At 30.3% G+C, this 60,948-nt stretch overlaps 5 protein-coding genes across 11 annotated transcripts; 1 reads left to right on the top strand and 4 right to left on the bottom strand.

Annotated features, from left to right (window-relative positions):
- Positions 1–222: 222 nt before the first annotated feature.
- LOC121116267 (uncharacterized) lies at positions 223–7,762 on the bottom strand. Its single transcript, XM_040710511.2, has 6 exons — positions 7,313–7,762; positions 7,027–7,252; positions 6,621–6,945; positions 1,079–1,299; positions 521–632; positions 223–460 (listed from the first exon to the last, which is right to left on the bottom strand). Exons 1-6 carry the CDS (start codon positions 7,501–7,503, stop codon positions 387–389), a joined length of 1,149 nt encoding a protein of 382 aa, XP_040566445.2. The 5' UTR covers positions 7,504–7,762; the 3' UTR covers positions 223–386.
- Positions 5,442–6,610, top strand: LOC121116913 (uracil phosphoribosyltransferase). Its single transcript, XM_040711226.2, has 3 exons — positions 5,442–5,763; positions 6,018–6,258; positions 6,333–6,610. Exons 1-3 carry the CDS (start codon positions 5,520–5,522, stop codon positions 6,490–6,492), a joined length of 645 nt encoding a protein of 214 aa, XP_040567160.1. The 5' UTR covers positions 5,442–5,519; the 3' UTR covers positions 6,493–6,610.
- On the bottom strand, positions 7,313–11,270 carry LOC121116912 (uncharacterized). Of its 6 annotated transcripts, none has more exons than XM_040711224.2 (3): positions 11,155–11,270; positions 7,903–10,102; positions 7,313–7,762 (listed from the first exon to the last, which is right to left on the bottom strand). In XM_040711224.2, the coding sequence occupies exons 2-3, from the start codon at positions 10,018–10,020 to the stop codon at positions 7,571–7,573; spliced, it is 2,310 nt and encodes a 769-aa protein (XP_040567158.1). In that variant the 5' UTR covers positions 10,021–10,102; positions 11,155–11,270; the 3' UTR covers positions 7,313–7,570. The 6 variants fall into 6 exon arrangements, with proteins under 6 accessions (XP_040567158.1, XP_040567157.1, XP_040567156.1 ...); XM_040711223.2 differs by lacking the exon at positions 11,155–11,270 and adding an exon at positions 10,662–10,816; XM_040711222.2 differs by lacking the exon at positions 11,155–11,270 and adding an exon at positions 10,169–10,573.
- Positions 11,271–14,627: 3,357 nt separating this feature from the next.
- LOC121116911 (uncharacterized) lies at positions 14,628–17,902 on the bottom strand. Of its 2 annotated transcripts, XM_071887663.1 has the most exons (6): positions 17,630–17,869; positions 15,999–16,223; positions 15,546–15,931; positions 15,175–15,464; positions 14,920–15,111; positions 14,628–14,862 (listed from the first exon to the last, which is right to left on the bottom strand). In XM_071887663.1, exons 2-6 carry the CDS (start codon positions 15,999–16,001, stop codon positions 14,741–14,743), a joined length of 993 nt encoding a protein of 330 aa, XP_071743764.1. In that variant the 5' UTR covers positions 16,002–16,223; positions 17,630–17,869; the 3' UTR covers positions 14,628–14,740. The 2 variants fall into 2 exon arrangements, with proteins under 2 accessions (XP_071743764.1, XP_071743765.1); XM_071887664.1 differs by lacking the exon at positions 15,999–16,223 and having other exon boundaries at positions 17,630–17,902.
- Positions 17,903–22,871: 4,969 nt separating this feature from the next.
- LOC121116910 (uncharacterized) lies at positions 22,872–26,220 on the bottom strand. Its single transcript, XM_040711217.2, has 3 exons — positions 24,990–26,220; positions 23,848–24,017; positions 22,872–23,777 (listed from the first exon to the last, which is right to left on the bottom strand). Exons 1-3 carry the CDS (start codon positions 25,699–25,701, stop codon positions 23,073–23,075), a joined length of 1,587 nt encoding a protein of 528 aa, XP_040567151.1. The 5' UTR covers positions 25,702–26,220; the 3' UTR covers positions 22,872–23,072.
- Between the last annotated feature and the right edge of the window lie 34,728 nt (positions 26,221–60,948).

Here is a 60,948-nt window from a genome sequence, read left to right as displayed (position 1 = left end):
GATGGAGGCAAAAATGTCCTCGTAAAGAGCTGGGCTGGCATTCTGCCACATCAGGGCAATAGAGAGGAGTCAAGGAGAGTATCTATATAGACTCATAATAGCAAAATGTATCTTTAATATTTATTGCCAATCTGTACGTAACTTTTAACAATGTGCAAAATATTTTAGTCAGTTCTGAAGTGACAATCAAGAATATAAATAATCTATGTATATTATATAATATTTAATCAACTAAATTAATATTTATTACTGTATGCAAACCTTAAAAACAACTTCATTATAGTTTTTTTAAGACATAAAGAAATAACTTTGGTATATAATATTTTATCATAAATTATTTTGTTTTTATGGAGAATGTGATTTTATTTGGTAGCGATTTTTTAGCTCTAAGGATCAGTAGAGACGAAAAATCCAAAATAAGAGGGCCAGCTACTTTGATCCACTCCTTCAGACAAAGGATCTGAAACAAATGAAATATGTAGATTAATAAATATAATAAATTGCCATAATATGATAATACCATTGTCCATTGTGGCTTCAATCGTCTTAATTTCACTCGGAGAAAGAACCAGCAGCTTAGAGACAATGGGTAAAAGCTGTTTTTTTTCGTCACAATTTGACATGGTCACAAACTAAAAAGATCACAGGTAATTCCCATCATGAGAGACTCAAATCTTTTACTTTTTCTTATTATATTAACAGGACTCTCACGCCACAGATTGAATTTCTCAAGCATTTTATAAACATAGCAAAATATTCAAGTACACAGCTAAACTATTTTGGTAATTGATAACACTCATTTATGATAGTAAAAATAGCATAATTAGAACCAAACCCTGTGATAAAGGCCTAAAAGAAAAACACAAGTGCTTATAAGGACACACTTGTCGTTTTTAATGTTTTATCTGAAGTAAATGACTTATTTTTGACAGTGTGTATGCCACTTAAGTATTTTTTCTTATTTCAAAACTTGAGAGCCCGATTGAATGACGTTGTATATAGGATTATCAATTGAAAGATTATAAATATCACGCCAAACTAATCTTCAGAACTTGAGAGCCCTGTATTGTATTAATACCTTTAGTATGACATTTTTAACATATTCTTGATGCTCAATATGTTTGATTCGATCCTCAGAACGTCGATAGGATCGAATTTCCTCTTTGAGAACCTCTATCAACTCAAACATACGATGGTTTTCAGATTCCGAGTCACTTAACAAGCCAGAGAGATGTGATATTTTCTTTTCAAGTGATCGGATCGCCTCTTCATCCTTGACAATGATGGTTTTCTCCAAAACTATAATTTATAAAAGTTAAATGTGCTTTTACGTTTCAAGTGCAAAAAAAAATTCCTAGGGTAAACAATCAATTACCAATAATTAAAAATATAATGCTTAGTGTGTATGGAAAAAATACACTTTTATGGAAATAAGATAGGCTCTAGTCTTTAGCGATAATCAGGAATTCTTATTATGACAACAAATCTGTTTGTCTAAATGTAGGGACATTTTAGATGTACTATCTTTTAAATGACAGTATTATGATAGTAAAACAGTAATTGAGAATTTACCCAAGTTATGAATTATGAATAAATCAACAGCAATATTTTAAAAAGAGAAATATGTTTTACCCATAGAGACATTTAGAGTGATGATGTGAAAAAGTAGTTGACGTCGTCAAAAAAGAAGGAATAGTTGACCAAAATATTGGAATTGTAATAGTTAGGTATGTTAAAAACATAAAGGGAGCTTCAAATATTTTTATTTTTTAAATGCTTTTTGTGATATAATGATTTATTACCATAATTATATCAATTAAAAAATTTAAATAGGTGTGAATAAAGTATTTTTAAGCAAATCCTTTTATGAAATATATTAATATTTATTCCAACGTTTAAATTTAAATATAATTTTGTTAAGTATTTCAAAATATTAATAATGGATTTAGGAAATTATTCTGACAATAATTTAACTTAAGAATGAATCATTATTGATTCTTAAGCTGAATAAGATTCATGAGTATTCTCTGAGCTTTGATCCCTTGAATCCTCTCACTTTCACGTTTTCACAAATGATATCATTGTATACCTGCACATAACATTTTGAAATAGATTTAATGAGTGTGAATATATGGTTTGATTCAGGAGATGATTCAAAGACATGATCATTAATAGATTGAAAGACCTAATTTTTTTTTCTTCTAAAAACTGATATTTTTTACAACGGCTATACCAATATTATAAAATTGCTAGAGCTTATATCGGGGAATATTATGTTCCCGATATTTTTTCTCTCGTCTGCTGTCGGGGCGTCAAAGAATTTTCCTTGCCATAGCTCAGTATCATCATTAGCTCTATGGTTTTACCATATATTCAATATATATATTAAAGTGGTTCGTTAAGCCAATTGAAAATGTATTCATTTTCAACTTTTTCAAAGGTCAGATAACTTTTTACGTGACATAATATGACCAACTAACAAATTTAAGGTTAATAGAATAAATTTTTGAAGTTCTGCAATTTAATTGAATGTCTGAAAGTGCTATTTTGATGATTATTTTAGTCATATTTCTATAATAAAAACTTATATTTTACACCTATGGATAATTATTTTATATGACTACTTTACATTAGGTAAATGTCTAAAAAAATTAGATCCTTTCCATTTGTATTCATACTTATTTTCAGTTCCAGTCATATTACCTAATATTTGCGCAATATAATCCATTCTTATCATACAAACAACTAGCATTTAAAAGCTGTATTTCATATAATTTGAAATAATAGGACTAAGACACCCTTATTTACTATTAGTTTTTTGATAAATAGTAGCATTTGAATTCTGTGGCTTAAAAGGCTTAGGAGACATATGGTCTCAATTGGGATTTGGAACATTGAATAGTTTTCTATGGAACTGAAACTTTGTAGAGTATGTTTTTATACTTGGGAAGAACTTTTGATAGGTAGACATTCCCTAAATTAAAAAAATATAATTTTCGAGCCACTCTCTAATATGTATGAAATAATATATTGTATTCATGTAACACAAACTTGTTTGACGAGATTTGTATTTTTTTTCGTTTCAATTTATGATCCTTAGTCACACTATTCTCTTCATACATATTAGTTTCATATTATTGAGGAGACGTCTTTAGCTCACAAGTGTGTGCTTGTGTGTGTCTGTGTATCCCCAATCCAATCCAATACAATTCATCAATTCCATCTTCAGATGTTGACATATATATTTATTTTTCAAATATTTTAAATTTGAATCCTTGTAAAGAGAGAACTGACAACAGTAGTTAATTCTACAGATTGGCTTATGCGCAAATGAAATCGTAATAATACGCACATCATATGTGGTGCGTCAACACAAAATGAATATTGAACAAAAATCAAGAAAATGAGTCATTTTCCAATCTATTGTTGTATATAGATCATAAATATAAACACTAACGATAATATTTGGCATGACAAAAAATATTCAGCAAAACTTAGGTGCATTAGAGTTGTTTATTTTAAATGCGCGTTGTTGTGTCTAGGTCAGCGTTTCTCAAACTTTTTTCAGTCAGGTATCTTTTCAAAAGTCCATAAAATATCAAGGCACCCCAGACTAAAATATGATACTGCATAGCCTAAATGCAAATATCCTGAGTATTCAAGATATGAGATTGTAATGAACAGAGCATAATATAAACTGCAAATAATAATGATAATAATAACTTTAACTTTTAAAAACAAAGTACTTCACAATTAGATTGACCGCCAAAGCGATGCAGCAAAACAAGAACCCAACAACAAGTACATGAGGACTCAAATGAAGTAAGTTGAGGTCCCACTTCAATCATGTTCAGTTCTTGTGGGCTTTTGTCTTTAGAAAACGATACAATAAGTTGTTCTTTGATCTTTGTGAAATCAAATGTATTTTCAAGGTTGAACGATAAAAAAATATGCTGCACAGTGCAGTCACTCTGACCTCGGCGGGCTATTGACATGTCAGGTTATTGAGAACGGATACTTGAGACAGATTTTGACGGTTCATTTTATTTATATTTATTTAACTATAATGAATTTAAAATTTAATCTTTTCATATGTAAAAAGAATATATTTGAAATGACATATTATTTTATTGATTTTTTTTAATTAGATGTAAAAATAAGTAATATTTGGCGGCATCTACTTTGGAAAACGCTGTCATAAATATTAGAGAAGTGAAAATGCGCGCTTCACTTTTTTCACAAGCAAGCGAGGATACGCAGGAAAAAATTTCTAAATAGAAATTACAACTTTTCAAAGGAGAAGTTATTTTTCACACGCCGAATGCGCTCCTTTTCCCTTCTCTAGTAATACTGTACAAAAATATAATGTAATTTTTGAAATACATTATAAATTTTTAACTTAAAAAAAATAATACACTTATTAACACATCTGCTTATTGTATAATTTTGGAAGGGTCATCATCATTCATCACTCATAGTCTTAGCCACTGGCTATGATGATAGAGGAGTGACTATAGTGTATTTGAGAGACAAATATGGGCTATGAATCATTTCTATTATTGATTTGAGTAATTTAAGTGCGGGACCTTCGAATAATTTATTAATAAAAATGTAAGATAATTTCATTAAAAATAACATAATTTTTTGTTGTTGTAACGAGCCACTTCTAAATACTAATAAAAGGATGAACTCAACATTGATTCCCTATTATATGCACTTATTAAACCCAATATCGATAAACAAGTATCAAATTATATTAATATTTAATCATATCGATAACAAATAATTGAGTAAACGTTACACTTTAGGGGGGGTTCGTTTTTCAACTTCTTCCGAATTTCTAAACAATAGTCTTAAAAGTTGGATTTTTTCTAAAGTTATCTTATGGAGCAAAAAGAGAGAACAACATAAGGAAATTGGGAACACACATTTTGATATTTCCTTTCTGAAAATATAAAAAAAAAAAAAAAAAAAAATAGCGCGCTATACGCGTATCAACATTTCCTTAATACGTCATCATTTTAATATTTATTGACTGAAGAAAGAATGGTTGCCTTTTTTCAAACTTTGACCAAGATGTGCGACCTAAAAATAATGGAACTTTACACAGCTTATTTTCTTACATAATGCCAACAACTTTTTGCCAGTAGGCCTAATCGAAATTCGAAAAAAAAATTGAGAAACAAACCGCCCCATTAACACATCTATTGAACGAGATAATAATATATATATTATTCAAATAAATACATCAAACAAAAATGGATTAGATAATATCACAAAAAATGTTTAATGGGTAGATTCCTATATACGGTCTTTCTTAAAAGAATCCGAGCGTACTCTGAAGATAAGATAATACAGGGCAAATTGGTATGATAGCATTTAGCATACGTAATGAATTGGAGGAAAATAAGTATATACAGACTAATATATTAATGTATACGCAAACATAATATATGAAAACAGCACTCTCCTTCCTGAGCGTAGTGTGAAACATTCATTTCTGTGAGTGAGAAGCCGTCATGGAGGTGACAGTAATTCAATCTCGTGCTTTGGAATATCTTTTATGTAAATTAAGGGATGTTAATTTAGGTCAGCGTGAATTTGTTCATTATGGAGATCGGGCCATGCGAATCCTCGCAGAGGAAGCACTCTGTCGCCTCCCAACAATTGTAAAAAAGGAAATGAGAACTCCATGCGGAGTGATTGAGGGGCTGGTGGAAGACGGAGATGTCAAGCTTTGTGTTGTGTCAATTGTGAGGTCAGGTATGAACTCTTAATACTAACTAGTAAGTCCTAACATCCGAGGCGTTCCCAGGATTTTTTTAGATATAAATGCCAAATTTGACAAATAACTTATGTTATTTAAATTTGAACGAAAAATGAATTATAAAACTTTATCAGTTTTTTTTTTTTTTTTTTTTTTTTTTGGGGACTCTACAGCCTCTCCAGCCCGCATGCGGAAGCCCCTGAACATAATATTAAGTAACAGACATTAATCTATGATAACAATTTCTTAGGAGACATTCTTCAAGAGGCAGTTCGTCAAATTTCCCCAGGAGTTAAACTCGGCAAAATTTTAATTCAAAGAGATGAGAACCATGTGGACAAGGTTCCCATTTTTTTATATGACAAATACCCTAAAGATATTGACTCATGTTTCGTTATTCTGACGGATCCAATGTTGGCAACAGGAGGCTCAGCTACACTTGCAATTAAGATGCTACTTGACAAAGGCGTCAAAGAGGCAAATATCCTTTTGTGAGTATTTATATTTTATTAATGAATATGATGTAAGTCTTGGAATAAAATAGTTTTTTTTTGTATATTTATAGCTTGAATCTAATTTGTGCCCCTGAGGGTCTTGAAGTATTAAAAAACAATTTTCCAAAGATTCAAGTGGTAACAGGTGCCATTGACAAGTGCCTTAATTCAGAAAAGTTTATTGTACCAGGACTTGGAGACTATGGGGATAGATACTCAGGAACTGGATAACATGTACAGTATGGGCATTGCTGTCATTTGTCACTCATATTATGTATATACATAAATTATATTCATTTATTGTGCCAAACGATCATTTAAATAAATAATAAATAACTAATTAATAATATTTACAATACCTTTAGACTCTTCTAGTTCTTGCACTGATTCCAGAAGTTTCTCTAGAGGCATAGGAGAATTATCACGCATTGATTCATTTTGGCTAATAGCAGGAGATTGTCTTGAGTTCATTCCACTTGTCTGCTCAACAGAACCTTCAGGAGCTTCCCTTTCGAGCATGGGAGAACTATCTTTAGATTGAATGACAGAGGACGAAGCAAGCAAATTTTGTTGCTCTTGTAAAGACAAATGTAGCATTATGTTCTTGTTATCTAAGTCATCAATTTGCTTTTGAAGCTTAGAAATGTCCTCAAAATGTTTAGAGCCAATTTGCTGTATTTCATTCTATGCACACACGCACAAAAGGGAATGGAATAAAATGAAATTAAGCTAAAAAAATAAAAAAATATTTGCTGATGGTATTACCTCGTAATACTGAGCCTTTTCCTCGGCCTTTATCTTATGCTGGATCGATAGTTCCTCAAGAGATGATTCAGTCTGATTAATTGTATTAACTAATTCTTCATGTTTATTGCGAGCAGCTATTTCTTTAGCAGCCATTTCTTCTAGTAAGGATGAGTGCCTCTGCATTAATCTGTCGTGATCCTCTTGAAGGTGATTTTTGTCCATGTCAGAAGATGCCAATTTATTTCTACAAAATTCATGTGAAAATATAAATAATTTATAATAATAATTATTATTAATATCAAACCTTAGTGTTTCAATCTTTTCATTTAAATGTTGTATCGTTCGTTCATATTGACTATTTTCAATGGACTTATTCTCATTGCTTTGACTTTCCGAGTCCTTTGAGGAAGTAGATTTAGACTGCCTTAAAACACTTTGAGCTCTCAATTTATAAGACGAAAATTCATTTTGCAAATCTTTGAGAGAAGCTTCCATTTCTTTGAAAGAATCATCTTTGCGCCTTACTTCCTCTTCAAGCGTGGAAACCTTTTTTTGCAAGGAGTCATTCTTTAATCTCAATACTTGGGTCTCTTCGGCTGCTAGGAGTGAATCGTTTTGAAGCTTGGATTGAAAAAAAATCCCTCTCGGCGGTTAAATTTTGCACCTTCTCCCTCAATTCTGACAATTCCGAGTTTTTTTCTGTGAGCTGAAGCTCACAAGATGATAGCTGACGAGAACAATCACTGAGCTTTTTCTATATAAAAAAATGAATTAAGGTCAAAAGGTTTACTGTCACATGGAATTCTAAGAAAAAAAACCCTAAAATTAAGTGTTATATAGTAACAAATATTAAATAATGCTGTCATAAATAGGATCGTAAATTAATTAAATAACCTGTATCTCTTCAGAATTGTCAGTCTCATCTTGAAGGGAGGATTCTAATGTTTTCAATTGGACTTCTAAATGGTTTTTTGCTTTTGTTTTTTGCTCAAGCTCTGACTCTAAGACTTCAATCCTCTGCTCTTTTGTATCACTCAAGTCTCGAAGTTCTTTTAATTCTTTCTTGTTAGTTTCTAATTCAGTGTCCAAAGATTTCGCATTCTCCAAAATCTCCTCTTTCTCATGGTAGGAATCAACCGTTTTTTTCAATTCCAAAATATATCCTTGACTTGACTCATCCTTCTGCTTCAACTCAGAAAAATCTTTATTTAATTTAGTAAACATATTTTCAGTTTCGGACAAATTATTTTTCAATGCCTGATTATTAGTATTCGCTAAATTTAAATCTTCTTGTAACTCTAATATTTTCTGTTTAGAAAGAACGAGATCCTCCACGGATTTTTTCAAGTCAGACTCAACAACTTTGATAAAAGACTTTTTCGCTTGTACTTCTTCCCCTAATTCATCAAATGCACTTTGGATGTTTGACAAGTTATTGTTTGTTGCTAGAAGTTTGTCTTTATCAGCCTTTCGTAAAGCCTCCAGCTCCGCAACTCTTTTCTTTAATTTGACAGCTAAAATTTTCAATTTAGCATATCTTTCTTCAAAATAACCTTCGCAATCAGCTAAACGATTTTGTTCGTCAGAGCGACTAATAGAGCATGTACTTGCTACTTCACTAAAATTATCTGGGATCACACTGTCCTTACGTGAGTGCTGCTTCGCTATTTGAGACTTAAGTTCCCAAATTTCCTTCCCTTTCTCTTCAGCAAGCTCTGTCAACTTCTTCTCCATATCCTGTTTAATTTCATTGATCTTTTCATCATCATTTTCAACTTTTTTTGAGATCAATTCCGTAGTCTGGATCTCATATGCTTCAACACTTTGTTTCAAAGACTCAATTTCAGTCTCGTACTCGTACAATTTTTCAGATACACGATGGAAATTTTCAAAGTGTTGACTTAAACTAAGAAGCATATCATCGGTTTTTAAATCATTACTCATCAACACCTTTTTCAAGCCCTCTCTCACCTGACTTAAACTATATGCTTCATTTTTGTATTCTGACATTTGTGCATCATGATCCTTTTTACATGCTTCCAATTGACTTTGAATTGCACTTGTTTCTGACAATAAATTTTGAACTTTTTCTTCTAAAACTGATTTTTCTTCACGTAGTTTGGAATTATTCTCTTTGAATGAGGCGGTTTCCTTCAATTTGAGCTCTTCAAGCTCTAACTTTTCTTTTCTCAATTCATTGTGGCTTTGAGTCAAATTTTCTAAATCTGTCCGAACAGATCCCAATGTGGACTGTAATTCATCCTTTTCATTCAGTATTGTTGTTAGCTGAGAGGCAAAATCTTCTTTGAGCAAATCTTCTTGCTTTTTTAATGCATCTTTTTGATTAATATCGTATTCCAACTTGAGATGAATGAGCTTTTCTTCACTCTGAGTCAATTCCTTCTTTACATTTGACTCCAACTCTGACTTGTAACCTTGGTACTTTTTAACAAGATCGTCAAAATCCTTTTTAGATCTTGAAAGTTGATCGTGAAGGCTCGTTAATTTTTCCTCCTTTAAATCAGCGTTCTTTTTAAGATCTGAAAGAGCTTCATCACGCATCTTTTGATCATTCTCTGATTTTTTTTCAAGCTCATCCTTGGTAGTATTGTACAAATTTTGAAGTTCATTTTTCTCATTCTTTAATTCCTGTATTACTTTTTCTAAATTTTGCTTTATTTCTCGCTCTGAGCTCAATTGCTTGTTCAACTCCTCAACGGAATTGTTTTTCTCAGAAACCACAGTTTCAATGGCATTTTTGAGAACAGTGGCAGTTTCTTTATGAACCAATAATTCAGCTTCCATTTCTTTTATACTTCCTTCACTAGCACGACTGGTTTGAGAGTCTTCAAGTTCCTTGGTAATTTTTTTGACGTCTTGTTTAACGCTATAGAGTTCGGATATGAGCTTCCCTAGTTTATAATTCTTTTGAGAAGTAGTAATTTTTAACTCATTCTTTAATTCCTCAATAGCTCTACTATGGATGACTCGCTCTGCATCCAGCTCTTTCATCCATTTCGATTTTTCTTGCTCAAACGCTAAACGTGTATCATAGAGGGCACTACTTATAAAGTCTCTTTGAGGATATTTATCTCTAAAACAAAAGAATTAAAACTATTCAGGAAGGATTCATTTAATGAAATACGTACATGGGACTTACGAATAAAAAGGCCGAAAGAACCAATCAAGGGGTACTTCCATATCATAAAAATAATTGAATTGCTTTTTATTATTAAAAAAATTGTTTTACTGTGCCTTAAAATATTAGTTGAACAACATAATATATTAAAGTATTCTTTTACTTAACAGGGCGTTCTATTGCAGGAGCAAGTGTACACGTTTTCATTAAATTTTTACAACTGATAAAGTGTTAAAAAAGGCCTCTCACGGCAAGGAATAATTAATTTTCTCTTAACTCTGATGGAACTACGCATATACTACATGCATAAGTAATATGTATGTAAATTATCGGCATCAGAGTGAACAACATAGGTATATCAATTCCGATGGGTACACTACAAGTTGAAATGCAATGCCTTTAACTCTTGTTTCTCCCCTAACAAAACACCTTCAATATAATAATCGAAATTTATATTTAACTTTGAATAGGGAATAGACGTAGTTAGTGGTATGTTGAAAAATAATTACTTTACCTGAACTCGCGATATTATTAATTATAATCATTAATGGCTTTTAAGCATTAGTTAGTTATGACTTATGTATATTGACAGGTTATGTGTTTTGTTCCTTTCTGAACTGAGAGAAGGGACTCTTGACTGCTCAGTGCTAACTGATATTATTTGTTATTAGATATATTACCTATGAAACATATATATATATATATATATGAGCCAAGAGGAATTCAATTAATAAATACTAACAGCTGTGGTCTTTATTCATGTGTTGTCAATTACAGGCCAGCTCTATGACCTACGTAGACCGGCACAATTATAATTGAATTTTCTCTATACTTTACATCATACGATATAATATATTAATGACTAATAGTACTAATAAGTAATAACAGTAATTCTAAGGACTTAGTTAAGTTAAAGTAACATGTACGTAATAATAACATCACATGACTCGCAACTCCAATAGGCAATAAATATTTTGTACTATAATAAATACATACACGATTGTTACCTTAATTAATTTGAAAATGCCAAATGGAGATGAACTTCCAGGATTTTTAATTGATTTATTTTCTATTGATATAAAAAAGAAAAACTCATGCAATGACGTAATAATAATACTAATAAATAATGACAGTTGTCCATTTGAAAATATACACTCTGACTGTTAACAATCTACGGATTGTGTTTTTTGAAATCACGCGACCTTACAAAGACTTAATAATAACAATGAAAAACATATTAACACAAAAATATTTCGACGACTAGGATAGGGGAATCTTGGCAGAAATAGTTTAATTGACGTTCAGGAAATTAGTTCTAAATATGTCAAATTTTATGTTTAATTCTTGTCATGAAATATCAATCAGGTTAATAATTTTGGAAAAGGTGTTCTTGCTTTTATTTGTTTTGGGGGGCGTTTGAAGTTTCTTAATAATTTACGAGAGTAATCAATAAACCATATATCTTTTTTTTTTAGATAATAGGAATCTTTTTTCATAATTTCTAACATATTTACCATAATTGTGAGAGGTTGCGTGTAACTCCAGACATTAAGTACTAGAGGAAAATATGGATACATAATTGAGTCAGTTGTTTACTGCAGGCTGAAATTCAATATATTTGTTATAAATTATAATTTATTTTATCTATATTCTATGTATTTCGCTGAATGTTGTGATAGGCCCTAATATATTTTCAAAGTTCAATAATTATAATTCATGAAGCTTAAAGATTTTAAGAATAATAAATTATGCTAAGAATAATTATCATCTAAGCTTATTATAATATATTTTAATACATATACCATATACCTACAAATATTATTTTAAAATATTATATTACTTTTCTGTCAAATTAATTTATTAATACATTTATTTTTTATTAAATTAATATTTTTCAACAATTTCTGTTATCTTGATATAATTTACTAAATATAAAAATAGCTATAATTTGTAAAAATGATCTTTTAACTAGATCATGAGAAGTGTAAGAAATATAAATAAGGCTTAGAATACTATGATTATGTTATTTTACTTGTTTTTGAAACTTTGTATCTACTTCCTTGAGAAATGATTCTCCAAACTCCTGATTAAATTCGTATTAAGAGCCAGTCCTAAATAGTGCTGGTTCTATTTTTAAGAGAAATTTATTTTTCCAATCAAGTGCGAGGCCTATCAGAAGTGTAGGGCCAACTAAAAATATAATGGCCTAAGGTTGTCCCTGTCAGTATTAATGTTGCCATAGCAATTCATATGGACTACAAGACACTTAATAATGTATAGATTAGGTGTTCAAGTCTATTATATACCTTAGATCTTTGTTTATATCTGTGGATAAAGCACAAAAGTTTTTGGGTAGTACTGAAGTTCATGGACAAACATGTTTAAGATATTCGGAAAATTAGGATAGTGTCTATAATGATAGATGAAATCGATTTCTGATATACTTCCATTTATAATTCTAGACAGTCCTCCTGTTTTGAATTGTTAGGCTCATACGAAGGATTTTTAAACACTGGTAAAAGAGTTGAATCGAAGTATCCATCTCAAACTCAAGAAAAATATTTATTTTCAGTATCACTGGATTTTTTAAGCATAACTAAACTTCGAAGAAACATCTCAGATTTCTTGTCAAGAAATACTTGAATTATCACCTATTTATAACGTTTCAAATATTAATAATTGTAGTTACATTTTCAGCCTGAAGTCAACATTTAACTTGATTATTTATTTAGTCCTCGATTCAAATAATTAAAATGAACATTACTAATTGATCAGTGACCACTAATCTGTCATACTCCCTTGATTCACCCCCTCCCCTCCCCCCTCTTTATCTATTCATTAACTAAGTTCGATGTCGGTCTCATTTTTGTACCTATGCTCTTTTAAGGAAAACGAACAGTATGATTCAATATATCGCGCAAATATCAACTATCATATTTTTTATTATATTTGTAATTCGCCACAAGGAAGTCTCAAGTTTTAAGACATTTCCATAATGCACACATCATCAATCAAAGTGAATCACACGTCAAAGCATTAATTATGTCATTTGATATTCTTTATTTGAAATGAAAAAACAAAACAAAGCAAAAGTAAACCAGACCACAATTTATGTTATAATGCATTCATATTTAAGTGAAGGGGGGGGGGTTAATTAGTACTATTTCACGAATTCTGTAATGAGTTTTCAAGGAGTTTAGCTTATATCACGTATTAATGAGAAGTAAGAGTGTTCCTACTAAAGACGGGTTACCACATCTATTGTGTGTGTACACGTCTAAGTTTATATTAGGTATAAATATATATAAATGATATCAGTAGAAAAGTTGCTCTGACAGCAACATAATTTATATTATATATGTCACTTGGCTATGGCCATATTTAAACTTACAAGTTATACGCAAACGTGAAAATTCAGTGTGAATGGGCATGTTAAAAAAAAGAAAGCGAAAATCAACATGGTAATCCTAACAATTTGAAGAATATTTAGGAGGAGAGAAAGAATTATGCTCATGACGTTAACTAGATCAGCTACAATCAGCTGTGATAAGAGATGAAGGATAAAAGAGTATAAACAATAACATTTGCTAGAATTACTCCGATTTCAAACCCCAATTCTAATCTGAGTCCAACAAGGATTTTCAAGTAAAACTCAGGAGCAAATCCTCAGGGTTACTCTCCGTCTTTTATGAGCACACACGAACGTTCAATCATGTTTTGAATATAATTGAATCTATTTAGGAAAGAATGTTCACTACTCAGGAATTAAATAATAATGACAACTGTTAGGAAAAATAAAATTCTTTCTTTATACTACTAATTACAAATCAACGGGGCAGCTAAAAAACTATAAATATTATACGTGTACATTTAACATTGTACAATCACAATTGATGGGGTAATCCACCTTTTGTAAATTTGTCAATTTCATACCTATAATCTTTTAAATAGAATGTGTTTAAGTTTAAAACAACAAATTATGATAAAAAAATGGGAGGAAAATCTTAATTAAATATAATGAATGACTGTTAAACAAATCCTAATTAAAATTAGTGATGAGACGATTATTCAGATTTTTTTTTCGGGATTTTGTATCGGGAAAATAAAGTTTAGTTTCCGATTCCAAACAATTTAATTTTTAAAGTTTTTTCCAAAAAATTAATTTTTTCTAAGAAATTTTAAGATCATTCTTAATTCATTCAGACAGAAATAAATATTTATGTGTATAAGAGCTCTAGACCGAACTTTTCTATGAGACCGAGCCTAACAAAAAAAAAAAAAAAAAATTACGGTCTCAGACATGTCTAGGGTTTCTTGAGCGAAACCCAACACTAGTACATAAATGAATAGTTTATCTGGTAAATACCCTTTGCGTTTTTAGTACGGGAGGCTTCATATTGTTTGAAACTTCTCCAAGTAGTTTTATCATTCATCATTCAAGAATAATACTATATTATACTATATTTATAAATATAGTTAATTGATTCAGGACTGTATGTATTTAATATCAATTTTTATGTGGACAAGTAGAAATATATATTCAAAATAAAAAATTGACAAACTATTAATAGCATTTGAGAGGAATATATTTTATCATTTTTGTGTCTCTAGAGAAATAGTTGAAGATTTATTCTTTGGTAGGAGAGGATTGTCGTGAGCCTTTGTATGTTTTACACTAGTATATATGATTCCTCCGAGGGTATTCAATGATAAACCTATGGTTATAAATAATTATTTCGCAATTAGATGAATAGGAATCAAATAAAGTCTACCTAATATATTGATAATGTTGAACTTGACGCCTCCAAATGTAAAAAACCCCACAAAAGTTTGAATGACTGATTTTGCTACTCCCACTAAGGATGTTGTTAATGCTGAGCAGACAGTTGTGCATAAAAACTGAGAGTAAACTAACAAAAATCCGGCCATAGACAGAGTAATGACTGATACGAGGAATACAGGATCTACAAATGTAATCATTAAAAAAATATAAAGTGCATATTGTGTCATTAAAATGATATTCGTACCTAGAAATGTATGTCCTTTTTCCCAAATGTCCATGGGTTCTCCTAAAATTAAGGATGTGAACATAAAGAAGGGTAAAGTGTTCCACGAGTTAATAAATATCATATCAAGAACGCTCATTGTTGAGTTGCATTTTTTCTGAACAAACGTTAAATAGAGACCCTGAGCAAGAACACTTAATGCTCCAACTGTATAAGTGAAGATATCAAAGTCATAATCTCCAACTCCAGCAATAAGACATCCAATCGTAATTGAAAAAATGGAACCGATAATGGACCATGAGGGCCATTCCCTTAAAAATATAGTGAAGATTAATAAATTAGTATTAGTGTATGTATTATATATATGTAATAACTGAAATGAGGATCCTTACTTTCCCAAAACATGGACACTAAGGAATAGATTGACTAAAGGTGTGCATCTTTTCAGTGCTGCATACATGGGTATATTCATACCCTTGAGAGCAATTAAACTTAGAGTAGAGTGAAGTGCATGTGACACAGATGGTAACAAAAAGTCATAGGCTGCACTTTGGGAATATTTTTTTATCTTTATCAGGGATAATTTTTCTCCAAACCAAAGGATCAATAGAGAAAAAATGGTTTGAGAAAACATGATGAAGCACGGATAATTAAAACTATATGAGGACACAACCACTTTGTTTAAAAAGTTCATTGAGAGAGACGTGAGACCATAAAATATAGCTACTAAAACTGAGTGAATTTCTGTAGAGGATAAGTAGTTATTTCTTATTGAAAACTGCAAGAATAAAAATGAGTATTATAAACATAAGACATGCTAATTAATTGTCATGGTTGTCACTTACCATTTTGGAATTCAATAAGAAGATAAGTACAGTGAGGTAAACAAGTACAATTACAAACTATTATTAATTAAAACACAACACTTTCATGAATCCCGGAAGATCATGTAGAGACACGTATTAACACTTAATTCATTCTGGCTTGACGTTAGTAGAGCAATAACAATTAGGAGTATTTTTTGATTTCTCCATCCTGGAAACGCTTCTACTCCTTGGGTAGGAGAGAGCCTAGAGAATTACAATTTAATTTGTTATACACAGAAAAGAATGAGAGCACACGATACAATAGTGACATCTATGTTCCTGGTTTCATACATTTTTTTATCTCTATAGTAACTGCTAATACTGGGACTATATTAAGGAGGGCTTAGATATTATCTTCATACAATACCTTTGTAGGGATAAAAAAAGCAAAAAGAGAAGAACATTTACATTTATTGATACGATAGACCACTATTAGTTAACTTGTAACTTTGAACGACTGCATTTAAGTCATTTATGTGTTTTGAATATAATATATTTTTCTCAAATAGGGTATATACGATATTGTCTTAACAATGAGGTATATTTATATATAGTAAAAACCATCTGTATAGCGAAGAAATCAATAATATATTTAGAATAAGTGGATATTTTACAATAAACATGAAATGCTAATTTGAAAAACATAAAGATCTTAATTTGTCATTTAATTTAAATATAATAAATATAGAGTTCAATGTGATTATTTTGCTAAAATAACCAAGTATGATGCCTTGAATAAGCCTTTTTTGCCTTGTGATTTTGAATATTCCTTCTAGAGATATATTTATTTAAGTAAATCTGTTGTAAAAATTATAGATCTTCGAGAGTTATTCTAACAAGGAATTTAGCTCTTCAGAAGAAAATTCCTTAGTCAATAAGTTTGGTAATTACAACGACATTAAGATATTCCAATATAAATCTACAGAAGTTAAGAAATCACATATGTTTTTTGAAACACAGTCACTTAACAGTTTCCAATAACTATTTATATGTAATAACATAATAGAATAATGCATTGAAGAACAAAATCTATGGAAAAAAGATGAACAAATTGTCTTTGAGAGTTTAAAATAATCTTCCACTTGTTTTCCAAAGGCCAAATAATCTTACTTGTACTAAGGAAATTGGAAAGTTTTCAAGATGTATAATTGACATTATCAATGTTGGCAGTACATCACGAATTCAAACTTATAAATGGAATTATTATTTGAAATTATTCCGTAGTGATTCGTGCATTATATGACATTTTATCAAAGGAAAAGGTTTAAAGGATGATTTAAAACAAGATACAATAACTATTTATATGCAATAGTAGAATACATAGAATATACATTGCAGACAAAAAAAAAAAAAATCAAGAAAAGAGAGGCAAACTATCTTTCAGAGTCTAAAATCATCTTCCACTTATTTTCCATTCACAAAAGATACTCACAAGTAATAAAGTTATCACTAATCAGGAATGAGCCTAAGTATCCATATACACCATAGATCACAAACTCCACTTTATAAATTGGATTGGTATCAATTATTTCTGAGTGATGTACATCAAGGAAACTTATCAATAAAATATTTTTGTTCTTAGAGTAGGAGACGAAGCAGAGTTGACTTACTCGATCTTTCCATCAATTATAATATCCTTTAATGGAAGTGGATAGTTCTTATATGTAGAATTATACGATGATTCCGTAGAAGATCTGGAGGAATTTATGTATTCTTGAGTATAGAGGGAATTATTCACGAAGTCAGAAGTTACTATCGCGGACTTTGTTGTGAAGCGCATTTGTACAATGAAGGAGTCTTCCATTAAAGTTTAAATTTTTTTTTTGTTATTATCTTTCATGACATGCCTTGTATAATCCACCTTATATTCCTACGTTATCAATGTATATTCCTATTCTTAATCCTAAGTTTTGATATATGTCCTTTTATCTGATATATTACGTATATAGTATCTGCTATTTAGATAAATGTTTATTATATAATAGATAATTATTAAATTATGATTTGATATGTTTATTCAAGGGGGATCATTAGTGATGAAAATCCTGTGATTTTTTCAGCTGGGCTGTTTTTGGAATTGGTAGTCTGAAGAATGAATTTTATTTTCCTTAGCAATTGGCATTATTATTCAATTCCTGAGTAGTGAACTTCATTTTGTAAATTTATTCAAAACATGATTGAACATTAGTGTGTCCTCATAAAAGACGGAGCGTAACCCAGAGGATTTCTTGCGGAGTAAGAGTGGACTCAGAGTAGATTGAGGATCAACATCGGAGTAATTCTTTCCAATATCCTTGTTTATTTCCTTCTCCCCCCTCTCTTGTAACAATTGATTTTAGCTGATCTCCTCCAAATTATTCTTCAAATTGTCATGGTTACCATGTTGATTTTAGGTTTTTTTTACGTGCCTATTATACATAGGATTTTCGTGACTAGTGATCCTCTTTTTGTTTTCGAAAAAAATGGGCACTTGGACAGGGCCGTGGCCACAGGGTTGTGTGATTGGACTATTTTAGTAGGCATTTAGAATATTTATGTAAGGACTTGGAAAAATGGAAATGTTAGAAAATCTCGTTCCATATTGAAAAAATTAAATAAGCCTATTTTAACTTAGCGGTGATGATTTGTTTGCGAGTTATAAGTTTAAGTTCCTATTGGACTCTGGGTATAATTGATGATCAACAAAGGAGTTTTTCCAGTCTATTTCCTTGCTTGATACAGAGTGGGACTTTTGTCTATTTATTACACCTTACAGTAGCTTGAAGGATATCTAATGAAGAATCAAGACAGCTAAGCTGGTCTCCTATACAATATTCTTCAAATTGTAAGGCTTACCATGTTGATTTTCGTTTTTTTTTTTAAATGCAGAAAAGGACTATAATTTACAACTCTAGTTATGAGAGTAAATTTATATAATTCACATTAAAATTGTATAATATGATGGAAAACATTTTTGAGGGAAAAAGTCCTCAATTTTGTTCAATTTTTAATATATATAAAGACTGATTCATTTTCAACTTGAAGATTATTATTTAATAAAAAAATATCAGAAATATTAAATTGTATGACATTACAAAGTATTTGAGTGAATAGCTTTGAATGTTCTTATTATTTCAGAATGTATCTTTAAGGGATAATGATTCAAATTAAGAGTTGTATCGAAAAAAACCAAAAAAACGGTAACTTTTATTTTATTGACACTAAATATCTCATATTGGTCACAAAATGAAATGTCCTAATTTTTTATATGGAATATCCTTTTAGATTGAGGAAATTGATGTTATAATAAATACCTAAGACAACTTAATGTACCAGAAGTTGCTTTATTATTAAGATAACAAATTTTTTCTTTATTAGTTAATTTTAAATATTTAAAACTAATTGAGGTTTTGTAGATGATCTAAATAAAAAAAGTTCCGACATTAAAAACATATTTGTATACTTTTCAACTTTTTGTCTAAAATTAATAATTTAAAAGAAATCATCATTTACTTTTGAGAAATTTAGTTTTTAATTGTTGTTCCACATTTTTTTCCTTCTAGAACTACAGGAAGTATACTTATTCGAATATAAAAAGAATTGGATGCACACTAGGGTCGAATATCTTTTAAGTTATATATGAAGAGTAATAAAAATCTGATATATTTTTTAGATGGGCCGTTTTTAGGAATCGGTAATCTGAAGAGTGAATTTTCTTTTCCTTAGCAGTTGTGATTTTTATTCAATTCCTGAGTAGTGAACATCCAATGAGTTCTTATACTATCTGGAGGAGCACAAGCTCCAATCATGCAACCTGCTGTGGCGAAAAACATCAATTTTTATGACAAATTCCTGTTGGTAAACTCATGTGATTTTTGTCCAATTACAAAAGAGTAATAGTTTGTCGTTGTTGTAGTTTTAAACAACATCACGTGGTGTTTTATTTAAAATTATGTAGTATCAGTTTCATTCAAATGATATTATCCTTATTTAATAGATATTAATCTTGAAATAATAAAATAATTCATTCATTATGGTAAACAAGTGTATTTATGTGGGGTGTCGAACTGGAGCTGATAGGAAACTTCATACATAATCTTGTACAAACACGAACTGAGGTTGATACTTTATTATATAAGAACAAATTTATCCGTTTAAAAAATTAGTTCAATTGTTTTTAGACAATTTACTTTAGAAAACCTTTTATAAAATATCAACTTTGATTTTGAGCTGTGAACGTGAAGTGAGTCTATCATTTTCGCCTCAAACACAATTTTGGGGATTTAAAATGCTAACCCAAAATGGAAGAGTTAAATAAAATACCACGTGATGTTGTTTATAAACTACAACAACCACAAACTATTACTCTTTTATAATTGTAAAGATCATATGAATTTACTTACAGGAATTTTTCATAAAAATTGATGTTTATCAACACAAAAGGTTGCGTGATTGCAGCTTGTTATCCTCCAGATAGTATAAGAACTCATTGGAACATATTTTCTAAAATAGATTGAATTATATTCAAAACATTACTGAACATTATTGTGTTTAAAATTTTTACAATTTATGTTTTGTATATAATGATCAATAAAGGGGATCCCGCGGGTTCTAAAAAACCACAAAGATCTTGCACAATATTAATGATATTGATGAAATGAAGAAAATGAGAATTGAGAAAATACAAGCTTAAAATTTGTATCTTCTTCTAAAAATACAAAAAGCAATACATAAATTTTACTGTAGGTATTTACTGAAGAGATCTATTTATTTCCCACTATATTGAAATTTAAAAAAATATTTCCTCGGATTCCATTCAACGATAATTTCCTCAGAAATGAGGAATTCAAGAAGCTACCTACTGGATTTTATTTTTATAGTAAATACTATTTTGATAACTAAACAAATGTATTTTATAAAATTAATTAGCAATTTCATACTATTTAGTCAATATATATTTTGAATTAAGTTCCAATAGAAAGTGTTTATTTTATCTTGCTTGAAAAAACACTAGGCTAATGCTGATTTAGAGTTTTTTAATTGTTTGAAATTAAAATCTTTGTCCATTTCTAGGAAACAAAATGGGTTTTTTATTGAAAATTGGTCGAAATCAAAGATTTTTATTTAAAAAAAATTGAGTTTCTTTATTTGTTGATTAAAATTTGAGAAACATTTTTTCATTCAATGTACCTGACTGACTGTACTTGCTGATGTTTAAAAAAATAAATAAATTATGTTTTGATTTTAAACAATTTTTTTAACACTTTTTAGATACGGCATTACAATTTATAGGCGTTTTATAGGTTAATCTTCTTATATTTAAAATATTAATTACATATTATGATGGGATATAAATCGACATAATCGACTTAATTTTATTTAATTTCGGAACTTTATTCAACGCAACCTTAGATCACATATTTATTAAAACGCCCTTACCTTTCATATATCACCTCAACCTCTCATAAAAGAAAATAATATATTTATTAAAAGTTAGAGTTTTACAATAAACAATATCGTCAAAGAAAAATGTTAATACAAAATGCTTTATTAATTCGAATGAATGATTTATTCTATTTTACAATCAAAAACCTTTTTGGTTCTCAAAAAAAATGTCAAAAAAACATAGCTATTCACAAAAAAAAATTTAAAAAAATAAAAAATTGAAATATTAAATTTTTTGAAAAAAAAATTAAAAAATTCATAGCTATTTAGCGAAAATTAATTCTTTTGGAAAAAAATTTCAAATATTAAACTTTTTGGAAAAAAATTTCAAATATTAAAATTTCTGGAAAAAAAAATTCAAGCATCAAATTTCCCCATATTTAAGGAGTTTTTATGTAAGAAATAGGTGGAAACAATCAGTCTAACTATCAATTTTATATAAGGAATGTTCTTATTTCGGTATAAAATTTCGATAATTTGCTGTTGTGTTACAGATTATGCTACGTGACTTATTAACAAAGAAGAGATAATAATGTTTTGGATAAGAAAATATATTTTACATGTCAATAAGATTTTAATATGTTATAAAACCCACTGATGAAGTTTTTGTAGTAGATCAAGTGCCACATATATATTGATAGAACTTGTTGCCAATAGGCAATCATTATTCTTGCTAACCGTTTGTATTTTGTAGCTCGTCTTTTGTTTTGATGTTTTCTTACGGAAGAGTGAATTTTATTTTCATAAGTTGCTATTATTATTATTAAATTTCTGATTGAATTTCCATTTCCACTACATACAACGATATCATTGATATATGCAAAACCGGAATTAACATTTGCATGTACTCAAAAAGGACGGAGCTTTTTGAAATAATCAAAGATGTAATGCATTTTCCTTTCAGCTATTTTCATAAGTTGACTCCTGTATGATTTTAAACAGTTGACTTTACGTAATATGAACTCAAAATAGATATTTTACAGGACTACATTTATAATATTAATTATATTAATATAGGGTCTTTTTTTAGAAATTGTGTCTTTTCATACTCAGTTATTGATTAGATTATCCATTCAGTATTTATAATAAATAATCATTAACAGTTGGCAACAAGGAAAATGCATAAGTATGCATTAATATATCAGGTAGAGAGGGGACAAAATAGATAGTTGTGCTCCGTCCTCATCACAACTGCTTGTAGCTGATGTAACGAAACGTCATGACAATTAAGCTGTTCTTTTTCCAAAACATTCATCAAATTGTTAGGGTTAGCAAGTTGATTTAAAAAAAAATTTAAACATGTCCCACCACTCAAACTACATACTAAATAAATTCACGCTACCTTCATATTTATTCCTAGCCTCGCAACCTCGGGATCTGTTATCTCGCCCAGTTGTTAGATATCAAAAGATATGTTATATAAAGGACTTTATTTTTGGATAATATGCATTAAAAAATATCTTTTATTCATGTCATTAAATAAATCACTAAATATAATAATGATGATAATAATAATAATTAAGAAAGGGGGCTAGAAAATAATAAGACAAATGAAGAGATCAATGATATAGAAATAAAGAGAATAATAATATAAAGATTTTTATAAAAAATAATAACATCACACTTTATTTATGTATATGAGGATGGGAGAAGGGGTATGTGAGTAGGGTGATGATGTGAGGGGTAATGATGATGAGGATGGTGATGACCAAGTGGAGAATGGCCTGTGGAGGGAGGTGTAGGAAGGGCAGCAGAGACTTGATGAGATCCCTGTTTCGTCGTTTCATATCCCCCAAAGGCCGCCCTTCCAGAGGAGGCCATCATATGGTGGTGATGATGATGAGAAACAGCTGCAACGGAGTGGTGATGAGAGTACCAATCCGAGATATGAGCTGGCTTAAAGTCTAGATTGGGGGATGGAACGGTGGAATAATGGTGATGAGCCGGGGCATGAACTCCGGGGTGGCTTTGGTGAGGAGAGGCGGTGGCGTGATGGAAGTGATGCTGGAAATGGGGGTGTTGTGGAGGGGTATTGGCGCCACCACCAGAGGATTGGTGAGGATGGTAGCTCATAAAGTGATGCTGATTAATAGCAAGAGGATCCACCTCAGTGGAAAGTCCGCCAGAACCAAGAGGAGCACAAGGGGTTGGGGGGTTCTCTGGTAGACTCATGTCATTATTATTTCCACCAGTTCCTCCCAGGATGTGAGACGGTTGAACATGAGATGACGAGACGCCTACGTCCAGGGAGCTACTTGTCGTGTCAGCCTGACTTTGGCTCGCAGAGTCATCACTATCGTATTCCGAGACAAAGACAGCGTCCTTACCATGAACCTACATACAAACAAAAGCCAGAATGAACCATGGTTGTCTAACAAAGTTAATTGTAAAAAGGGCTGCTTACCTTGAGATGTTTACGTAAACTCGATGGATGAGTGTATGATTTGTCACAGCCTCGTACTTTGCAATTGTAAGGTTTATCAGATGTATGGACATGAGAATGCTTCTTCCGATCAGAGGAGTTCGCAAATCGTCTATCACAACCTTCAAAATCACATCGAAATGGCTTTTCACCTGAGAAAAGTAAAGAAATAGAGAAAATTTAAAAATAATAAGATTTTCTATAAATAAATCTCTTAATGAGATTTCAATATATATATATAGTGAGATAATTATACCCCCAAAAATATGTATCTACACACCATTATTCACTTCTAATTTTCTATATTGAGACAAAAATGATCTTATAAATTATATTTCTACATTATTAAAGATAGTTGAAATGAAAAAAAAATAAAAATAATAGAAATAATACCTCTCCAGAAATGGAAGATCCTTCAAGGAATGGCATTCCATTCTGGACACCTAGTGACTTCTACCTTCCTACCTAACTACTATCAGTGCTTTACATATTTCCCCCCTCTTTTGAGGGTTATAACTTGGCTCATCAGCCATTAGAAAAAGAAAAAATATTTTTTTTTATGAAAAAGTAAATTTATTATATCAAAAAAATAAGAAATGAGAAGTGAAACACTCTGGGGGGCACCATGTTATGTATTTCATTATAGAACAACGAAATAGGGACATGAGCCAGGGTTGCTTGAGCAGTAGCCCTATTACAACACAAGGCTTTAATTATAACGTGGGTTTAATGACAATAATAACAATAGTAGAGTTGAACACACGCGCCAATCAGTTGACAATTTTTGAGGGTGTTTTTGGATTTATGACCCAGCTATTTGAAGCCACAATTTTCTGAGCCATTGTCTTGAAGAAACAAAGCATGGGGGGGAGCCATAAAAAATAGTAGCCGGAAAGGCGTAAATTAAAGAAAGAATGAACGAACGAACAAACGTAAAAGCAAATAATAAAGCTCACAAAGGTAATAATGGTCACGCGAGGAGTAAATGTCAAAAACTCAGTGTGTTCCTTCAATTGTTTTATAACCGTTTTTGACAAATTTTCTATTTATTTATGAAAAGCGTACTTTATTATAGCTGCCTTATTGTCTATCTATTTGTTGTCTTATGGATTTGTTTGTCTTACCTGTATGAATTCTTTTGTGGATTTTGAGATTCTCGGAGCGAGCAAATACTTTTCCACAGCCGGGAAAGGGACAGGGAAAGGGTTTCTCTCCCGTATGCACCCGAATATGATTCACGAGTTTATATTTGGCCTTGAAAGGTCTTCCCTCTCGAGCACAATTCTCCCAATAGCAGGCATGATTCGAGATCTCGGGTCCACCCACATGTTCCACTGTGATGTGTGTGACAATTTCGTGAAGAGATCCAAAGACTTTATTACAGGGTTTTTTGAGGAGACAGTCCTGCTCGATCCAGAGACAGGTCATTTCTTGTTTGATGGTGGGAGCACTTGAGGGATGTCGCATATAGCGAAAGAATGGAGGGGCTTGAGTGGGGTGATGAGGATGCATTCCATAGTAGCCTCCTCCAGAAGCTGCACTGTTCATTTGCCAATCCGTAAAGATTGGATCTGAGGGGTTGAAGACAGAGGTGTCGTAGGCTGACGAAGACATAGGTGGAGAGTTGTCTCGACGGAGAAGAAAGTCTCGAGTGGAGTACGGAGGATTCCCTCCATTCGAGGATGCTGGAGATAAATATGCGTTTTGAGAGCCATAGATTTGGGAGTGATGGTCCACTGCAACGGCTGCTGCGTGTGAGGGACTGAGTTTGATGGGAGTACCTCCTGGAGTGGTTGAAGTCGTGGATGACGAGTACGGAGTCAGCATTCCGCACATTTTTCAATGGGCACCCAAACCAAACACAAAGTAAAACGGGTTGTCAAATATCAGTTTGGAAAAAACTGAGGGATTTATATTTTTTCTAATTTAGTACTCAATGATACAATTTTATCGTGGATCTGATCGGGTAACAACTACTATACGAATATTCCTTGTTGCTTGCTCCTATTCACCCCCTTTGAAACCCACGAACTGACTGCAGATTTTTTTTAATATCCCTCTGAGAATTCTCAACGGGGATGTGGTAACAACATAGAACATCATACACTCACACACACAAAAAACGGTGCGGCGAAATAAATCGCAGGGGTGCGCACGTCAAGAAATAATAATAATAAAAACTCAGCCGCTCTGCCCTGATCAAAAGGAGGAGCAACAAAAGAAGACAAGAAAAAAGAGAAGGAGAGAAAGAGAAAAAGAAAGAAAGAAAACCCCAGGGTTTTGTTGTTGTAGTTTCAAATAATAGAAATGATAATTTGTCAACTTCTTTACATTTATTCTTCAAATAATAAGAATAAAATGATTGTTTCATTATTATAGTCATATTATAGACGATTTAATAATTTAACATTTAAATACGGGGGGGAAGCAGACAGTAGAGGCCAACAGAGGAAAAAGAGAAGAGGAAAAGGGAGAAAAAGACGGGCGGCAATTGACTTGATTGGCCGATAGTCATCTTCGCCATTAATAACGTACATAATAGTATTTTAATGCAACTTCTTGTCATGTGAGTACATACATCATTATTATTCCGTGTACTTGTACAAGTTGCAGCTCTCAAAAATGAAATATATACATTTGTTAATGGTGTAATTACGGACTATGAGGAGAATGATAATTACTTATTGATATAATACTTCTAAATGCATAATTTGAATAGATCAAAATGAAGTGAAGGTATCAATAATGAATAGTTGTAATAAAGTTACAACTAGTACAATCTGGTTATACAAGTTACAACTTGTACATGGCATATATTAGTGTTGTTTGGTATATGGGTACTTTACTATATTTGTAATGCGGCCGGTCCCTTGCAGGTTCATTTCATCAATTAACAAAATGGGGCATCGACGATGTATCCTAAATTTCTTGGCGGGCCACTCCACTCAAAAAAAATTGTATTTTATATAAAAAGGCAAGAATGAACATTGGCCTTTATAAAAGAACCACCTGACCAATCACACAACCCCCAAACTAAAACTGAGAACGCCGTAAGTTAATTTCCCATTAACAGCATTATTAGTCAAAAAGTATGGAAATACCGATATCCATTTTTGGTACCAGAACCAGAAATAAATGTGGGCAGTCAACATAGAAACAGGCTAGAATGTTGTTTTTTTTCAAAATTTAGTGTGAATTACATTTGTAATTCTTAGATGAATTATCTATCTTCTCAAAAGAGATTTAATTTATCAGGTTCATTATAAGTCTTTAGAATCAAATAAAGGTTCTAATCCCTTTGGTGAGTCTCAAATTGAACCTAATCTAGTCACAATAAAAGACTGAGAATTTGACAGATTTTATTTGAAAGGAGCCATATAAGTCTTTTAAATCAAATAAAGGTTCTAAAGTATAGTTAAAATTCCTGGTAACTCATCCCGCAAACAAAACACAAAGCCTATAATTGACTCAATTATGTCTAACCTACCATCATATAATAAGTAAAAAAAAAATATTTTCTTGATTTTTTTTGCAAGATTGTTTTTATTTTGACGTACGACTTAGATATATAGTGTAGAAACTACCTAGCATTTGGTTTACCTACTAATAACAAATTTAAATTATAATGAGGCAATTAATTTGATGAACAACGATCTTGATCAAAACATTTGCAAGCAATCTACACAACAATCTATGAATATACAAATTGAAATACATTTGATTAGTAAAAGTCAAAACATTCGAATTGAACAATCAAGAGTTGTTAAATTACCTTCCTACTATCAAAAAGTCCATCTCAAAAATCAAAAACACATCGATAACAGCGTGTTAATTGAATAGCTTAATAATGATAGCACATTTAGTGTCTTGAGATTAGAATATGAAAAGTCAGAGAGAGAGAGAGAAAGAGGCGTCTGGTGAGAGGGTCTTTGTGGGGATTCCTTCCTCTTGTGATGATCACCCACCACCTAGGTAGGCCGTAGGGGATCGATTGTTTGCGTAATGATAACAGTATGAGTGACGCTAAATGAGATGTTTTCATTTCCATTTAGGGAAGAGGAGAGGACACAATTATATAATTAGTTGAAGGGTAAATACTTGGCTTGGTTTTGTTTTTGGGAAAAATTTGGAGATTTTTTTTTTTTTTTTTTTTTTTTTTTTTTTGTAATTTGAATTTAAAAATTATTTTTTTTGAATTTTTTTTCGGGAATATTATATTTTTTCCTAGAAAATTTTACACATTTCGCAGCTCTTCATAAAAAAATTAAATTCTTTAGAAAAGAATATCAAACATCCATAGGTATTCACAAAAAGTAAATTTTTTGGAAAATAAGCTTAAATAACAAAGTTTTTGCTCATCTGCATAATTTGATTTAATGAAAAAAAAAAATCTTGTTAAAAGCAAAATATTCTTAATTTGGTGTGGGGGGGGAGGTTACAGCCCCTTCCAGCCGTCCCCCTGTAGACGCCCTGCAATGATTAAAAAATAAAACCCACAAAATCCATAGCAGTAACAAATATTTGTATATGGCTTGACTCTCAACTGCCATATAAATCGGATGGGTTAATTAAACGCTCATAAGTAAGAAGTGTTTGAATGTATACAAAAAGACAGTAGTATATAGCCACCTATACGATGTATGTGCCTATATCACAGTTAATGACAATGTCACGGTGGCTTAAGTAGGGAGGAGGGAAAAGGTTCTTTAAAAAAAAACCATTATTCTTATTGATTTTTCTAAATATTATTTATGTGACCCTTTGAGAAAAGTGTCTACTGCCTTTTTTTTTTTTACAAAACATTATTATTTTATGAATGTGAATTTATGTGGGAATGTCAGAATTAGACAGTCAATCCACCTTTTTAAAAGTATTATCATACGCATATATGAACAATTGATTGTAAATATTGGGCAAATACTGTTTACTGTACAATAAGTTAATAGTGGTGTTCACAAAATGATTGATAATTTTGTCAAATACTGACATAAAAGGTCAACACAAAATCAAGTTAAATGATTTTTCTCAAAAATGAGTGTGGATTACATTTGTATTCTTCAAGGAATTATCGTCAATTTATACGTTCAAATTATTCATATTAACCCTTGGTGTGTGTCGGAAATTGCACTGAAAGTGGCTGCCAAAATAAATTGTGAGAATCAAAGAATGAGAAATTGACGAATTTTATTTGAAAGATCATATCGGAGTCAATGTAAGTTTCTTAAATTAAATAAAGGTTCTAAACTAGAACTAAAATTATTGCGTATCTTAACTCATCCCCCAAATTTGAATATAGAGCCTCAAATTGACTCAGATATGTCTATGAAATATTTGGCTGTATTTATAGATGAAGTATTTTCTCGTCTATTGTTCAAGATTGTTTTTATGTTCACGAACCTCATAAGACAAATAATTATTCCCCTTTATTAAAAAAATCAAATTTATGAGCTAGCCTCCACTTCAGACAAAAGTTCTACAGACGCCCCTGTAAGTGCACTTTAAATGCTCTTAACGGCATTTTTGTTTGATATTTTTAGTTGAAAAAGTATCAAATCTTACATGTACGAAATATTTGTATAGTGACAATGTGACAATTGTATGCCAAATTCTATCTGATTTTTAAAATTATTTGACATCAACTGACTATGCGATGATCGTTCGTTTGATAATATGTACAAAATTACGATACTCGAAAATTTCATTTTCTTTGGGGGGAGGGGGGATTTAAAATCTTCATCTATAAGAGAGATGCAATCAGCTTCTAAATATCTTTCCTCATTGTTCCCTGATTCAACAATCTCTTTATTCCTTGACAACTAGAGTTTTTTTTTTTGCAATCAAAACCATGTATATAGGTATAAGAGCAATTCATGATTACTTACTCATCGCATTACGTAACCTTTTGATTATAGTAATCAGGAATAAAAAGTATTCATATATTGTATGGTTAGAGAGTATATATTATGTACAAAGTCAGACATTTGGATGACGTCCAAAGAGAGTTGAATGTTTAATTTTTTGTGCTGTTTCTGACTATAGTGTATACATTAGACTGTTCCGTTTTTGGGTTAATAATCATGTTTCCCTACTTAAATAACTTTAATAAAAAAATGGTTTTATGCAATATTTAAGGACACTTAGTGAATTTTTGGATCTGTACAAACCATTTTAAATTGAAAAAATATATAGATACTTTTGAAACCTCTTATAGTATCCCAAATATGAAGGTGCTTCTTTTATATTTTTTAGCCCATACTTGCTTTATTCTTAAATAATAAATATTGTTCAATTTGTTTCTAATAATGCACTCAATTATTATTCGGATTCTCTGTTTTATAAAACATTATATAGCAAAATTGAGCCCTATTTTAAATAATTGAACAAAAAAGAAGGATATTATCCTCCTCAAATAAAACTAGGAAAGGACAAATGATTGAGCACATCCAAGAACTCTGACATGATTAAAAACTAGGTGAACCATAACTTTTTTACTGATGAACTAAATACCAAATGCGGGAAATCCCCCTTATCTTGCTAAACAAGATTTGCGGTCAAGTCCCTGAATATTTTCATTGAAATAACTTTGAAGTCTATGCCTAGTTGTACGTATCAAATCCAAGTCCTCCTCTCTGCTAAACTCTACAAAATATAAAAAGTACTATTTTTGACTCATAATATCATATATATGAGTGTACAAATTGACTTTTTTTGTAAATCAAATTGGTCTGTGACACTCCGACAATAACTTACTAGTCCTCAAACTTTGCTAAAGCCATTTTTTAAATTCTCAGCAGAAGACTAATGGTTTTGTGCAAAAGGAAGTAAGTAATATACTAACCCAAAAACAACATGACCTAATATTTTATAATATACAGAGCGTCCTAAAAGGCCTCCCTGATTATCTTCTATAGTAAACTAAATACCAAAGAGGTGGGAAAAAGTCCCTTTATTTCTAGTCCAAGTCGAGTCTCAAGTCGATTTTTTTGATATAGATCAGTTTGAGTCTTCAGAAAATATAGGATACTTTAAATAGTACTTTATATAAAGGGGGAAAAAATGAAAGGACTATTGAGTCCAAGTCGAGTCGCAATTCCTGAGTCCAATTCCCCACCTCTGGACTATACTAAAAAATATATAAAGTAACATTTATGACTCATAATATCGAATATTAAAACGGCCCATTTTGACCCTGAAACTAGTGTTGGGTCAGTCCTTATTTATTAGGTCCAGTCCAATCTTAGGACTGGTCTTATCAGTCCTTGGGGCCGGTCCTTAATAGCGAAGGTCTAAAGGACTGTCAGTAGTAGAACTCATTAAAAAAGAAGAAATAAAGTTAAGTGACGTCATAAAGGACCAAACTTTATCTGTTTTATGATTGATATGCAGGACTTAACTGGACTGGACCGATACCGAACTGGACGGGACTGCAGTCTTCAGTCCTAAATAAGAACTGACAAAAGACTACCCAACACCATTAATTTTTCAAATTAAAATGCCCTGAAAGGCCTCAAAATTTGCTATGGTTAGTTTTTTGAGTGTGGCAAGCAGAAAAAGTATTTGTGCAGAGGGAATCAAATATTAACCCAGAAACAGCACAGTCTAATATTTTATAGTCTATACCTATATTATCTTCCATGATAGAGAATCAACCTGTACAAAGAAGAGAAGAGGTAAAAAACAAAAAAAAAAAAAAACACCAGCCCATAGACAATAAAGAGAAATAAATAAGACATCAGAATACATAAATTATGAGCATACATATAAATGTACGTAGAGTCAAATTTTTATAAAATTATAAATCACTAATTTTGACAATTTTATTTATAAATTTTTATACTAGTATAGTATGTGAGTGACTATAATACAGTATATTCCGCCGCAGTAAATCTTTTGTTATTTTTATTATTAAGTCTTTTAAGCTTTGATATCTGTATTTACATACCTTCATGTAGTATAATATCATAGGTAGCTTTGTATGTAGGTAAAACATCTCGTGGGTTACTTACTCTTACAAATTAAATAAGCTATATTCAAAATTAAAAGAATTATTAATTTGGTAAATAAGGATATATTTGAATTAAGTACTTCAAATTTGACTTTTTATGTTAAACGTATGCAAAATGATATTATTCGCATTCTCCAAAGTCTGGATTAAGCATATATACTATATAGTTTGATATTAGAGCTTCTCTCAAAAGCTGTATACTCTACTTTATTATTGAGTTTTTGCAAACTCCACAAAATTCGAAATATATGATCAATTTTGTGGGGGAGCTTCGGGAAAAATAGAACTATGCATTATTACCCTATGGACCCTTCTCTATTGTCTGTATATTTGTTCTTGATTATGTGGAGTATCATTTCATAGTTTTTCTTTGCCTCTTTTCCTGATACTCTACCAAAATCGACCTAAAGACTCAACGACAAATGAGACCAACTATTAAGAAAGTTCCAGAGGGCAATAAGGCAGAGTTATACCTCGGCCGGTGCTCCATCAAAAATCGACCTATTAATTCTTTGTTTTGATTCTAACTTCTCAGAAATTGAGGCCATAAAGTAACTGCTATGTTAAGTTAATTTATACTATTTTGAAGAGATGTAAAGTTCTGAATACGGTGTTAATCTTAGGCTACTATGATGTAAGCTTAGTTTGTACCTCTTTTTTTATCTGCTGCTGGCTTGTTCCCAATTTTTTCTGTAACGGGGGGGGGGGGTCATTATGAAGAGTTTTATTGGATGACTCACCATGAATATGGCCGATAAATATTACTGAAAACTATTGGAAATACTCTCTTGTTCCCCTATAATTACAACACGGATTACTGTTGTTTTAAAATGGATTGGTTGAATCTTAATTAGGATTTGAGAAGCTTTGAACAATTCTTCATTTTCAAATGAAGAATATATGCAATGTTGAGATCATGCCAGTGCCTAGGACTTTTCTTTGGATGAGAAGGGTTGTTACTCTTTGGCAAAAAAAAAAATATATATATATGTTATCCTTTTTTATTTCGGGAAAATGTAAGGTTTGTATTATAATTTTTGGGATGAGTAAAGATATCCAACTACATCAGTGATAGATTATAATATTTATTTGATTTATTAGACTTAATTTGCCACAGATACAGTCTTTTAATACATAAAATATATCAAGTTTAACTTTTTCATTGTGACAATACATTTTTGATAGACTTTAAGTGCAATTTGCAGCGTCTCTAAAGGATTAATCCAAATAGTTTATTGATATCAGTTGACGATGATTTGTCAAAGAATACAAATTTAATGTAGACTCCATTGTGAGAAAACAAAACCACCATTCTAGCTTCCTTTTTTGTTAACGAGGTACATAAACTGTAGATTATAAAATATATCAATTGTTTCACACTATAGCCAAATAAACGCCTGGTTAATTCATAGAGTTATATTTTTTTAGCCATATCTTCAAAACTATAAATTACAATTGTTCTGCCAAATTTGTTATATAATCTTTTTACATGATTTTCAATCTGTACAAACGGACAATTTCACATTTTAAATATCCCTGGAATTTGAGTCTACTATCTCCATTGATCGTACCTCTGATACAACAATTATTTATCTTCTTATCACCATAAGAAAAAAAGTTTTGTGAATATTATATTATCTTTTATTGACCCATCATCAATGCAAAATAAACTTCTTTTGACTGTGAACAATGAGACTGTTGTTCATTTAATTCTTCCTTTGTTATCCTCATTCTGTATTCATAAAAGGGAAATAAATACGATACTGGTCACTCATTTCTTAATTTACGACATCAATTAAAATATCACTTCTTTTTATTAATATAAAAACTGAGAAATTTCTCAGTTGGTTAGTGTTTAATTAGGAAGCAATTACTCACTTCTCATTTGAATCACTTTTTAGCCCTTAAAACCACAAAAAAACATTATTTACCTGCTACAATTCCACTTTTTAATTTGAATTGGATAGTTAAGAGACGAGCACATCAGCTTTAACTTGGTGATTTAAAGTGAAAATATTTTGTATAGGGAAAACTAACTAGTTTCTCAATTGTATGGTTCCGATCTGAAGATAACTGCAAGAAACTTACTAGTTCCTAAGTCTGTGAAGGCCAAGTTTTCTAAATACAAAATAAAAGGTTAATAAATCCTCAATAGGGTGGTTTTAATTATGTGCTTAAAAAATCAATATTTTAATTTTCCTTCTCTCGTATTCTCTATCTAATGTCAAAAGTTGTGACATTCATTTCACTTATTAGAAGTGCCTCTTAAACTTTTGACCCAAATGGTAAATTTCTCATATTTAAAAAAAAATCACAATTGAAATGACTAATTAATTTCAAAAAATCACTTGAAAGAAGAGAATGATGTACCAAATACTGGTTTGTTTTCTAGATAAAGCCCTTTGTAAAACAATAAATATTAAATAATCCAATTGATGCTCAAAAGAATTGGGATTGTTTTTCGTCCCATCACTAAGAAATACATTTGATGAAATACTAAATCAAGGAGTGAAGGCAGAAAATGTATTTATTAGTGATGGGACGATTAAAAAAAACAAAAAACGCAATGCTGATTCCAATTCTTTACTATTTTAAATAATAGTTAAAAATACCATTTTGCTATCCGATCCACAGGATATTTATTAAACTAATTTATAAATTCCATTTTTTGGAAAAAATTTAAAAATTAAATTTTTTGAAACAAATTTCTAAAATCCACAGCAATTTAAAAAAATTAAATTTTTAGGAGACATATTTCCAAAATTCAAGGCTGTTCAAAAAAAAAAAAAAATTACAAATATTAAATTTGTAGTAAAAAGCAATAATTCCTTAGTTTGGTAAGAGTGGGGGGGGAGGTATTTTTTTCATAACTTGGAAAAGTAATGAACATTTAAATACCAGGTAATAATTAAGAATCGGAATCGCAGATGAAACATTATTTTCCCAACCCGATTCCAGAAGAAAACAACTGATTCGGATTAATCGTCCCATCCCTAGTATTTATGGTTATAGACTAGGCTAATATTGTAACTCAATGTTTGAAAAAAAATTGGAGCCAAAAAGTTATTTGTCTAATTTTGTCTTAATGTCACTTTTCTTAAAATTTGTTTTTCAAATTGGACATTTATACAAAAAAAAAAAAAAAAGAGTTTCTCTGCAAATTGTCCAAAAACATCCCCCTCCACTAACAGAAAAATTATAGTCACAGCTTCTTCACTTTTACACTTTTGCACTTTTTTTGCAAATTTCTTAGTTTGTTAGTGTTTAGCTTGAAGACAATTAATTCAATTCTCACTGAATCATTTTATAACTTTTAAAACCACAAAACTCATTTCCTTGCTACAATTACATGTTAAATTTGAATTGGATAGTTAAAAATAAGAAAGAGGAAAAATAAACGAAGGAATTTTATGTTGCCCATAACAAATATTTATTAAGAAATTCCTTTTAGTAAAAAGAAAAAAGAAAAATTTCCGTAGCTATAAATCAGTGCTCTGTGTCAAATTCACCACGAAATAAAATTGCAATTTCAGGAGAAATAAGGAAGTAAAAATTTCTTATTATCAAAAGGAAACTTTTAACGGCTTTTCCTTTTTTTTTTTAATGGGCCATTCATTTTGTTGGATTGGAATGTGGGGGGTTGTTGGTGTTGCATATTGGAAATGCTCAAAAAGGAAATTATATGTGGCAAACATATAAAAAAAAAACATCATTTGATATGGTATGCAAAAATAAATTGACATCGACTGTTTTGAATTTTTTAATGAACAAATTTTGATGTTGGAAATACTTTTTAGACTGATTTTATTGCAAAAATATGACAATACTCTGTTAAATGCGAATTCGGTAACAGTAGGCTTTTTCATTTGATACCCATTTAGCCGAGGTGGGAAAAAGTTCTTATATTGTAATAGAATCTGACATTCCCATGCAAAAAGATCAATATGTTAGTTTGTAGCATCATTAAAAGTCTAATATATCTGCAAAACCATTTAACCGGACTCTTCAGGAATATTACTTTATTTTGCTATAAAAAAAAAATACAATTTATTCATTTAAAAAAAAAAAACCCAAAAAATGGACACTCCATGTAATTGATTCTTTGATTGATATACCGTCTGTGTCACCAAATTTCGAGCAGATTCAACACTTCAATATGTAATCAACAATCTGAACATCATATTTTGGATTTAATACACATATTTCAATATTCATAGCAGAGTTTTTCTCATATATAGATTTTACAAATGTTTTGGAAAGTCTGAATCCTACTTAGCTTTTAAGAAAATGTATTTTTGTTTTAAAAATTAATAATTATCTGCATTGGACTAGACCGATTTTATAGATAAACTATTGATGATTTCATATGTATTTCTATGCAGTGAACATCAGTATAAGGACATAATACCAAATTTTATATGTGTACAATTCCAATAACTGAGATACGGGGGGGAAATCCGTATAACAAGTGGGATAAAAAAATCATCAATTGAGTAAAAGATAATTACACGATTTGTAAACAGTTACATTTTGATACAGGGCCTAGACTTTGGGTTCGACCGAAATATTGATCCAAATCAGTCTAGAAAAAAATAATTCAAGACCGAACCGAATATAAAATACTGGATCTCGGAACTAGTTTCATCACTAATACATGATGAACTATTATGTTTTACAAAATTTTAGGATAGTCGTGAGTCTTTCTTTGAGGTACAAATCAATTCCCGAGTCTTTGAATAGAAAGCCTTTAAAATATGGAGTTCAGTCAATATTGGAGTGGGAAAATCGGTAGAGAGTCTGAGAATGCAGGACCGACAGAAATATCGGTCCAAATTGAATTAGAAAAAAAAACCCCACTTAAGATCGAATCGAAAAATAATCGTTCTCAAACCGAGTCTCATCACTAATATATATAATATTGTGTTAAAAACATTTAAAATTTTAATGAAAAAGCAGGTTTTCCTCGCACATTTTGAACTATCGAACATACTTTTGAAAGGGTAAATTTCAAATCATTATTTATAATGGTCGACCCATAATAGAAACTTTATACCAACATAATAACATAATGTATGTAGACTGATGGCTCGTGCCATGGTTGATGATCCACTTTCATAGATACCTATAAATACATTCTATAGAAAAATAATAAAAATAATAACAAGAAGTAAAACTACGATTCAATTTGATTTAATAGAATGAAAATATTTTTTTATTTTTTTTTGTGTAGTTGATTGATTTTTCTTGTTTTATTTTTCAATCATTCGGTTATAAAATGGAATGATTTAATTTTTCCTTCCTTCCTACTTGGCCTAAGAAAGTATGTACATACCTTATTTAAAGGAAGGCAACATAAAAAAAAACAAGCCTTAAAAAACAATAGACATAGTTTTTTCCACTACGTTAGATCATAAAAATGTATCCATCTATATTATACTCTGTCAATTTCATTAGTTCCTGTTCTTTTAATTTCCAGACATGATGTCATTCTCATTACGCAGTAGATTTTGTCAATGTATTTCACATAATGATGACGTAATGAGAGTAACAGCTTTTTTTTTTAAATAGTGTTTTGTGGACATGACCACTAGTCAACAAAGTATCAACTTTTTGTTGTCCTTAGCATGCTCTTTATATCTTCTAGCTAGAGAAACATCTATAGCCCAAAATTTCATTTTTTGTGATAGGCAAAAGAGAGTGATTTTTTGGAAAATGTTTTTTTCAACAACATCAACGTAGTTTAATCTTTTTCTTTTTCCCATAAAGGATCTAAATAAACGACAAAAACAATTAATATAGTTTGTAGATAAATATTTCCGGTTTCTACCTAAAAATATATTAATTCATTTAACATTTTAAAGGATATTTAAGATTGATTCAAATATCAAGGTTTCAAATTAAAAAAAAAAGAAATAAAGTTTAAGACTTAATATTTTATTGAGGATATTTTTTAATTATCACAAAACCTCATCAGTCTTTTTGAATTATGTGCTACTCTTCTTAAGTGATTTTCTAATCAATCACAACTTTTAATGAGATTCTTCTAGTCTATGAGCAAACAGACTAGACATATACTCGTATTTTGTAACGAATCTTAGCATAATTATTACAAAATATTAGCTTAATACTGCACAAAAAGGGGTAAATAGTAGTAAACTTGATTTATTGACTTGCGTTAATCCTTAACATCTTGAGTTGACTCGATTTTTTAGTAAACAGAACATTATAAACAAGGGCGGTCTGAAAGTTTCCAACCTAACAAAGACACCATACATTTTTTCTTAGTTTTAATTTTTTAACATGGTCTCCTTGTAGTTCTACACACACACACTTATCTCAGAAAGGCTCCCATCTCTGTAATTCGTCTAAAGAGTACTCGGTGTTTTTATCTGCAAAATAATTGTTCACGACGGTGATTGCATCTTCAATTGATGAAAATCTTTACACTCCATTGTTTGGACTGTATTTTTTTTACGGGCCTATAAAAATGTACCAGCTTTCATCGATAGTAATTAATAATTCCACCTAAACTCCGCCAATAGAGTGATACTCAATTTGATCCATCTTCAGAAAACCACTCACAGAAACTTTTTTAAACAACTGTGTGTCCAAAATTACTCAAACTTTGGTAGGTAACTGTCATCAGATGCTAAATAGATGTCACTTGATTTCATTTACGAGTGTAGCCATCTTCAAGTTGAGGTCGGAAACTTTTCAGACCACTCAAGTATAGAAAATAGTTGCAGTTCTTCTACGTGATAAGTCATGATAGTTTGTGAAAAGAAATGCACGATAATTAGTTACCTCCTTTTTAGTCAAGAAGTGTTAAACTGTCACCATTGTAATACAATTAATTTTACTACAAGAAACACATTTGTCAAAATGACAATATTGAATTTAGAAATTAATAAATGGTGTTTAGTCTTTTTATCCTCATTCCCCCCTCTATCTTATTGATCTACTAAGGTCGATCCTTAGCAACTGGACTCGACTCAAGTTGACGCAACACAAAAAAACAACAACTTGAGTATGAATGAACTAAAAACAGAAAGGAAAAACCCAAAGGCAATAAAATTTACGATTTTTTTGTTTTTTTGGAAAGAAGACCACGAAAAGGGAAGTGGTAGTTTCCACTCTTACATCATCCCGCCTCTCGAAGGGAAACCAAAATATTTTTATGGATACTTTTACAATGCCTTCCATCAATTAATTCTTCATTAACAATCTTTTCCCCGTGTCTTTAAAACAAAACATACAAAACATAAGAAACGAAAAAAAAAAAAAAAAAAATAGACGAAAAATGACACCGATTGAATGGGGTATGAAATTTAATATTTCTTCTTGTTTCACCACCAAAGAAAAAAAAAAATGAATATGATTTTTTCTTTCATGACTCGTGTTACAGATGTTATTTATGCGTTTTGACAAATTTTTGTTATTTTTAAATAAAATGAAATGAATTTATTTCTTTTGTACTAGCGGATTTACACGATCTTGTTCGGATTTTTAAAATTTTATTCGAAGTTTACAAAAAATTGGACAAAAATAAATTTTTTATAGCAAAAGTTGATGTATATAAGATATGTTGGGATTTAGAAGCCTCCCTAGGGGTATTTGGATCCACTAAGAGGGTTCATCAGATTTATAGTCACTCACTTTTTGGTTCTTGAAAATAAAAAAATATTTTAATTTGAAGAAAAAAAAAAAGATAGAAAATAAATTTATATTGCTATTTTAAGCATTTATTCTAACAAAAAATGAGTAATTTTAATTCATTTGTCAAGTTTCAAGCTGATGGTTAGCAAGTTTACACAGAAGATCGAAACTGTGATAAATATACATAAGTGTTGCCATCAAGGTAAGACTAACTCAGAAATTTGAGACCTTACAAAAAAAGAACAAAACAGTTTTCATTTTTGCTATGTTTTGTATAGGAGAATTTTCTGATTCAAAATTGTTGGGGATTACTTCATCAGCCGGACTTTTTATTATGATGTAATGGAAGTGGAAAGACCGGTTTCAATATCTATTTATTATTGTACCATTTTTGATGAGTCAGTACAGCTGTACCATTAGTGCTTTTAGTGTTTTTATTAAACTATAGAAGTGTAAAGTTGTATAAAATATGATCAGCCCGTATGCTAAAAAAACCCGAAGTAAAGAAACGTAGTAACTATAACAATTTGCAGGATATTATGGTGTAGGAGTGTATCTTTAATATCATGACGTTTTACATGTATACTTCATATTTAGCTCGGACATAGGGAGGAATTACTCCGATGTCGATCCTCAATTCTACTCCGAGTACCCCCAACAAACTCTTAGTTTTACTCCCTGTCACTCATGAGCACAGCTGCTATATCCTAAGATGTTCTCTTCTCAAGAATGAAAACCTATTCAGTTTCCATGTTACAAAAAGTATCGCACGCGTTCTTGGTCATATTTTCTACAACTCTAGTGATAGTATTTACATACTTCATAGTTAAATACTATGTATCTTTATATACAATATAACTAATAAAAGTTTCAAACTACAAAGATCCAAAGAGACATTCCTTCACCATTCCATTCTACATACATTTTTATAGGTATAAAAAATTATGACCACACACATACAAAAATTATTTTTATTACTATTATTGCTGTCCAATCAGTGATGAATCTCAAAGATTACTTTCTATGTATAAAGGAGAAAACACGTTTGTTGACTAAAGTGTGTTGTCCATCATTGAGCGTGAGTGAGAAACACGTTGTTCTTTCAATCACTGAGGCAATCTGAGAATGTTTATTAGAGGTTGTACAATGCACAAAAGTGATAATTTGTTTTGTGGAACTTAAGAGTCTGTAAAAAAAGTACTAGGAATTGCAATTCACTGACATATGTGGTCCGTCGACACAAAACAGGCTACAAGGATATTTTGCTGGTTTTAGAGGATTTTCACTGATGTCCTAAATTGCATCCTAATTGAAGAAAACTCCGTCTTAGGGGATAAAAGTTGATATATTTACTACATAAAATGAACAAATTTCTAAGAAATCTTGATGAAACTTCATCAAATGGCTTTAAGAATAAAAAAGATTGGACATATTCATTGAATAATACTTGATACAAATGATAACCAAGTATATTTTAATTATATTATTAATTTTCCTTAATGTTAATCAAAAAAAAAGTTTGCATTTTAATACAATTTGGTTGCTTAGACCTCCAAAATGTTGTATATCAATAATGCTGACGTCACATAAAAAAGCTCAATACATTTATATATCTTTAAAAAAAATATTGTCTGTGCCAATCAACTAATTATTCTGAATAATCCATTGTAGACGCCACAAATTGCACTTAAAATTGCAAAAATTAATCGTCAAGGAATAAAATAATTGGAAATGATAAATTATATTGAAAAAGGCTTATATCTGGGAAATTCATGCCACCTTAATTAAATAAAGGTTTTAAACTATAGAACATTTAATTGGTTATCTCAATTCATCTCATAAATTTGAATACAAAGCCCATAATTGACTGAGAAATGTCAATGAAATATTGGGTTGTATAAAAAATAAATATTTATATTATGTAAAAAACATATTAGACATTTAAGACGTGGCAACATAAAAGTAGGCTGGGATGAAAAATGAAGAATTATTTTCTTAGATATACACTTAATAAGAAATCTTCTTATGATTTTTTACAGGCCATTATTCACCCATGTATAAGAAAAATACTATTTGTTTGTATGGTGTTGTTATTGGTATGGCTTTGAGTTTTTTAATAATGCTTCTTAAGGACTTAGTAGTCGCGGTTTTTCATTTCTATGTTTAACATTGTTTTTTGATCAATCAGACATAAAAAAACCCCGTTAAAACTGCCTCTTCCACCCAAGGAATCAATGAAATTTTTTGTATTTAAATCATATAGCTTATTCGATTGTTTTAGGATACTGATTGATTAACACAATGAATAGGTTCTGTGATATCCAATATGCTTTGTTCGTAGAAGTGAAAATGTCATGATAAATTAAAATTTAGAACCCCCAAAATCACTAACGGAGAATTGTCTTGCCCCAACAAGACATTTTTCTAAATCAAAAAAACTTCTTTATAATTAATTTTTTGAGGTTTGAAGATTATATTGTAAAGTTCTTTGTAATAAATGACGCTTACACGTATGACAGATGGGGTAATCCAGCTTCTCGTCCTGGAGACGCCCCCGGCTAAAATATTCATACATTTGATGAGGCCTAAAAATAACCAAAAACATTTAAATAACGTGATGGATACAGATTAAGTACAGTCGGACTTTGGGGTTATTTAAACGAATTGAAAAACTCATCTGCTCAAGATTTGATTCATTTCTTTTCTCCTTCTTAGGAATGATGTATAAGGTTTTTATTTCGCCTCACCCATGAACTGAAGGGGAAAATTAGGGTTAGTAGGAAAGACTAATGATCCAAAAGGGACATTTTATTGGGGAAAGGGGGGAGGGGATGATTGGATGGGAGGGTGAGTGAAGAAGGATTGCGGTGATTCAAGAATAGAATCAAACCCGGGCGGAATGAGTAAGAAGAATATTATATATTTATGTTATATATTTTACATACTTCCGGTTCTCATAAGTATATGTCATTATTTCTCACAACACATATGTATATAGTCTAAAAACACAATATAAATGATAGTATGAAGAGGCGAAGAAAAAAATATGATTGTATATTTATATATTATATACTATACAAAAACTATTTTTGGCTTCTCTCTCTATAAAAATGGTTGTAAAGAAATAGGAGTTCAAACCCATCTATGTTTAAATGATGGTAGAGTAAGCCCTTGTATTATGAGTATCGACTATGAGGTAGAAGTACTCATACTTATTAATACTTAATGAAAGAAACAAACACAAAAGTCACCCTATACAGATACTCAATTCTACTACTGAGTACAATGAGGATTTACACTTATAATTCTACAACAAATCCACTATCCTGAGCGAGCACAGATACTAGTCATGAATTTATACTTTAATGTTCTCCTTTCAAGAATTCAATAATAATAATGTTTGGATTTTTAATAAGGTTTATATCAATAAGGCTGTCATTTCAAAGATGTTTCACAACAACGTTATTTTCTTTTTAAACAAGGGAGGGGCAATGCAATGTTACTAGAACAAGGTTAGGCAACAAGAAAATGGTTGGGCAAACACAACAGGTTTATTAAATAAATTCCTCTCTCTTTTTATTTCTGGTGACGTCATTGAGGTATTTCTTACGTGATATTTTACTAAATATAATGCTCAAAGTAAGTTTTTAAATTTAATAAATTATCAAACACTAAGAATCAAAATGATGAGCACAAAGTCTGGCTTCATCAGTATTGAATTTGTCTTTTCTTCGACAAGCCAGAATCCAAGCCTTCCCTCTGGCAGGGTTTTTACAAATAGCCCACTCTTTTAGTTTTATTTACTTAATTAAATGAAATATATCAAAAATATTATTAATTAACATGTATTACATGTTAATTATTTATGAAATTCAAAAACTTACTTAAGGCATTAAGCCAGTTGTGCCATCTCTCCGACTTTGCACGGACTGTTCAAAAGACCCTCGTATAGTTACAAATTACTTGTGTAATTATTAAAATATACAATTCTACCCGAGCATTAAGTTCAATTACCTGTGACTACTTGGTTTGCAAGAAATAACAGAAATCCATCCCTAATTATTTACCAAATGGCAAACAAAACGCGCACTAATTGAAACTCTTGTAATTTTTTTTTTACAAACAACTTAGAACGTATGTATGAGTGGTCACTTGTTGTATATTTGTAATAACCACAAACAAAAACAAAATTACATGCGTAGGTTGACTTTTTAAGGGGCATATATAAATAAATTTACGGTTTACTTAGTTTGGTATTTTGAAGCTTCATGTTTTATTTATATTTGTAACTTCATACGTTCAATTACAACAACAAAAACAAACAAAAAGGACAAAGAAGGTTTGAATTGTTAATAAAATATACATACCTATATCAACTAAGGCTGTCATTTCAAAGACGTTTCACAACAACAAAGTTAGGCTTTACCTGTTTCTGTACATAAAACTCAAAATCTAATTTTCTTTTTAAGGAAAGAAGGAAAATTGAGGGCCCTCATTCAAGGATGTGAATATTGTTAAAATTAGAAAGGAAAAAAATGGTAACTTTGAGAGACGACTTATTTGTTGACAGAAATCACTTTACTATACTAAAGGGCGCATGACTAAAGGGTGGGGGAAGCTATAATGGATACTTAGAGTTTTAAATCCTAAGCATTTATTTAGAGCAAGTTTTTCTCTTTGTTCAGTTCAGTTATGTATATCAGTCCTAAAACTTAATTAGGCCCTTGTTGACTATTTGTATTATTTTTTTAATCAGTTCTGCCAATCCAAAGCACCGACAGTCTTGAGGAATGGTCCAAAGGACTGATAGGACAAGACCACTCACCGCAGTTTAGCTAATATTCCCAACTTTTGCCCCCACTTATATCCTTGTCATAAGCCCCACTCAGGGTAAACCTGACCCCGGACATATTTAACTAATAATGACTCAGAAAAGCTGGACTCGCATAAATCTACGTGCTCAACTTAATCGGAATATTTCTTTAGTTAGAAGTAAACAGAGCAACAGATTTCCTTTACTACAACGAATATTTGTTTGTTTGTGTGATTCTTTATAGATTCTATGTAAGATAGAAACCAGGAGCTGAGGATGGCTTCTTTAAGTCGTGGATGGTTATATCGTATGAATGTACGCATGTACATTCATATGTATTATATATTTATATAAATCTCCACAGCAGGATTCTAATTGAAAATTTATACTTGTCTGTATATAAAGTATACATGTATATATCGTACATGTATAATATTATGATTTTTATAACTTATGTTTTGATTCAATAACCGAAATTTAATTTAATTTATAACTTATATACATACAATGTTATTTAAGAATTTCTTTGTGTGTACATATTATATACTAGAGATGTAACGGATCCTTAATTTGCGGTTTCGAGTTCTATATAGTTCTTTGTTCTAACAGATTATTATGTTTAGTAGTTCTTATGGTTCCTTGATTAAGTTCAAGATCCAACACTTTCTTACCATATTTTCTGTTAAAATAGTATCTATGTAATATTATTTAGAGACAAGGTATTTTAAAGACACTGTTTTCATGATAAAGAGATTGAAGATTGCGCCCGATTTGTGACATAATAAGTATAAATCTTACAAATATAAGGTAAAAACTACATATATCGCAAACACTCAATGTAGGGATGAAGATAAATATATTTATCTTCCTTACGTCAAGTCTACCTGGCGTGGTAGATAAATAATGACTGATATACAGAGGCGCATAAAATATGTCCATCAAAGTGGGAGTGGATTTTTTGGTTGACAATCTGAACAAGGTTTTTTATTTTTTAAAGCTGTTTTCATTATTTTTAATTTTTAGAGATAGAGCATAAAAGTATAAAGTAATAACTATGTATGTGGTCATAAAAGACGGGAGAATAATGTATGGAATCGACGTAGCTCAATGGACAACGCACTTGGGGGAAATTATTCTCTTGAACTCAACGTGCATAGGTTCGCGCTCGGTCATTTCTAGAGAAAGAAATATATATGGACTTCACATAAGATTTCTAGGTTACTTGGAGTAACTGTAATACTACAATGTTTCCTTATAGTTAATCGTTGTAACTCCATCTGACCAATTAAAGGAACATTAAAAAATCAATGAGGGCTTTCTGGGATGCTATAAGTAAAAGTCGTTGTTGGACTCGGTATAGAAGGATATATATAAAAGTAATTCCACCCTATACGTCCTTAATTTAAAAAAAGTGGGATTTGTGTATATTTTCTTACTCTTTCGGCTACTTTGAGATGATTTAATAAAACGTCATGACAACTAAGTACTGCTCTACTCCTAAACATTTTTAAATTGTTAGGATTACCACGTTAATTTTCGCTTAATTTTTGACATACTTTAAGCATCACTGCTATTAAACCTTGCTCTGAAGTATTTTGTGTAATGCAAGGGATAGAAATCGGCAAAAAATCTTTGTCAATTAAGTAATATGTGATTTTTAAAGGTAAATTATACTTTCCCTAGGACAGGAAAAAGGTTCGTACCACGATTGGGTACATGCTATCTGATCTGATTCTCTGATGTCATCATCAGTACTTATTAAGTTCAAATAATGAAATAAATAAAAATAATAAAGTTTAGAAACTTCAAGAACAATGCCCAATCCTTGTAAACATTGATCCATATTGCCTTTTTAATGAATAGATAATTATGTTTTTGTAATACCTTTCTAATATTTTATTTTAAAAATCTATAAGGCCTTGTTTAATATTTTTCTAATATACAATTTGCGTATTCAATATTTAGATATTTCATAAAGAGATGTGCACCTTGCTTGTTTTAAAGTACATTGACAACCGATGCAGAATTTCTTTAATGATTGATATTTTATATTGCTCTTCGATGTCCTTCTCCTCTTCTTTTGTCCTCATTTCCTCCTTTATTTCCTCTAAGATATCCATATTGGCAATACCACTTTCACTGACGAGGCCATCGTCAATTTCCAGCTAATTATTCACCCAATTTTAGTCCTAAATAGAGGAACATTAGCCTCTTTTATTTTTTCAAGGGTATAAGTATTATTATCGAATTGAGGGAGAGTCGTACCTTTTTCCATGAGCTGATAATCACAATCCTCTTACATATTATCTAATAGGTGCAGAAGAATAAAGAAAAAACTGTGCTATTTCTTCATTTTTGCTCATTATTTAATAAGTAATTGGGTGTTAACTTCTCCCTGTAAAAAAAAAAATATCCCCTAACTTTTCTGTATAATAATTTATAAATGTATAATAAAATGAATATATATGAGTTTAAATTTAATTATAATATTTTCCCTCCGATAATGCTATTTTAAATATAGAAGGTTCGCTTATGTCTCGCTCCTGCCTTTTCCTCGCGCTCTTAGAAAAAGTTCAACTCTACCAAAAGGTAAATACAGTAGTACCATACCCATATGGATCAAGGGACCATTGACAGCCCCCACTTTTGCAAAATGTTCATTGGTATCTCTATAAAAATAATTAAATGTCTAAATTTCCAAAGTTTTTTATTTTAATTTGTTTCTTTTAAAAAAAGTATGTTCGTTCAAATTTGATCCCATTTAAAAAGTTTTAACTCTAAAGGTAAAAAAAAGTTTCTTGAAGAGTTCTTTGTCAAATTTGGCCTTTATAAAATAGCAAAAACATTTAGTCAAAATTGAAAAATCAGTAGTAGTCACAGCACTTCTCTGAGCCCATAAAAAATATTGTTCATGCCCCTGACGAAGTCATTATTATATAATTAGTTCTTCTACTTCTAAGCACATTTCGACGCCTTTGGGTAGATGGCATCAAGTGAAATATCTTTATTCTAAATGAATAAAAAAGGATGAAGCCTCAATTTAGCCGCGAAGTCTATGGCATATCCCTCACCAGTCATGTGGTTTGAAACTTTTGACATTTCCCAAATCAGATGCTTGTAAAATACTCGTGGTCTAAAGTAATGTATTGATATCTCGAGCAATTAAAAATGTGTGCATAACTATAAAACCGAACATATTGTCAACTAGCTTTGTGTCGATCCTTATTTAGGACTGAGTACCAATGCCCAGTCTAGTTCAGTCCTTCTTGTCCGTCCTTCAAGTACGTACAATCGATCCTTGACCTAAAGTGAGGACATTATGGTTGTTCCTTTCTTTCATTATTCCGTTCTGTAACATAATAAATAACTAATTCATTTCATTTCTATCTTATTTGAATTGCAAAACCATTGACATTTTTTTGGAAAAATTCCAAAGAACTGTCCCAAGACTCGGCTGCATTAAATAAATAAGGATCGAGACAAATCTCGTGAAGAGCCATTTACAGTGAGAATTTTGCTCCGGCCCCATATTGGAACTATTCCACAGTATGAATATCTTAATAACATGTTCTATTTATTGGAAGCTTTTAAATGCCGTTGTATATATTATGTAAAAATACACTTTTGATTATTGTTTTTAGCATAATATTCCGTATTACATACATATGTGTCGAATAAAAGTCTAGGAATATACCATATACATAGAAAAAAAGGACTTTTTTTATTTAATGTTAAGCACAGTATGATATTTTTTTTTTTTTAGAAATAAAGTATATATCATTTTATGGTGAAAAAATAGAGTATTTTCTGCCCCCTGGGCCGTGTAAGAATATGCAATGACATTAAATTAACTTGAAAAAATAAATTCATTATATCTATGTATTCTCTTTCTTTCTTTTTTTCTAAAATGAAGCCATTGTGAAGAAGAATAAAAAAGGAAAACGGCTCTGCAAGCTTAATTTATTTAATGTTTCTCTCTGCTTTGCTCCACTTTTTTTGTATTTGTCTATTCATTTTACTAATTTATTGTGTTTGTACATTACCAACATATATTGTATATTTGTCTATAATAAGAAATTAAGCAGCTTTCCAAGACAATTAATTACAAAGAAGATTAAGCCTCAATTGAAGCATTTAATTTCACTTTGTACTACTATACATAAATATAACGACTACCTATCTCGTTGCCCTAGTAGAATGTTGCCATAAGTTGGAAACATTGTCACAATCCACGTGAATGTAAATTAAAAAGAAAAATGTATGTTGACAACTTTGATAGACAACATATGTATGTACTGAAAAAGATGACAACTTAAAGTGCTCTTTACTCGCTAATATGTTTGAATTTTAAAAATAAACCAAAATAATTATTAAGAGCACAAATATCTTGCAGATTAAAAACATACATATACTTGTTTTAAATATATATTCTCACAAGGATTTGGACAATTTTCACATCCCTAATGTAGGGATAGCGAGTATTCATTTATTTTTAGTGAGGTTAACTATAACGATATTTTATATAGCATACATTACCAGATAAATATAGGTAAACATTGCTTTGATAATTTATTTATACCATTTTGAGAGCATTTTAAGTTATGCTGCCAAAAATAGTACCTCATTTTAAGCACAATTTAGAAGGGGAAAAAATGGAAGCATTGTTGAATATACACTCAAAATGGTAGGTAGACCTAATAATTAAAACATTCTTACTCATCAAAAAACATGCATTTTACATTATTTTATATGCTTTCTATACTTTTTTCTTCTGAAAAGCTTAAAATTTGGTATTTTGTAGTAACATTGTTTAGAATCCGGTCAAAATGATTTTTTATAACTTCGCTATAATAACTATGCTATTACAAAAAGTACTGCATTTTAATCTTTACTCCGCCAGCTTTTGCAGAAGGAATCATTTAAAAAAAAACTCATTGAGTGCGATGGCGTTCAAACAATTTTTTCGATAGGTCTTTGTGGAGTAGGATGTTGTAAAAAGGATGAACATTCTCTGGTCATTCTCACTTACAATACCATAAACATATATCTTTGATTCATGTTATCATTTTTGAATAAATGTAGTTTGGAATATTGCTGAAAATTACCTCACTCAAATGAGCAGGCACGACTGAAGATGTATTGATACCAAAATCTGATCCGGTCTTAAATCACTAGGAATTTTATTTTGATCTTTCATTTTTTTATATACAGACTTTATTTTATATTTTGTTAGTATAATTGTAAATCCTTATTGTATATTAAATTAAGGGGACCCACTATCCTTTTTTGCAAGTAAATGTTCTTTTTTACATCCTGAAAATCTACTTAATCTATAAAAAACTGGACATTTTATAATTATATATATATATAAGCCCCCAGACGCTCTGGATAGTATGTTAAAAGAGGGCATTTCTGGGAAAATGAACACGGTTGATCACCCAACATATGGTATAGGAGCAACTTTTTTTTTTAATGTTACAGTTATAGGCTCCTGCACTTTCAAAACACTGCGCTGAGCCTAAAATAAAAATAATTCTGTATACAAATTTCAGACCCTTGTCCTCCTCCTAATATAAATTTCAAATTCCACCTACAATGGGGAAGTATCTATCACAAAATTTTGACATCCTGCGTAGTTCCAGTACTAAATCTTAGGAGCGCGTTAGAATTTGACACAAACTATGTTATGATCTAACTGACGAATATAATCTTCAAATTTAATAATTGTTATGATGATGCCACCTAGAGGGAATTTTCAAATACAGAACGAATTTTAAGAACTGATAAAAGGGACCCATATTAGTTATCCATACAACTCTAGTTTCGACTCGAAAACCCTCATAGTTTATATTCACAGAATGATTCAATAAACAATCTAAGGGCCACAATGCAAAATGGCAACAGATTTCAAGGGACCTTTGTTTAAAATTAAGTCTAAGTTTTTTTTCTTTCGTTTGATTAGTATTGTTTGTCATAATTTTCTACTTAAGAGTAATTAATATTTTAACCCATTTAAGACCTTGGCGTTGGTGTTAAACGTTTTTAACTTTTTCGCTCCATCCCATTTAATCTTGACCTTTCCTTCTTTTTTTTGCCCTATAAAGAATCGATGGGAAACTTACATCATGACACCAACTTCAGCTTTGTACCTCAATATGCTCTTAAGTTATTGTCCCTAATGTATTTTTAACGTTTTGTTCTACTTTGACCTCTCAAAATTTAATGGCCTCTTATTGTGACATTATATAATCTTCGTACCAAGTTAGATCCAAATTGATTTGTTACTTTTAACGAAATTCTGGTGACTGCAGACAAACAAACAGATGCAAAAATATAACTTCCATTCAACTGTGTTCCAGAAAATAATTTTTTCTTGTATTTAAGAAAAGCAGCACTCAACTTTTTTTTATCCCATTCATTTTTAATCCCTGGGCTCCTAATATTTTTTTCAGTACTAGTATCAGTTTCTTACTCAAAAATCTTGATTTAAAGAAACATAAAAATCTTCAATTATGACCAATTAATTTTTTTTTGTTTTTAGATACAGAAAAGGATTCTAAAATTTAAAAAAAAATTTGATATTTGAAGTTTAATTTTCGAAATTTTATTTTAAGAAATGTATTTTTCAAAATCAACTTCCCAAAATTTTTCGGTCAATAGCTATGAATTTTAAAATTTTTTTGGAAAAAAATTTAATATTTTAAATTTTTTTCTAAAAATTAAATTTTCTGTTAATCACTATGGATTTTGAAATTTGTACTAAAAAAGTTTATTATTTAATTTTTTTTTTTTGCAAAACTTTTTATTTTTGTCTATTTTTTCAAAAAAATACAAAAACCAAGCCTCTTCCCCTCCTCTTAAAAATAAATAAATAACCCTGCAGAATCAACTGATTGTCCTTTATTATATATATCTTTTTGTTTAACTTTAGATAGATTTTATACCATATGACAAACTTATTAAAGTATCTACAAAGTACCACCAATGGCATTCATTTGTACAGTCTATAAGTACTTTATTCTATATTTATATTTTTCTCAAATATACAATGATAAATGGTTCCATAATATACATACATAATATTTTTTTTACTATTTATTTCAAAAGATTGATAATGATAGATTTGAAGAGTCTGAACGAAATATCATAACTTCTTCTTTTTTGTTTTGTTACTGAGAGTTATTGCTGTTCATAGAGGTTTTGGGCATGCATTTGTAGTGTCTTAAAGGACTAGGGCTTACTTTGAATTATCCTCCAGTGATTAAAAAAATACTTGATATATGATGTTTTTAGCATATTAGTATGTAGGTAGATATAATTGTGTTTTTTTGTGTGAGTTCAAAATTAATTTAACAAGGACCAACCAATGTTAAAGCGTTGAGTGGCCATTAATAGTGATGGGATGATTAATTTATATCGGAGAATCGGGTGTCTTTTCTGGAATAAGGATCGACATTGTGAAAATAATGTTTAAATATAAATAATTACTAGTCATTACCATGACTGATACCAATGATAGCTAGTGTTTAGACTCTGTACGAGACTGGTTCTTCAGTATGGTCTCAAGTATTTATTTTAGACCCTTTTGGATCAATATTTTGGTCCAAACTGAACTTAAAAGTAATTTTTTCTCCTCCAATCACTTTTCTAAATATATGACAAAGCAGGGGATCCAGACATAAGAGTTGGAGATCCTTTCAGACCAAATTTAAACTGAATTAGTTAAAATTATAACGGTATTAGACCGGTTATGATTTCCAGAGTTCAAAAGTTGTTATACTGCATTTCGAATCTTAATATTCAAGTCCAAGTCCTTGAATATTTTCATCGAATCCAGTTTGAGTCCTTCAATATAGGTATTTATAGAGTCCAATCCAAATATCTTTCGAGTTCATTTGAGTTTCATAATTATAATATAGAGTTGTCGTAACTGTTAAGGCTTGTAAAGCTAGTTTAGTATAGACAGTTTATTTATCATATAAAGAAGTCTATGCAGTCTATGAGGACATTGATTGGTAGGGTGAGTAACTGTTTTCTTTTGTCTTAGATTTTCAAATTGACCTCAAGAAAAGGGAATTTAAAAAGAAAGACAGAATATCTGAATATGGACACTCTTCTCATTTCAGCAGATTCACACACCTTTTGTATAGACTCATTTCATAAAAGTGATTCTAATGACTGCACATAGCTCACGTAAGGCCATTTGCAATGTCTTATATACTACAATATACCTTTAGTTGTTTGCATTCCGATCTCTTATTTTTGTTTTAAAGAGCTTAGAATAATTCTAAATGGCGTACGTACATCATCTCAACGAAGCATGCGACCATCTTTATGACTGGATGACTTTAATAATAATTATCGTAAAAATAATATTCACATATTGTTATTACGTTTCTTTATTGTTTTGTTTTCTTACTTCTTAGAAGTGAAGGAGATACAATGCTCATATCTACCATCTACATACTACCTAGCATTGAATGAAAGACATACCAACATAATATCTAATGATGACACGCACGAAGCATTTCTTCTTCGTTCATTCTTTTTTCGAGTCTTTTTGATAAGATATCTGATCTTAAAATAAGACAATGCTGTTCTTACCTATGTAGAAATGTAGTAAATATAAAGTATGTGACGAACAATTTAAAGAATTTTTGAGTATCTAATATCTATGGTGGTAATATGCTGTAGCAGCATTCCATCTCATTCATGACGTCATTTCTTAAGCGTATCATATGTACCAGTTCCAATTTCTATGTCTTATAATAGATTATTTAATAAAACATCTCTTATTTAAATTAACAAATACACATTCACGTTAATCTATTGAAATTATGCATTTGTTATGTATTTACGAATTTTGTATTAATGAATAATGTGTCACAGAGCACTAAGAAATGGATCACTTTAATTAAAATAGTCAGAAATTACATCATTGCAATCAATTACACATTATATTATTGCATCATCTCCATCGCTAATAGGGTGAACGTTATTCACACCATTTTTTGCGTTGTAACTAGTACCATTTGCTTGAACAAGTTACAACTTATGACGTATACAAAATAAATATGCAAAATTGTGCGTCTACATATAATCAATCGTAAGCCTCTAATGCTATACGTATCATATTTTATACATGTCCTTTCGAATCCTCAATTTGAGAAGTATAACATTTTTTTTGCTTACAAATTTCGAGGATGCAATTGCACATATTACTAATCAATTGGTCAATAAACTTACTTATGAGTTGATCCCGTGTTGTAAACGTATAAATGTGATAAAAACCAGGTGTTTTTTTAAAAATAGTTTCAAATTAAATTTTGTAGGTGCTTTTTTAATTGATAAACATTAGCAAGAAAAGTCAATCAGTTACTTTAAAAGAAACAATTTTTAACTAAAATCCCAATAAAAAAAAGAAAAAAACCTACTCACACTAAAGTGGCCAACCAGTTAGTTGAAACCCTAATTAATAAGCTAAACCGTAACACGATAATTAACCTATTATAAAATCGAATTAATAAATAAATTCCCTCAGTAACTAAAGTGATAAGTCGTAGCAAAGTTATAGTTATGAAAATAGCTATTAAATTTCTTTTGAAGATTTAAAAAAAAAAATTAATAGTTGTTTGAAGTATTATTTTAATATTGGGTTAATCTCTAGTCCTTTTATATTTAAAGGCAATGAATTTTTTTTTATATTACAAAAATATATAGGTTAATTATATTGTTGGTTTAAAAAAAAAAGTGTTTTATAATTTTTATACTGAAAATAGACTCAAATAGAAGGATTAGAAAATATTGTAGGTTATTTTTTTCAAAAAACAACCAACAATCACAAAAAAAGGGTATGACACTTTCAAACAATATAACTGTCCCAGTGTCCCTTGTTGTGACAGGGAATTACTGTGACCTTTAACTGAAATGATTAATTAGAATAATTAATCATTAAATATAGAATATTAGTTGAATAATACTAAATCAATAAACCTTTTTTTTTTTTGTTGATTAATAATTTGTATACTACAATTAAAAGCTTTTTTTCTCTTCTATAAGAAATTCCAAGATGCAATATCTTCACTTCAATATGTGGGGTGGATTAAATAAGTAGAAAACCATATTTTTTTTTCTTTTTCGGGCAATGTTACTTCATAAGATAGAATCTTGATTTTTATAAGACATTATGCATTCTTATACAAGCAAAAATGAATAGTCAGGATTTCAGTTTTTTTGTTCATGCTTATTATATAAAATTTTAGGCCTTGTAAGTCGTCAATTTTTTTATAGTGAAAACCAATATAGGTAAAACTGTATTAGGAACTTTAGTCAAGCGTTATAAGGAAGTTAATCCAAAAAATGATTATGTATTTTTTATTTATTAATAAATTTAAATCATAAAAAGCCCAGCTTCCAACCATCAAAGTTTAAAAAATTGTTAATATAATTGAAAGAGCAGAACTTAATCTATTATTTTAGCCTATTGATAAATTTTTACCAAGACAAATGCCAGCCGATTATATGTTGGTTGACATGTCGCATATATAAAAAGGTTATTAAACCTGAAAACCCAGTAATCCATGTAGTTGTCTAATAATAATGAGTTTTTCAATTACCCATGTCTCTACTTGGTGAATCTATCTATGTTGTGATCCTTTCCAGACATGAATCAATATCGTAATAATTATCCTCTTAATGCCTTCGTCTTAATTAAGATTAAATCCCCTGTAATAACAAATAAAGAAAGAAAAGGAACCGAATCTGTCGGGTTTGATGATGATCCAAGGGACTCATAAAGTTTAACAATAACAATAATGAATGGATTTACTTTCTTCTTATTCTCTAAGCTACTCAAACAATGGATTTCCATTTCAGTATATCTCTGTACGTATATGAAAAAAAAAAATCCTTTCGGAGATTAGAAATATATAAAAAAATAATTCAGTGTAAAAGTCGGCAAATTTCTCTTTTATTTATTATCTTTTTTAAATAGAGAAGAAAAGAAAGGAAGAGTATGATTATTCTTTATTATATTATGCGCGAGCCGGTCAATTGTTGACCTATTGTACTTCCTTACATACAATGAAAAACACATAATTATTTGTACAATTCTTTACTTGATTATTATGAATTCTTTCTATTTTCAAAAAAGTGGTGTTGGATAGATGATTGTTTTTTTTTGGTTTTTTTTTATAATTTTTTATTGGTCTCAACATCACAATTCTTATTACAACATTATTTAACCTTTGATAAAACATTTTACCTTTTACAAGTGTCTGAAGCCTGTATTTAGATCGAATAGATTATAAATACCTTCTCTTCAAGCAGTAACTACTGATTCTGAGATCGGCAATGGTTGTAATTTTACTGTAGGTAGATTTGCTTTGTGTTTCAAACTGTACCGATTTAAACTGTGCAAACAACTCACAGCTATCTCGACTTTTCATGCATATGAAGATGTCTGTGTGTTTACAGTTGTAAGTTCTAGGCATATCATCATGTGTGAAATTTGTTTTTTTCGCTGATACCATTACACTTTAATTCTTGAGGAGAGCACATTTCAATATAAAGTTACCACTTGTACATATGCTCTTGAATGAGGGAGAGTCACACTAATAATTTGTTGGGGAATGATAAGGGTAAGTCCTTGTTGGCCTTACTCAGAGTATAATTAAGGATCGATATCAAATATTTACTATGTTTATCAGATACGACGTGGGATTTGTGTTTATTTCTTTCCCTTTGTAACTACTCGCAACTAATCTAATAAAACGTCATGATAGCTAAACTGCTGTTTCTTCAAACTTTCTTCGAATATCAAGTTTACTATTTTATTTTTATGTCGTTGTTTTTCTCATATCCACATTACTTTGAATTTATATCCCTGTGGATAGAATGTAGTTTTATATTCTCATTTAAAGTTGTTATAAAAATACCCAAATAACGAAACTCATAAAATACATGTGGTCAACCAATTAGCTGTTGATTCATTTGTTAGGAGAGGATTCACAAAAAGAGAAGAGAGGTTGAGAGTCATAAAACCGCTAGTAACTATTATATTTTACAACACCCCCGTCTATTTAAAATAAATATAAATTTGTCAGATCGTATGGTGAATGATAATAATTATGATTAATTATATTGATTCCATATGCAGATGATTTTGAGAAGTTTTCTTTCTTTTTCTTTTTTTGCAATCGGATCTTAGGTGGTAATAAATACATATGTGTACCACCTAGAGTGTGGTGAGGATAGAATGCTGCTTTTAATTTGTCACATGAGTCGCGCGCAGAGATGGTTAAGATGGTTAACACTGCACCAAGAAATCATTCTTTTTTCTTTTTGAACAGCAGGATTGATAAACATCTTTCTCTCACTTACTATCCGCCCTTCCTCCTCCTCAACATGGTCTTGTCGACATCATATTATTCATAGGCAATTAGCTCATTGTTAAAGAGTGTGTCTCTTTTACAAGCTTACATATGCTTGTAAAAAATATTTTTGAAGATAATTTTATTCAAACTATGTATCATTATGTAATATTTGAATAGCCCTTGAGTAGGTCCTATATAGTTATTATACAATATGAAATGATGATTAACCTTTTTTTTTGCACTTAGTCCCTTTGTGTTGAAGAGGAGAGTAGCAGCTGTCAAAAACGATTTTATTTATTTAAAAAAAATTCAACTACAAAGGTGGGGCTATTAATAAACCGTTAGTCTAGTGATGTATCGAATATTTGTTGATTTAATGCAATTTAAAAGTTTTAGCAAGAGATGCAATTAAGGTCTTTTTTTTTTGGACAAAATTTAATGGCAATATCCTACAACTGTACGCTTGCTGGATTATGAACCCACGTATTATTAAATTTTCTACACTCCTCCGTCACCGCTTGTAAATAGTATCGTGTCAGTCCATATTAATTCGGTCCAGTCCAGTTTTAGGACTGGTCCTATAAGTCTTTGGGACAGGCAGTCCTTCGGCATGTAAGTACTTGAACTGATTAAAAAAAGAATAAACAAAGTTGAGTGACGTCATCAAGGAGTTTTTAGGAATGATATGCAATACTGAAATGTAGACGACTAAACTGAACGGTACTGCAGTCTTGAGTGCTAAATAAGTACTAATACAACATTACCTGAAAGTACATTACATGCGTTTGAAAAATTTGAAGTCACCTTCGATACCATCTCAAATCCGTATTAGACGTAAAAGTTATCTTATTTAACAATCCTTCTTAAATAATACCATCATAGACGTTCACCAGTGAGTTATAAACCATAATTATTCTCAAAGTGTTATTAAAGTCATGTATGCTTTAATTATACATACATTAAGAATAATAGCGAACTATTTTCACGATAATTCAAGTGTTTAACAGAGATACTTTAATTTAATGCTAGTGGACTGATGACTTTTTGAGGTTGTTTGAAAACCAGGAACGTTTTTTTATGGATCAATAACAGAGACGGCACAGAACAGGACCAATTTCAAAAGCCAATATTTAATTGCATTCATACATGAATAAAAAAATACCCTTTATTTTCGTATCTGCAGTTTAAAAATGTGAATATTTATATACACATTATGACCTGAAATGGAACTACTGAGACATCTTGGGAAGGTGAGAGATATAAACATGAGTTTGGAATGAGTAGAACAATTCCCTTTGTCCTAGTGCCAGTTTTAAGTGAAGGGATTTGAGATATTTGCACTAGGTCCTCCATTTAAGCGTAAAAAAATAGGAGACCGCACATTGTACGTAAGGGAAAAAGTTAACAGATAATTTATTTAAAATAAATATTGTAAAAAAATTCCAAAAAGAAAGTTTGTGTAGTTAAGCTTTTGACTTAAGATTGAAATATAGAATGTGTCATTTATATATATATATAACTAGCAAAGAATTACCCAGCATTGCTAGTCATTCTCCTAAAAGATCCCCGCATTATGTTTATGCCTCATGCCCCACACACAGTAAAATCGACTTGACCCTTCTCCCAAAGTTTTTCTAGCCCACATTCGTGTAAACTATCAAATTAATAATGTATCAAATGTTCGCAGATCAAATTCACCTTAAAAATATCCTTATCCAAAAATGTATAAAAGTTGCCAACTGTATTTTTAGATATTCGATACATTGTTAATATGGAGGATCCCTGGTTTTGGGGCAAAATAGAAGTACTACCTACCTATGTCCCTATGTAAAAGGATAGAACGGAATGAAACGGCAGGAGTCTTCATTCAATTTAAATATTTCTTCGTTTTAAAGGAAATTTTGTGGAGTAATGGATTATTCTGTTTTCTCTTTAAATTCTTGTTGTGGAATGTTTTCAAGCAAGCAAAAAATACGGAAAAATAACATGAAATAAAATAAAAAAGGTGTCCCTCCTGTGAAAATATGGAGAAAGAAAAAAATACATAATTTTTTCTGTTTTATTTCACAAAAAAAAAAAATAATATATATATATATATACAAAATAAAATAAAAAAGTACCCACAAATGATTATTAACAGAAAATTCTTGGTCTTTTAAGGTCAATTGACCTTATTTTTCGTACTCTTATTATATATATATATCTTGAGTATAAGTCGAATTTTTGTTATAGGCAGATTGTACAAGTTACAACAATGTAATAAGGAGATTTTAAATAAAGAAAGTTTAGTACTTGTTATGAGGATAATACAAGGACTGAATATTCTATGAATTGTCAATCTATTGATTGTACATTTTAAAATAAATTATAATAATTATGTGAGCCATTATTAAGTTTCAAATATGCCCACAGTTAAATCACTCGTAAATTGTATTGTGTTAGTCCATATTTATTTAGTCCGAAACAGCATAATTAATCTTGAGCTTTTTTTTTATTTATAAAAAACCAAGTTTTAAAACTATAAAAACCCTTTTTTCATTAATATTAAGTTAAATGGTAATACATTTCTTATTTCCACTTTGTAGATGAAAATTAACAAATTAAAATAGAAGGGATCATTTTTTTTCTTTAATTCTAATACTTTTTTCGTCCCTAATCGAGCCACAAAAAAAAACAAAAAACTGGTTCAAATCTAGCCATATCATATGGATTTTAGTACGAATTACATTGGTTTAATTATAATATAATTACTTATCATTGACATTAAGTATTATTAAATGAAGTTTTTCAGTCTTTTATATTCTTAAAGGCGTTTGATGAATTTTCATCCAAGATTTCTTGAAAATTTGTTCATTTCCGTTACTTAAAATATCATCTTGTAGCCTCTTATAGGTATATCATTGTCTTCAATAAAGTATGATGCAATTTTGACGTCTGTTTAAATCCTTTATAGTCCAAAATTAGACCAACTAGTAAATATTCAATTATTGCGTTATTCTCATCACATGTACTGTACATATATGTTCTAACTTGTATAGGCAGAGTGTACAAATTACAACTTGTACACAACGTATTATATATATATATATATGTAATATTCGGAAGGAAAGGGGAGCATTGACTTTAATCACCCCCCATGGATATAAGAATCCGATGGGTCAGTCTATGGATATAGATATAAATATACATTTTGTAGGTTATCTATAGCATGTATTATATGAGTAGGTACTCCTATAATAAAGCACACCCCTTGATGTTTCTGGAATGAGGGAGACGACCCACACATAAAAAAATAAGTTAAGTCTATTTCATTCCTGGAAAAAGAAGAAAAAAAAAAGATTTATCAACTTTCATAATAAACCAAGGATCGCACGCGCGTGGTTGGTTGTCTTGTGGTATTTCACAAAAAAAAAAAAAAAAAAAAAAATGTATATATTTATATACTCAAATGTTAAGGAATTTTGTTTTTTGTAAGTCTGACGTATTGTCAATGTGTAAACGTTGTTTTTGTTCTTTTTGGTCACGGTATATTTATAAATAAATAAATAATCAACCATGGAATATATAAATATATATATATAAGCAGTAAAAAACTATAGAAAACTCTCTTCATTTACTTCATATTCTTCCATTAACGATTGATATCGTCAAATGGGTGAAAATACAGAAACCACCTTTATTTTTCGTTCAAAATTGGCCTTTTTTAAATTATTATTATTTATTTTCTTTATGAAGAGTAGTCCCCATAACACTTTTCAAGCCATTGCTTAGTATTTTTTCCCCTCAAGAAGGAGTGTAAAATTAAAATACAAAAATTGTTTATTTATCCATCGTTTTCAAAAAAAAAAAGATAAAAAGTAGCTTCACATTTAGCATCAGAACTCACAAACTAATTTTGACAGCTGTCTTTTGAAGGTTGTTATACACAAACAGTTCAAATTTCTGAAGGCATGATTGACTTATTTTAAAATTTCCTGGACTCCATAGCTTCTATAAAATATCTGCTGTTATTAAACATTTTTTATTGAGTTAATAGTGTTTTATCAGAGTGAGCCACAAGACCTAATACTTAAAATTTAGTACAAGTGGCAACCCAAAGATGAGATGAATAATTTTAATGCAACTCTGTGGCATGTCCTTGGTAATGTTATAGAGCTCTATTCTTACAAACTGCATGAATCAGACCTATTTTCAACGTTGCAAAGGACTTTGAATGTTTCTTCAATCGGCATCAT

The sequence above is a fragment of the Lepeophtheirus salmonis genome, chromosome 4 (genome assembly GCF_016086655.4).
Source record: "Lepeophtheirus salmonis chromosome 4, UVic_Lsal_1.4, whole genome shotgun sequence".
In the NCBI taxonomy this organism is placed as follows: domain Eukaryota; kingdom Metazoa; phylum Arthropoda; class Copepoda; order Siphonostomatoida; family Caligidae; genus Lepeophtheirus; species Lepeophtheirus salmonis.
Note: the sequence above shows the minus strand (reverse complement) of the source record. Positions and strands in the feature narration are given on the sequence as shown.

Excerpts from the sequence above, each read along its gene's own strand:
- LOC121116913 (XM_040711226.2), top strand. The coding sequence starts at position 5,520 with ATGGAGGTGACAGTAATTCAATCTCGTGCTTTGGAATATCTTTTATGT. Across the intron at positions 5,764-6,017 it reads TGTGTCAATTGTGAGGTCAG|GAGACATTCTTCAAGAGGCA; the intron begins GTATGAACTCTT and ends ACAATTTCTTAG. Across the intron at positions 6,259-6,332 it reads AAAGAGGCAAATATCCTTTT|CTTGAATCTAATTTGTGCCC; the intron begins GTGAGTATTTAT and ends GTATATTTATAG.
- LOC121116267 (XM_040710511.2), bottom strand. The coding sequence starts at position 7,503 with ATGGAAGCTTCTCTCAAAGATTTGCAAAATGAATTTTCGTCTTATAAA. Across the intron at positions 7,253-7,312 it reads GAAAAGATTGAAACACTAAG|AAATAAATTGGCATCTTCTG; the intron begins GTTTGATATTAA and ends TGAATTTTGTAG. Across the intron at positions 6,946-7,026 it reads AAAAGGCTCAGTATTACGAG|AATGAAATACAGCAAATTGG; the intron begins GTAATACCATCA and ends GTGTGTGCATAG.
- LOC121116912 (XM_040711220.2), bottom strand. The coding sequence starts at position 10,354 with ATGAAAACGTGTACACTTGCTCCTGCAATAGAACGCCCTGTTAA. Across the intron at positions 10,103-10,310 it reads GCAATAGAACGCCCTGTTAA|AGATAAATATCCTCAAAGAG; the intron begins GTAAAAGAATAC and ends CTTTTGTTTTAG. Across the intron at positions 7,763-7,902 it reads ACAATTCTGAAGAGATACAG|AAAAAGCTCAGTGATTGTTC; the intron begins GTTATTTAATTA and ends TTTTTTATATAG.
- LOC121116911 (XM_071887663.1), bottom strand. Across the intron at positions 15,465-15,545 it reads AGTGTCCATGTTTTGGGAAA|GGAATGGCCCTCATGGTCCA; the intron begins GTAAGGATCCTC and ends TATATTTTTAAG. Across the intron at positions 14,863-14,919 it reads CAACATTATCAATATATTAG|GTTTATCATTGAATACCCTC; the intron begins GTAGACTTTATT and ends TTATAACCATAG.
- LOC121116910 (XM_040711217.2), bottom strand. The coding sequence starts at position 25,701 with ATGTGCGGAATGCTGACTCCGTACTCGTCATCCACGACTTCAACCACT. Across the intron at positions 24,018-24,989 it reads CCACAAAAGAATTCATACAG|GTGAAAAGCCATTTCGATGT; the intron begins GTAAGACAAACA and ends TACTTTTCTCAG. Across the intron at positions 23,778-23,847 it reads GTTTACGTAAACATCTCAAG|GTTCATGGTAAGGACGCTGT; the intron begins GTAAGCAGCCCT and ends GTTTGTATGTAG.